Genomic DNA, 69,612 nt, shown 5'->3' with positions numbered 1-69,612 from the left:
AGCCTGCTTCCTCATCTTTCTGCTTGCCTCTCTGCCCACTTGTGATCTCTGTCTGTCAAATAAATAAATAAAAATCTTAAAAAAATAAAGTATATATGTATTAAGGAGTTACAAAATATATGAAGCAAAAATTGACAGAATTTTGGTGCGCCTGGGTGGCTCAGTGGGTTAAAGCCTCTGCCTTTGGCTCAGGTCATGATCTCAGAGTCCTGGGATCGAGCCCCCCATTGGGCTCTCTGCTCAACGGGGAGCCTGCTTCCCCACCCTCTCTACCTGCCTCTCCGCCTACTTGTGATCTGTCTGTCAAATAAATAAATAAATAAATAAATCTTTTTAAAAAATATATAGAGCAATCAGACTGAAGAACAATAAAGAAATAGAGAACTTGAACAGCACTGTAAACCAATTAGACCTGATATAAATAGAATGCCACACAACAGCAGAACACATATTATTCTCAAGTGTTCATGGAACATTCTCCTGCATAGATTGTGTGTTTGGCCACCAAAAAAAACCCCAAAAACAAAACCCCAAAACTCTCTCTCTCTCTCTTTTTTTTAAGATTTTATTTTTAAGGGGCACTTGGTTGGCCCAGTTGATTGAGTATCCATCTCTTCGTTTCACTCAGGTCCTGATCTCATGAGTCATGGGCTGGAGCCCTGCATCAGGCTCCACATTCCACCCAGAAGCCCCCTGAGGGAAATTTATAGCTGTAAATGCTTACATTAAAAAAGAAGAAGGATCTCAGATCAATTGGCTACCTTAAAGAATTACAGAGGAAGGGGCGCCTGGGTGGCTCAGTGGGTTGAGCTGCTGCCTTCGGCTCGGGTCATGATCTTGGGGTCCTGGGATTGAGCCCAACATCAGGCTGTCTGGTCAGCGGGGAGTCTGCTTCCTCCTCTCTCTATGCCTGCCTCTCTGCCTGCTTGTCATCTCTCTCTGCCAAATAAATAAATAAAATCTTAAAAAAAAAAAAAAGAATTACAGAGGAAGAGGGGTGTCTGGGTGGCTCAGTTATTAAGCATCTGCCTTCAGCTCAGGTCATGATCCCAGGGTCCTGGGGATGAGCCCTGCATCCAACTCCCTGCTTGGCAGGAAGCCTGCTTCTCCCACTCCCACTCCCCCTGCTTTGTGTTCCTGCTTTCATTGTTTCTCTGTCAAATAAATAAAATAAAATAAAACAAAATAAAATAAAATAATTATAAAGGAAGAACAAACTAGGAGAAGAGTATAAATAATAGCAATTAGAATGAAGATTAATGATATAGAGAGTAGAATAACAATAAAGAAATCAGTGGAACCAAATGCTGGTTCTTTGAAGAGAAAAATCAATAAAATTGCCAAATCTTTAGCTAGCCTGACAAAGGAGAAAAAAAGAAAAAGACAGTAGACACAAATAAAATCATAGGTAAAGCTGGGAAGCATTGGTGCCTGCGTGGCTCAGTTGGTTACACATCCAGCTACTGGTTTTGGTTCCGGTCATGATCTCAGGGTTGTGAGATCGAGCCCCACATTGGGCTCCATGCTGAGCTTAGAGTCTGGTTGAGAGTCTCTCCATCCCCCTCCCCATCTGCCCCTCACACTGCTCACGTGGGAGGAAAGAGCGGTGCTCTCTTTCTTTCTCTCTCTCAAAAAAAAAAAAAAAAAAAAAAAAAGAAGGAAAGAAAGAAATGAAACTGGGGCAATTACTACAGACTTTAAGGAAAGAAAAAGAATATTAAGAGAATATTATGAATAACTACTGTATGTTAACAAATTAGGTGACCTGGAAGAAATGGACAAACTCCTTGAAATGCACAAATAACCTAAATTGACTCAAGAGGAAATAGCAGATCTCAACAAACCTGTGACAAGTAAAGAGATTGAATCAGAAATCAAAACCTACCAGTAAGCAGGGGCAGCTGACTGGCTCAGCTGGTAGAGCATGTGACTCATTTTTTTTTTTTTTAAGATTTTATTTATTTATTTATTTGACAGACAGAAATCACAATTTATTTATGTCAAATTTATTTATTTGACAGACAGAGAAGCAGGCAGAGAGAGAGGAGGAAGCAGGCTCCCTGCTGAGCAGAGTCTGATGTGGGGCTGTGGGGCTTGATCCCAGGATCCTGGGATCATGACCTGAGCCGAAGGCAGAGGCTTTAACCCACTGAGCCACTCAGGAGCCCAAAGAATGTGACTCTTAATCTTAGGGTCATGAGTTCAAGCCCCATGTTAGGGCTTAAGTAGGCAAGAAGCCTACTTAAAATTAAAAAATAAAAACAGGCATGCCTGGGTGGCTCAGTTGGTTGAGTGGTTGCCTTCGGCTTGGGTCATGATCCCAGTGTCCTGGGATCAAGGCCCGGAGCAGGCTCCCTGCTCAGCAGGAAGTCTGCTTCTCCTTCTCCCTCTCCCTCCTCCTGCTTATGCACTCTCTCTCTCTTTTTCTCTGACAAATAAATAAGTAAAATCTTTTAAAAACTTAAAAAATAAAAAACAAAACAAAAAACCAAATGTACCAATAAACAAAACCTCTGAACCAGATGTCTTTGCCGATGAATTCTACCAAACTTTTTTTTGTGAGTAAAGTGAAAGGAATTTACCAGGTGAAGATACAAAAAACGTTCTCAAGAGTGAGAGGGGTCCTGACAGGGCTGACTCTACCAACCATTTAAAAAAGAGTTAACACCAATCCTTCCCAAACTCTTCCCAAATATTGAAGAGGGGGTACATTCCTATTTCATCCTATGAAGCCAGTATTACTCTGATACCAAAGTCAAATAAAGGTATCACAAAAAAGAAAATCACAGACCAAAATCCCTTATGAATATACAGGGAAAAATCACCAGCAAAATATTAGTACATAAAATCCGAAAGCATTATTAACCATGATTGAGGGAGAATATCCCTGAAATGAAAGGGTGGTTCAACACAAGAAAATCAATCAATATATCACACTAATATACTGAAAGGAAAAACTACATAATCATCCGATACTCCTCATGATAAAAATATTCAACAAAGGGGACACTTGGATAGTTTAGTTGGTTAAGCATCCAACTCTTGATTTAGGCTTAGGTTATGATCTTGGGGTCATGGGATCAAGCCCCGTGCCAGGCTCCACACTTAGCAGAGTCTTCTCTCGTTCTCCCTCTTCCTCTCCCTGTGCACTGTCTCCTCTCTCTTTCTTTCTCAAATAAATAAATTTATTTGTAATAATGTAATTTATTTATAATAATGTTTTATATATATATATATATATATATATATATATATATATATATATAAAGACATTTATTTATTTGAGAGAGAAAGAGAGAGTACAAGTAGGGGGAAGGGGCAGAGGAAGAGAGAGAAGCAGGCTCCCCACAGAACAAGGAACCCAATGCAGGGTTCAACCCCAGGACCCTGGGATCATGACCCAAGCTGAAGGCAGATGCTTAACTGACTGAGCCACCCAGGCACCCCAATAAATAAATCTTTTAAAAAAATACTCAATGAATCAGGAATAGAAGAAACTACCTCAACATAATAAAAGCCACACAATAATTCACGGCTAACCTCATACTTATGGTGAAAGATTAAAAGCTTTTTCTCTAAAATCAAAACAATATAAAGATGTGAGCTTTCAGCACTTCTATTCAACATACTATCGGAAGCCCTGGTCAGAGGAATTAGCCAAGAAAAAGAAAAAGGCATCGAAATTGAAAAGGAAGAAATAAAATTATTTCTGTTTGCACATCGCATGATCTTGTAAGTATAAGACCCTTCAGATCATACAAAATACTGTTAAAGCAATAAGCAAATTGAGTAAAGTCGCAGGAGACAAAATCAACGCACAAACATAATTGCATATTTATACACTAACAATGAATGATTCAAAAGGAAAATTAAGGAAACTATTTCACTTATAATAGCATCAAAAAGTATGAAATACTTAGGAAAAACTTAAGTAAGGAGACCAAATGTTTGTATGCTGAAAATTACGAAGCATTGTTGAAAATAAAGAAGACACAAATAAACATAAAAACATCCCATGTTTATGGATTGAAAGACAATATTGTTTAGATGGCAATGCTACCCAAAATGAGATACAGACTCAATGCAATCCCTACCAAAACTCCAATGATATCTTTTGCAGAAATAGATAAATCCCTCCTAAAATTCACATGGGATTCCAAGGACTCCAACTACTCAAAACAGCCTTGAAAAAGAAAAAAATAATAATTGTAGAACTCATGCATCCTGATTTTGAAACTTACAACGAAGCTACAGTAATTAAAACGACACCAACACATACTGGCATACAGATAGACACGAGAACTGCTTTAACGTCTTTGTCAGACATTTCTGACATCTATGCCATGTCAGCGTTGACACCTATTGATTGCCTCTTGCCAGGCAAATTGAGATTTTCCTGGCTCTCTTTAGGCTGAGTAATACACGTTCACTGTTACAAAATCATTGGATTGTATCCTGGACACTGAATCTTATGTCATGGGACTCTGTGTTCTGTCTAAATCCTGTGAGAATGTTGTTATTCTTGTTTAAAAAGGCAGTTGACTTGGTGGAGTTCAGGCTGCAAGTTTTATCCCGTTTTCTGTGGGTTGTGATTTGGTATCAGTTCCATCTACAAAGCCTTCACAGGGTTATTCAGCTCCGTCCTCCCGATGTGCCATCCAGTGGCCAGTCTGGGACCCGGATGGTGTCTGTCCTAGTTTAGTTTTCAAAATCCATGGTGTGGAGTCAGACCCACACAGAAAATAAACCACGTTGCAATCTTCCCAGTCCTTTCCACTTCCTCGGGGTTGGTTCCCTTTTGTGGTCCCCTGGACCACATTCTCCCATGACTGGACCCATATCTAGAGCCAAGCAGTGGAAGGGGTGGAGAGAAAGAGAGAGAGATTAAAGCTCACTCTCTTGGGAATCATAGCCCCTTTGATCAAAGGTGGAGATTTTCCTTGCTCAGAATTTAGGCTCCTGAAGCCCCCCTGCTGCTGCCACCATCAACTCAAAATTGCCTAGGGTGAGAAAAGAAAGACCAGGAAAAAAGACAAAAAGGAAAAAATGGTATCTTCCCCTCTTCCATATCTCTCTCCATGTTTAGAGTGCTCTTTCCCATTCTGCTAGTTTCTGGGGCTCTCCATTCACGCTACGTGCATTTCCAGATTTCAGAATGTGTTGACTCTAGACTTGGGGATACTTGAGGTTTGGGAAAAGGAGGAAATTCACTACTGGTCCAGTAACACTTTGAATTCTGGCATTCTTCCCCAATGCGCCCATTATGATTTACTTTTTCTCTGCGGGTTTTATATCTACATTCAGTGGGAGAGACAGGGTGGAGTGTGCTGATTCCATCTCATCTGGAACATTTCATTTTGTAGGATGTCCTCAAAGCAGGGATGCATGATGACTGTGGTAGGTCCTAGGCACTTTTGCATTTGTGGGCTCCTTCCTCTATAGAAGAAAAATAAAATACATTTTATACCGTGTTGGTACAAAGATGACTATAATCTAGGCTTCATTTATTACATTAACATTCATTTCTTCCGATTTCAAAATAAATTAAGACTAAAATATTTCTGGGGCACCTGGGCGGCTCAGTCGTTAAGCATCTGCCCTCAGCTCAGGTCACGATCCCAGGGTCCTGGGATCAAGCCCATCAGGCTTCCTGCTCAGCTTCCTCTCAGGGAGAGCCTGCTTCTCCCTCCTCCACTCCCCCTGCTTGTGCTCCCTCTCTCGTTGTCTCTCTCTGTCAATTAAATAACTAAATTTTAAAAATCTTTTAAAAAAAGACTAAAATATTTTTGTAGGTCTCTAAAAATATTCTGGCTAAATTGGCAGTGTCTCAATATGGGTCTGTTCAATGTTTCCTTGAGACTAGACCCAGGACGTGTCAGAGTGCTGCTGAAGTGATACTGTGTTATTCTCAGCATATCAAGATGACTTGATCATCATGGGAACTTCAGTTGGTCATAGGAACCTTGGTTCCATTGTCAAATTGCTGTCTGCAGCGCTTTTCCTCCAGAAAGTTAGCATTTTCTCCTTTGTGCTGGATAAGTATTTGGTGGGTAGATACCTGAGGTTTTGCTAATTCTCCAGTTGTCTCTATTTGTCTAATAAACCACCTTCAAATTTAATGCCTTTACAAAAATAATTTTATTGTGCTTCTGGATTCTGTGGATCGGAAATTCAGACAAGGCACAGTAGGTCAGCCTTGTCTCTGCTCCTCCATGATCTGGGGCCTCAGCAGAAATGACTTAAACTGCCAGAAGTGTCTTTAAATGGCTGGTGGCTGGAGGATCCGCTTCCAAGATGGCACCTGGGCTGGGGTGGCTTATAGACCAGCTCAGTGGGGATTCTTGTCACCAACATGTGGTTTCTCCCCATGACTTGGGCTTTTTATAGCTTAAGCAGGGAGTTCTGAAAGTTCACAAGAACACTGGAAAGAATGTTCCAGGAGATGAGGGCAGAAGTTGCAGGGTTCTCGTCGTCTGGCCTTAGAATTCAGGGTCACTCCTGCCATGTTCTTTGGATTAGCAGTGACTCCCTATGCTCTGCCCAGAGTCAAAGAGAGGGAAACTATTCACCACCTGATAAGGGTGTGCCGGAAGAGCACGTGGGGTGGGGAGATTTTGTTGAAACCAATTTTGTTTTTTAAAAATACACTCTGTATTTTGCAGTATTCTGCTCCTCGTCAAACCTTCACCTACCAGCCTTAGAGTATCCATGAATTCTCGAGCCTCGATCAATCTACCACTATGATGGTTTCTTTCTTTCTTTTTTTTTTTTTTAATGATGGTTTCTTGATTTCCGTCACCCCCTCTACTTTTATTGGTTGGCTTTGTACTGTAAGGAAGAGCTTTCCCTTCTCCTCAGTCAATATGACTCATGGAGTCTTAGGTTATTCAGTTATTTTTATTTTGATGCTCTAATTGTCCCTGACATGATCGGTGGGAGCTCCTTTATTTCCTTTTAGCATGTCACTATTATTCTGTTATTTTAATTAATTAATTTATTTATTTATTTTTAAAGTAGGCTCCATACCTAGCATGGAGTCCAGTGTGGGATTTGAACTCACAACCCTGAGATCAAGACCTGAGATCAAGACCTGAGCTGAGAGTTGGGGGGTGCCTGGGTGGCTCAGTCCTCTGCATCTGCCTTTGGCTTGGGAGGTGATCCCAGGGTCCTGGGATTGAGCCCCACATCGAGCTCCCTGCTCAGCGGGAGCTCTCTCACTCCCCCTGCTTGTACGCTCTCTCTCTCTCTCTGACAAATGAATAAATCAAATCTTAAAGAGAGAAAAAAAAAAGGGTTGGGTGCTTAACAGGCTAAGCCACCCAATGCTCCATCCCTATACTTCTTTAAGTGGTTTCTTATCTTTGAGGTGCCCCACTGACATTGGAATCAGCCTTTCCTTTAAGAAGACCTAATTCCTTTCGGCGAAGGATGATGTTTAGAAATGAGGGTCTGGGTACCTGATTTACTTGTTGCTAATGGGATGGCAAGGCTTCTAGGCCCTCTCAGTGGGCTGCGCTGGGGAAAAGGGCACACACACAAACATATGTGTGTGTATACAAACACACATATACATACACATATACAAATATATTGTATAATATAATATATAATCCATGTGGTTATGTAATTATACAATATATGCTATATGTGTATATGTACACATGCATACAATGCCTACACACACGTACAGTTCACTCTGACAGCTCCAATTCCTCAGGCCTGCCCCCCTTCCACATTTGTAATTCTCCTCCAACAGCGAGAAAAGCCTGGCTCCCTTTATCCTCAATACATTTGCTCAGTCCCCTGTGTGTAACTGATTTTCCAACCATTCCAGCTGCCTCCTTGGCTTCCAGCCATGTTGCCATCTCCAAGGGAAAGGAAGGCAGAGGGAGGGAGGGGAGGGAGTGGAGGAGGGTTGCAAGCACTTTGCAAACTGGCCCTCCTACTTCCCCTGCTTTAGTCCATGCTGACCCCCGCCCGCCTGGCCTCTCTGTGGCTAGGAGCCCTCTGTTCTCCCTGCCTCACCCTCCGCTTCAGCTCTTTCACTTCTTCTTGCTCCCGAGAGAGCATCTTTCTTTCCATTTTACGATTTAAAAAAAAATTTTTTTTTTTTTTTTTTTTTTTTGTCAGAGAGACAGCAAGAGAGGGAACACAAGCAGGGGGAGTGGGAGAGGGAGAAGCAGGCTTCCCGCGGAGCAGGGAGCCCGATGCGGGTCTCCATCTCAGGACCCCAGCACCATCATGTAAGCCAAAGGCAGACGCTCAAGGACTGAGCCACCCAGGCGCCCCACGATTTTTTTTTTCTTAATAACAAAAACATTTCATGGTCATCTTTAAGAATTCAAATAATGCAACGCAGTAAAGCAAAGCCTGAAAGTGTAAGCCCTGCCCCCCAGCTCCAAGAGATAACCAGACTTCTTTCCCCTGCTTCCAAGAGCACACTCATGGATATTTATATAATTTTAAATATTCATAAGATAGTTTGATATATTTTCATTGCTTGTTTTCTGGGTCTGAGCATAACACATCTGCCACAATCTTTAAACAGACATATTGGAATCCATTAAAAGAATGTACAGTAATTTATCCTTTGACCTACTGACTGTATTTAAGGGTAACTTTCACTGGTGCCGGACGCCCTTTATAACCACTGCCCCCCTCAGAACCCTGTTCAGCATCGGCAGGCGGGGTTTCAGCCCGGATTCGCTCAGGGTAAGCCGGCAGGGATTCGGAAGGTGAAGGAGAGTGAGTTCTGGGTGCTTTAACGACCTCGCTAATCCGCCGGGCTGCACCTGGCCGGCCACGACCTCACAGCTCCTGCAGGGGGCGCTCTCCACCCAGAGCCTCCTCGCTTCCCTCCAGGCTCGGGGCGGGGTTTGGGGCGGGGGTTTGGTCGGGGCGGGGGGGGGGGGGAGACGCTCCTGCTCTCGCTCGCTCCCCCCACTGACCAGTCCTTTGTGCTTTCCCTCCACCTTTCCCACACTTGAGTAAATAGTCCCTTTATCAGACTCAGATTAGCCTATTTGCATGTGCAGGACGGTTGCCCATGGGGCCGGCACAGCGTGGTCTCTGGAACCGTTTGCCAAGCGCTCACACACACCACCTCCAGCAGTTACCGAGGCCTCGCTAAAATGTGAATGCAGTTACTGCCCCGCCCCCACCCCGAGAGACAATCGAGGGCTTGTTACCGCTGAAGAATAGAGAACAAACCCTGGGGTGCAGCCCTGGAGGCCCCTGGTCCGCCCCGACGTCTGCACATACCACACCCTTGCTCCAGCCACACAGCGGGAACAGGCCCTCCCCCTCACCCCCGTGCCCTTCACCCCCTGACTCTGTATTAACCTTTGCTGACTCTGTATTAACCTTCTAAAGAAACCAACCGGTCAGCTGGGGAGACGTGAGGTTTCAGTAAAGCCTGCTGGAGACTAAGTGCCAGCACACACAGAATTCTAACACATTTATTCTATTCTGACTCAGCCACATGGACAGCCACGCAGTGCGGGATCTGTCTCTAACACACGCAGGTGCGCACACGCGCACGCGGACACACACACACACACACACACACGCACATGCGCGCGCGCGCGCACACACACACCACCACAGCCATCACCACCCCCACAGCTATCTGGCAGTCCCTACCACAGCAGGTGATGACCAGAAGTGGGGAAGCTCTGTTCCCGACTCTCTGGGAGAAGGCTGCCTGGGTTCTGCAGCATACTGGCCATGACCTTGTGTTGTCTGCCTTCCTGCTGCCCCCAGCCTCTCCTCAGAGATCACAAAGACCTTCAGGACTGAATGAGGTCGGTAGGGGCTCTCACGCCCACCCGGGGCACGCTCAGAAGTGCTAACTCTCTCCCGACCTCCTCAAGGGCTCACTCAGCTTCCCTTAGAGCTCCTTCCACAGCCCTGTGGCCACCTTAGAGCTCCTTCCACAGCCCTACTGCTGGAACCTCCCTCCCTGGGAGGCCTTCCCTATCAGCTTTCTGGATGCTCCCAAGCACACTGGCCCCGCCCGGGCAGGGTGGGGGGCACCCAAAGTCTGGCCTGAGCCTTTGTGCTTTTTTTTTTTTTTTTTAAAGATTTTATTTATCTATTTGACAGAGAGAAAGGGAGAACACACAAGCAGAGGGATCAACAGGCAGAGGGAGAAGTAGACTTCCCACTGATTAGAGAGCCCGACTGATGCTCAATGGTGGGACCACGGAATGACCTGAGCAGGGGGCAGACACTTAACTAACTGAGCCACCCAGGCACCCCAGGGCCTTTTTACTTTTTATCAAGGTGTGCACCCAGGAGAAGGGGCCTCTGTCCCCAGATTCTGCACTCTGGAGTCTGAGCGGTCTCAGCAAGCAAGCACTTGGGAAGGAATAAATTGTTTGGGTGTCCTGAAATAACATTAAAGCTTTTTTCTCCCCCTTCTGATCTTACGAGAAAAACGTACTTACCAAATTTTTGGAAAATACAAAAATAGTAATGCAAAACCAAAACAGACATCCTACCACCTAGAGGTAATTGTGATTCCAGTTGTGGTCATTCTTTTAGGCCTTTCTTTCTTTCCTTTTACAATTTTATTTATTCATTTGACAGAGAGAAGGAGAGCACAAGGCAAGCGGGAGGCATAGGAAGCAGGAGAAGCATGGGCGTGGGATCAAGGCCTGTGCCGAAGGCAGATGCTTAACCAACTCAACTAAACCAGGGCCCCTTCCTTTGGGAGGTAAGCTCTACACCTTACATGGGGCTTGAACTCAACTCACAACCCCAAGACAAGAGTGACATGTTCTACTAACTGAGCCAGCCAGAGGCCCCTCCTTTGAACCTTTTCTACATGTGTACAGGATATATACATTTCTTTTGTTATGCCCCAATAATGGGTCCGTGATTAAAGGAGCGAGACTGATACAAAGCGGAGGTCAAGCAGAGCTTTATTTTGCGCCAAACATCAAGAATCTAACCGAACGTTCGGGGACGCACCCCTCGCAAGAGAGGGCGACCCTTCTCTGTTTCACAGACTAGCTTTTAAGGGCAAAGGCCATGCGGTTGGACCTGGCCACGCAGAGGTGGCCAATGAGATTGTAACACACATAGGAAACTCCACAGTGATGCTAGGTGACCAACTCAGTTACAATTTACCCTAGTAGACATTTGAACCAGCCTATTATGCCTTGATTGGGATTGGCGCCCAAAGGACGGGGGCCCATACTCCCGGGTAACCAGGGAGACAGTATGCATCCCCCCCCCACCCCCGCCATTGATCAGACGTCTCCACCTGCCCTGACCCACCTTTGTATCTGGGTTACCTGAAGCTGGTTTCCAGGACTTGACTCCAAGTAAATCCCCTGGGGGAAAGGGAGCAGGGACAGTTTCTAAACAGGTCCTTACACTTTGTATATTGGTACATTTACATAAATAGTTGGCCCATGCTTTCATATGCTTTTGCTTTTGTCATTTAACATCATTTTTCTTGAGTTTTTCTCCTAATTTTTATATTTTTCTGATTATTTAAATTTCCCATTTTCTTATGTAAGCCTCCTAAAATTCGGGAACAGCATTTCAAAGGCTGAGTAAGAGTCCGCCCGAGGAGCAACTCCTGCTGGTGGAGATCTAGGCGGTGCTCCATCACTGGCTACAGTAGCAGCCCCGGTAGTTATGTTGTTACTCATTGTCCTTGCCTCCTGTGATATACAGCTATGCACTCAGACATCGGAGTGTTTGCCTTTTGTCCCAGTTCAGTCACTAATGGGGCCCTCGCTTGCTCTCACAAGGTGTCACCTTGTGGAGACTAGATTACATGGCCCTCCCTGAGAGGACTCAGAGGTACCACAGGATCGGGGGAGGTGGATGGAGGTGGTCCCTGGATTTTCCTGTGGGCACCTGGGTGGAGGCTGCAGATGCCAATCCCTGAAATGAGGTGGAGTTTGCGGGGAGTGTGATGCGTTTGGGATATGTTGAGTCAGAAGTGTCCAGGAGACTTTCCAGAACATTCTCTAGGAGCAGCTGGAGACCAATTTTTCGCCCACCAGCGGTCGCTCAGTGTGGGTGGGGGTGTACTTTGCTTTCCAGGGATTGCTCAGCTGCTCAGTGGAAGGAAGAAGCCATCCCCAGCACTTCACCAACAACACCTGTGTTAGGGCATCGGTGAGTGGCAGAGGAGAAGGAGGAGACCAGCCCCCGAAGTTTCCAGCAATTTATCTTGACCTTCCCCTAAGCTTATCACACACAGGTCTCAGAGGGTCAACACTGAAATACAGCTCTAGCTTGGCTGGCTTTACTTTCCAACTTGGAACCTATGCCCACTCAGTGGCCCACCAGTGGGGAATCAACGGTGGCCCATTCCCCTCACTGACAGAGGAAAGATCTGATGCCCAGAGAGAAGAGTGACCCCTCAACGTCTTGTCTGGGGGATGCATCCTAGAATTCCAGAGGCAGGGTGAAAAGAGTAACCACCACTCCACCTCTAAATTATTCCTCGCTGCAACCCTCAGAGGGGGCTGTCATCACCCGCCCCCCCACCCCGTTTACAAATGAGAAAGCAGGAGCTCAGAGAAGTGATGTCCCCTGGTTGCAGAAATTTGGCAGTGGTGGCCTTTGAACCAGGTCTCTGCCTTCTGCCCCTCGGCCTGCTGCCCCATCTGCTTCCAGGGGAAACAACCCCACCAGTCTGCCTTTGCTGTTGCTGACACTTAGAGACAGACCTGGTGAATTACGGCCTTCATTCTGTAGATGTGACATTCAGCAGCACCATCCCGGGGCCGGGCCTTGAGCTGGAGACACAAGGATGAAGAGAACATGGTTCCTGCCCTAAGAGATTTGAATCTAAGGGCAGAACTGCAAAGCAGCCTATCTCTAGGCTCAGATGAGGAAAATAAGTCCCCAGGAGGGAAGTGACCTGCCTAAACCCACACGGTCATTTAGGGGCAAGAGCAGAATAAGGCAACAACCCTGTCCCCTGTTCCTTAAAAAGAGAGTCACCCAACAGTCAATATACGTGTAAGTTGCCCGCCCTCTTGGGTAACCAAGGAAACGCAATCTGAAACCACAAGGAGATGCCGTTTCATGTTCCACTGACAAGAATGAAAAAGTCTGATGGAACCGAGCAGTCCCATGGGCCCACTCATGGCTTAACGTTCTGCTGCTGCTGCACTGAAATTCCTAATAATTTATCAAGGGGTACACGTTTGATTTGAGCCCTGCCCTGCAAGTTCGGCAGCCAGTCCTGCCCGGTGATTTCATTCCTGGGTATGGGCCCTAGAGAAACTCTCACATGTGAGTACTAGGAGACCCATCGAGGATGTTCAGAGCAGCTCTGTTTCTGCAAAAGGCCGGAGACCCACACAGTACGGACGAATGGGAGAACAGAATGCTGAGTGCCAAAAATGGGAAGAACACATGCAACAGAGTACCATTTTCATACAAAAGGCAAGAAAAAAGAAACGTGTCATGATGGGTGCCTGGCTGCCTCTGTCAGCAGCACGCAGGACTCTTGAGCTCAGGGTTGTGAGTTTGAGCCCCACATTGGGTGTAGAGATTACTTCAAAATAAAATCCTGGGGTGCCCGGCTGGCTTGGTCGGTTAGGTGGCCAGCTCAGGTAGGGGTCTCAGGATTGTAAGATCAGGTCCTGCATGAGGCTCTACGCTCAGCAGGAAGTCTGCCTGAGATTCTCTCCCTCTGCTCCTCCCTCTGCTTATGTGCTCTCTCTCAAATAAGTAAATGAATCTTTAAAAAAAAGATAAAACCTTGGGGCGCCCGGGTGGCTCAGTGGGTTAAAGCCTCTGCCTTTGGCTCAGGTCATGATCTCAGGGTCCTGGGATCGAGCCCCGCATTGGGCTCTCTGCTCAGCGGGGAGCCTGCACCCCCCCGCCTCTCTGCCTGTGATCTCTGTCAAATAAATAAAATCTTTAAATAATAATAAAAAAAGATAAAATCTTTAAAAAAATCTTTATAAAGATGATGCAGAGAGGTAGGCCCTCAAAGGCACACATAGAGCTTTGATACTGTTGGCCAGATCCTGTTGAGTTTGGTGGGGGGGCTGTAATGATTCTGTGTTGTATTGAGGACATTGAGTCTAGAACTGTTTGCTTACCTTGGTTATTCTGTTCTCCACCCGAAATCAAATCTTGTTCTTCCTCTTCTCTTTTTTTCCAAGTTTTATTATGTCATCCTATTACTTCTATAATTTCGGGAAGGGGGAGAAAAAGAGGGAGGAGGAGGGATGGTGGTCTCCCACAGCGCGGCCATAATGACTGAGGGCCTGCCTGCAATGGGCAGCGGGGCCGCTGAGGCTGCCTGTGCTGTGGCCAGAGCTGGCACCTGCCCAGGCCCCTCTACCGGGTCAGAGAAGTCCCAGGGCCGCTCTGAGGAGGTTGTGCCATGGCTTGGCCTTGGGCACGCAGATGTCTGGGGCTCCACTGGCCCGGGTCCCCAGAAGCAGACCCCAGATGAAATGCGGCTTTGTGCGGACCTCGCGGAAGCCCTGTCCTTGACTGGTTCAGAACCTTGTTCTGCCCCAGGCCAGTCTGACCAGAATGGGAGCGCCACACATGACCAGAAGGAGGTAGCTAGGCGTTCTGGGACCCTCTGAGGGGAACTCTGGGGGCAACGTGGTCATCATCCCCTCCCAGCTGCCTTCGTCTTCCTGGCTCTGCTCACTGTTGGGCTTGCTTCCCCAGGCTGAGTGCATCCCCCTGCCCCCTCTACCCCCAGGGCATAAGACCCAGTTCTGACCACCCTGCTCTCACCCTTCTTAGAGGCAGACAGTTCTCTGTGCCAGACTTGGCCTCTGGGTACAGGTTTGTCTCCCTGCTGGCAGACAGCCTGGCTGATATCCCCAGTCCCCAGGGGCCATCAGGATGGGCTGCTCTGGCAGGTGAGGGACACCCTGCTGCCCCAGAAGCCACTCGGTCCCTGCCTGGTGCCTGGTCCCTCATACCCCCCTCCCCGCTCTCTCACCCCAATGGCCCCAGAGAGGATGCTCTCCTGGGGCTCAGGGCTCAGTGACAGTGGGTTGGGGGGAATGTGGAGCCACCATCTGGCTCTAGCAATGAGAGTCAGACACATGAGGCAATTCGTTTGTGAACAATCAAGACAGCATATACTTAAGAACGAGGTTCTGCTGGGCAGATTCTGCAGGGAGCTTCCAAGGAGGCGGAGGGGATCGGGCAGGGGGAAGACAGATGGGTGAGTAGGCGGGGCTGGGGGGTGGTGCGCAGGGCCTGGTTGGGAGCCCCAGCCCCCTCTCGGTGACAAGATGGAGACAGATAAAGCTGCCTCCCTTGCAATGAGGCCTGGAGCGGGAGGGGCACGGAAAGCTCTGAGGGTGAATTGGGAAGGGACTAGAAGCTGCTCTGGCAAGGCCCAAACGTGGGCAAAGTCTTGGCATCCAGGGCAGGGCTTGGGGGGTGGGGGTTGGAAGGGACGTAGCCGTCTGGCTAGCTGACCCCAACTAAGCCCAAAACACAAATGGAAGGGCCTCCCTTCCATTCTGGGAAGTCCAGGCAGCATTTTGGGCCCTTGGCTAAGCGGCATCTGTATGGAGGCATTCTGGATGTTTTCTTGTTTCCTGGAGTCTGAGCTCATCTGGGAGCTCAAGAGTGGTCCTGGCCGCTGCTGGCCTGCTCTGTCCCTCCTGAGTCTTTTGCTGGGAGGGTCCCCATCCTCAGTGGTTCTGGGCCACTCCAGGCTCCCGTGGGTGCCCCTGTGTTGTAATATGCCCCCTCGCCCAGGGGCCTCACCCCTCTCCTGTCAGCCTCTGTGCAGGCCCACAGTGGCCAGGCCCTCGTGCTGCTGGTACAGGGTGGGCTTGGAGCCCAGGGAAGAGAACCAGGCCAGACTAGTAATGTTCCAAATTCGTGTGCTGCCTTTGTGGGGAGCTTGCCAGATGGTCCCCAGCCCCCCACTCCATGCCCTAGCACTTTCTAAACACACCCTGGACACTCAGGGGCACCGGGGGCTCAGAGGCAAGAGAAGGCAGGACTCAGGTGACAGGGTTTCAGAACTCATGGTTTATTGACACTTGAGCACAGTGACCCCTGGGAGGAAACCAAGTTTCTGGCCCCTTCAGCCCGGGACTCATCCCTACAGACAGAGGGAACAGCCATCCTGTCTTGGGACAAGATGCCCCTCGCAGAAAACACCTCTCCCAGGAGCCCTGCTGAGATATGCACAGATAAACCCTTGGCAAGGTTGCATGGCGCATGAATGGCAAAGCTTGGCATGTTTGGCAAAGCTGTGGAGCCTCGGCAGAAAGTGCTGGTCTCCTGGGGCTGCCTCCTGGGGGCGACCGGCAGGATCCCAAGGCAAACCAGCTTACTCTGCACAGGCCCAGCAGGTTTCTGTTGAGCCCTTGTCAGGGCTAGGCCTGGGAACTGGCGTGGCTGTACCCCTGGCCCCGGGACTATACCCCACCTGTGCAGGGAACCCGGAACTCTGAGCCAGTAGGGCACGGGAACAGGCGAGGGCAGCGTGCTGGCTGGGGAGGGTAGGGAGAGAGTGGGCTGTGGCCAGAGGCTGGCTCGGGACCTCAGAGAGCCTGCATGTCTCCAGTGGGGCCTGTCCCCACAACTGCCCCCTTAAAGCACACCTCCTTCCTTGGCCTGGGTGCCAAGGACAAGCGAGGTCAGGAGAGCCTGGCTGTGCCCAGCCCAGCTCCATGTCCTTCCACCTCACAGCTACAGGGCGAGGCGGGGAGCTGGGCCCAGTCTGCTTCTCCCACCCCTGCTGGCTCAGAATCTGTTCTACCTGTAAAAGCAGAGCTCTCTAGTAGGGCTCTCTCAAGCTTTTGTGTTCCAGATCGGGTGCAAGCATCAGCAGCTCCATTCCCTTCCAGCCCACTTAACTGTAAGAATAGACCCTAATAATACTTCATCACTCCTTCCCGCTGGCAACAGGGGAGGGCTTCCCTGGAACTGGCAGCAGCTCCCCAGGACAGCCCTGGACCTTCCAGAATCACAGCTTTCGTGCAACCCTGGGCCCTAGAGAGGAGAAACTGAGGCCCAGGAGGGCTCCGTGACTTGCTTAGCTCAGACAATGAGCTAGTGGCAAAGCTAGGATTTGAGATGGAGACTGGGGTCCTGGCTAGGGGCCCTCTTGGGACTGTGGCCCGAAGAGGAGGGGGGCCAGGGCTTTCAGAGGCTGAAGATGCCCATGGCTCCCAGTCTAGGTCAAGAGGGAAGAGACCTCTATGCCTAGGGGCTGGCCCAGAGCTGGCATCTGTGCAGAAGGAACAAGGGCTCCCTCAGCCCCAAGGCAAGGACGAGCAGCCCCAGAGAGCAGAAGCCTCTGCCAGAGGGGTGTGTCGCTGCAACAAGCCCGAGGCCGGGGCACGAATCAGACTGGCACACAGTGAGATCTGGGCTCCACGGGTGAAGCTCCGCTCTTGGTGGCAATCATGGAATCAGAGACCGGCAAAGAAGGGAGAACAACAGAAGTCCCCGCTTCCTCCCTCTGCTAAGATCACGCCCGGGGGCAGCCAGGCCAGCAGTGAAGGGCAGGGCCACATGCTGTTGCCAGCCTTGTGCCTGGAAGGGCCAAACAGGGGGCTTTGGGCCCCCAGAAAACAGTGGGGCCTTCAGATCCAGTGAGAGCAATACTAGGTCCTTGTTGGCTCCCATCAAACTGTCTCTGAATTGCAGCAATTGTGTTTAAGATGCCGTCCATCAGGAGCCTTGAGGGTCACGGCATTGATCGCGTCATCTGGGCTCCTTCATCCCTGCTGCGGGAGTGTGGGGTAGACGCTGAGGCTGCGGGGGGCCTCTCCCACTGCCCTGATGCCTCTTCAGAAGGCGCCCCTCGGTACACTAGGATCAGGGTCCTCCCTGCACTCTCCTGGCCAGCCACGGCCATTCCCAGACCTGGAGGCCTGGGTCCTCCCACCAGAGAGCTCTCTCTCTGGGCCCTTGACCTCTGCCTGGACTCTGCAAACAGCCCTGTCACTTCCCACTGGACACCCACACCACAGCCGCCTCACTGGAGTCACCCCAGTTTTGCAGCTCCTGAGCCCCGCCTGGCCAGAGCATGCTAGGGAATGTAGAGCTCTCCCCCAGGTGGTCAGGCTGTGGGCAGAGCAAGGTGACAGGATGCCCGCTGTGGCCAGTGAGAGACAGGAGGAGAGGTTTTGGGGGCTATAGAGCAGTTGTGTAGGATGGGCTCCGAACAGAGCCCGAGCACCCCCGGGCTGCCTCTGGACTTGCTGGGGCCTCTAAGCGGTGCTTCCCAATGAAACCCATTTGATTACCAACACAAGACATTCCAGTCAAACGAGGGAGGCTGGCAGGACCATGGTCACCCTGATCTCCCGGAGCCCCGTGGTCTGGCCCAGTCGCACAGCATAGCCTATGCTCTTCAGGGCTGCTCTGCTGTCAGCAGCGAATGGAATCACAAGAGGTGGAAAGAACACGTCCGGGAAGAATTCTAGCCCAGATCATGCCACTGTAACAAAATAAATCCTGCTTTTGTAAAAACGGAAACATCCCTATTAGAATCCGTCCCAGGCCCGGCGGTCCTAGCCTTTACCTAAAGCTGTTTAAGGCACTTGAATGGCTTATTAACGCCACCTGGAAAAGTTTTTGTTTCAATCTTGATTAAGGAAAAAAAAGTCAGTAATACTGCAAAAGAAGTTTCTTCAAATAAAAAAAAATCAATACTTAAGTTTTCTAAGAATAAAATAAACGCTCAGCTCTGTTTAAGTTATATGACACAACATGTCCACTTGGCACTGACAAAACAGACAAAAACCTGAAATACTGCTTCTGAGTTAAGACTTCCCTGGGGTGGGGGGCGAAGACCACAAACAAAAGACCCACGTGTCATCATTCTGACCTTCCCCTCCCTTGGTGTGTGCAGGGCTGGGAGGGAACCAGGGAGGCTGGGGGAGGGGCCCACAAGCGCCCACCACAGACCAGATCCCTGGTGCTCCCTCCTTCCCGGTGGGGCTGCGCTCCCCACTCTGGGAACCTGGCTTGGCAGGCCAGGAGCAGCCAGGCGCATCTGGAAAGAGAAGTCCTCCCAGTTGTGACCAGGGAGGAGCCAATGAGAAACCTGCGCCGTTCACCCGGGACACACTTGGAGGTGGCCAGTGCCCTGGGTCCACCCGGGGTCTTACGTGCAGCGCCCTGCTGCCCCAGGCGCCCGCCTGGCATCTTTGGTCTGGCTGCGGCTCACGCCTGTGGCCTCTGGTCCTGCCCCCACCCAATGGGGCCCGGATAAGAGCTGCCCCACTTCTCAGGTCCTCTTCTCTTTAGTGAGGTCTCTTCCCTAGGCCTCCTACGAGATCCGGGCCATCCCACTGCCTGTGCGAGCAGGACATAAATAACCCATCCATACCCCCCAGCACAGTCCCACAGCCTCCAGGACGGACTGATGGCAAGCAGCACGGGGGACTCGGGGCCCTGGGAAAGCACTGTGAGGGGGGCATCTGCCCACCCCATCGCCACTGGTCAGGTCCTAAGGCATCTGAGGGGGAAGGGCATGGGATGGGGCGGGGGGTGGGACCCGATGGCCTGCAGCTCCTAGCTTCTCTGTGGAGTGCTGGTCTCTGGCTCTGAGAGGCCAGAGGGCACATCCCCTGCCCCCTGGGCCCCAACCTTCAGTAGGTCTCGGGGGTCCCTGAGGAAAACCACCATGACTGTGATGTTGTCATGGGAGCCCCGTTCCCGGGCTGCGGCCACCAGCTCCTCAGCCACCTGCAGCCCGCCACCCTGCTGCCTGACCAGGTGGCTCTGGACGAGGCCGGCGACTTCCTGGTGGGGGACGACATCGAAGAAGCCATCACAGGCCAGCAGCAGGTAGTCCTCGGAGCCGGTCAGCTCCCGAGAGGCCGAGTCCGCCTCGCCTGACACATAGGGCTTCTGGAAGACATCCCCTGGGCACGGGAGAGAAAGGCCTCATGTCAGAGGGCCAGGCTGCCCACTGCCGAGTGCCATCCCGCCAGGCCCCCGCCACCCTCCTTCTGACACCCATGCTCACTGGTGAAATTCAACACTCACGGGGTGCTAAAGGCTATGAAAAAAACAAGAGGGCGACGTGGCAGACTTATCCAGGTGTCCCAGTGGGCAGAGTCACAGCCCAGCTGGGCCACAGGTCAACTTGACCAACAGCCTCTTCCCTTCCAGTGGAGCCAGGCCCGGAGTCGGAGAGTTGGGGTGGCTGAGGGAGAAGACCTTAGCTTTCCTTCCTTATACTCAGGTCTGTAGCTTCCCTTCCCCTCAGGACCCTCTCCCTGGGACCCCACATCCAGTCCTCTAGCAAGTTCTGGTGGCTTTACTTTCAAAGTGCTACTGGAAGCCACGGCCTCCTCCTTATACCTTGCCCAGGCCCTCGGGTCCCCTCCTTCCACACCTGCCCTCCAAGGGCACACCAGCCCCCACCACTTTCTGCCATTGAACTGCCTGGGGTGTTCTGCTCTGTGGAAGGAGCCTCTGCTTGGAGAGACCCACCCGGCTACCTCCTCACTGCGGTGTGTCCAGATGCCCACTGGCGGCAGCAGCAGGGAGAAGGGCTCTGAGCCGGCACGTGCCAGGCGGCCGAGCGACGGGTGTCACATTGTGGGGCTCAGCAGGAACAGAGTGGCATCGAAGTACCAAGGGGAGAGGTATGGGGTGTGGCGGCCAAGCCCTAGTCTGAGGCCCAGCAGCAGCAGGATGCTGACAAAACAGGACTATGGAAGAGGATTTTCCCTTTATTTTTTTTTAAGATGGAGAAAAGAATCAGCATGAATGGGGAGAGGACAATCGATAATCCTCATTGATGGAATATTTGAAAACGACCTTCCAGCACATACAGTAGCTATCCAAGGGTCTCCTGGTAGGTTTTTCTGGGGAAATGTTTTAACAAGAAGAGACTCGCATACCACTTAAACTGGGATTACGTGTGTGACATGGAAGACCTTGAGGTGTTTGCTCATGCACTAAATTCACCAGGGGTCTCTCAGTCTGATTCCACGGCCCCACAGACCACAGGTGCTGTATTTCTCAGCAGAAGATGCTGCTGTTCTTGAGAGCTGGGTGACCCTCGGGCCGCAGACGAGAGGCCTTGGTCTCCCACCCTCATGCCTCCTTACCAATGGCTCTGGACACGGCCAGGGTCCCGTTGACTCTCCAGCAGTCCATGTGAGACACGAAGCCACCCAGTGCCTCGATGCGCTCCTTCTCGTCCTATGGGGGACAGCCAGAGTAGGCGCTGGGGCAGGGTCCCTGGCAAGGCTGCATCAGCCAAGATGCACTGGTTCCCGAGACAGTGCTGGGAGCTGTGGCCCGGGAATGACGCACAGAGGAGGCATTAGGAGAATGGTGATGGACCACGAATAACCTGCAGGTCCTCCTCCAGCTGCAGCAAGGGCCACCTCAGTCCCAGTGCAGCCACGGCCACAGATCCTCGCTGCCTCATGTTTCACTCTGGGATACTGTCTCCTCCTTGCTAGCCACTGGCAACAGCAAGCCTGTGCTATGTGTGGCCACCTGGCAGGCCTGTAAGAAACCTGAACTAGGCCCTGTCCTTTCTTGAAGTCTCTCTGCCTCTACCATGCCCCTTCCCACTACCCGGAAATGAGCAGTACCACTATGCTAGACACTGGGGTACCAGCTTCCTCAGCTGGGAGCTTCCCATGCCCCATGGGACAGTGTCTACTGGAGATCCCAGTCCCCTCTCTCTGGGACCACAGAAGTGGGCCCCTCCTCTAGGTCTCTGTGCAGATACAGACCTACTGCAGGGCCGGAGGGTGGGGGAACACCAATAGCAAAGGCTGAGCCTCCCATGTGATTCCCTGTAGATGAGGGCAGCAGTGGGACCTGGAAGGTTTGCAGGAGCCCTGACCTGCCTGCATGGCTCCGTCTGGGCCTGAGAACCCGCTGTGGTGTGAGCAATTCTAGAAAAAGGCAAAAAGGAGCATGAACACAGGCAGGGAAGGAGGAGGAAGGAGTAAGCAGGTGGAGGGGGAAGAGAGACTCAGAAGAGTCTGGGGAGAGGTATGTGGATATGCAGGCTGGCTGGGGGGTTGTGCTCTTTGCCACGGTGCCACACAGTGGGGCTCAGCGGGGCTCGGGAAATGCTGCCTGGAAAAGTCCCCGCTGGGCCACAGAGGTAGTGTAGCTTGACAGTGAACTTGCGGGGATGCAGGCAGGCAGGAACCCAGAGGCTTGCATCTAGTCCTGACTTAGACTGCATTTCACCTCACTGCCTGTCTTGGGGTAGGATGGTCCAACGGGGAGCAGACACCAAATGTGGTGATGGTGGAGGGCCATAGGATAGCTGCCACTTCTCAGCTGTGTGCTCTGGACAAGTTACTTAACCTCTCTAAGCCTCAGTCCTCTCCTCCATATGATGAGAAGAGCATATGTAGGAGGCGAGGCCCAGGAATGCTGTCATTCCTGGCTGCTTTGGTGATGGCTGCCTGACACTCCCTGCAGTGCTTTCCAAATCTAGAAACCACAAAAGGACAGCTCCGTTCAGTTACATAAAAACCAAAGTGTTTACAAGGCAAAAAGCCCCTAAACATAGACAAAGCAGGGGGCTATTTGGAAATCACCCTGCAGACAAGGAGCTGACCTACAAACTGATAAGAACAACAGCAACAGCCCAGGAGACCTGTGAGCCAAGGACAAGAAGGAAGGGCTCTCCAGAAAGGCAGTGTAAATGACCTCTGGTGTTGGAGAAGATGCTCGGGCTCAGTCCGTTAAGACAAACAAACCCAACAGCTGCTTTCCTTCCTCTCAGATTGGCAGGAGCCAGTGGTTCAGTGCGACTGTGGGCAAAGGGACTCCCGTGGACACACAGCCTGGGGGGAGCAGTGTGGCAACCATGCCAGGACCACCATTGAGAACATTCCAATCCCTCCATCCCACTTCTAGGACGCTGCTCTATTAACGTGCTGGACCCTGAGCCATGAAATACAGTACTGAGTCATCTACCACTGTGTTGCTGTTAGCATGAAGACACTGAGGAAGCCTCCAGATCCATGGACAGGGCTGGGGAAGACTGGAACTCCGTGGAGCCCTACCGGAGGGTGGGGGCGCTTCCCATGCTAATGTGGAATGCCCTGGAACACCCATACACGTGGGGAAAGCCGAGCGGGGACAGGGCATACGGGCGTTCCCCAGTAGCCAAGTCCCTGCTTCCCTATATAAGGAGACAGACTAGACACCTGGGAGATGGGGGTCCGTGGAGGAAGACCATCCTCATATCTGGGTGAGGACCCCGAGGTTCAGACAGTTGGTGACCTCAGGATTTTAGCGCAGGCTCTACCCAACCAAGACCCAAGCCTGGCTCCTTCTGACCCTGGCTCAGCAATACCTCCTCCCTTGAACCTTCTCCCCCCATAGCCCAGGTGGCCGGCTGACCCCTTGCCATATGCATGAAGTGTAGGATCCCGCCCTCTGACCCCCCTTCCTGGGCTGCCTGCTGGGCAGAGGGCCCAACTCTCCCCCACAGCTCTAGGCTCCATGTCACTGTGGTGAGAAGGACTTACTTGGGACTCTTGGCTGTGAGCTTTCAGGGACCACCCCCAAACTCCAGTCACTCAAGTCAACAAGAGCCCTCCCTCCGGGGGAACACTAGGAGTTCCCTTTGAAGGTGGTCCAGGGCCCTCTTACTTCGATGACCATCTGCCGTCCTGCGCAGTGCGGTGTGATGGGGGCTGGGGATGTCTCAGGCCCAGAGGGAGGGGGCCCTTACCTGTCGCTCAGGTCTGTGCGGCTCCATCAGCTTCACCACCTGTCCCTGCTGCACTAGGATGACTTGGGAGTCCCCGAGCCAGGCGATGTGCAGGGTCTTTCCTGCGATGAGTGCACACACCCCCGTGGTGCCGCTCTGGAGCCGCTGCCAGGAGAGAGGAGCATGGTGGGCCGGCTGCCGGCTCGGAGGGCTCACACCCAGCCAGCCAGACCGACTCCTGGAACAGTGCTCAGCCAGAAAGAAGGAACGGACTGCTGAAGCACATAAGGACATGAGGTGTCTCCGCTGCACGACAGGAGAGCAGAGCCTGTGTGGTCTCGTCTGCACACAACTCTAGAAAACAGGAGCTCTAGCATCTGTCATGTCTGAAAGCAGATGAGTGCTTTCTGGGGAGCATGTGGGCAGGAGGGTGGGGTAACAAAGGACAGAAGAAAACTCTTCAGGGGTGGTGGCTGGGTCTGTAACCGGGGGGAGGGTTACACAGCTGTAGACAAATGCCAAAACCTATCCAACTTCACACTTTACTTGTTACTGAACTGACGGTATGTTGTATGCTGGCAATATGTGTAATCTGTTGTGTGGATTACATCTCCACAAAGCTACCTTAAAATAACAGCAACCTGATCTGAGAGCCTGCTTCAGAGAATCATTACCCTGGGAGGTGGCCCAGGGTGACAGAGGCGATGGGGGCTGAGGCCTGTCCCTTTTTCATGGGGTTGCCACTTAGGTCTAGATGTTATATGGTTTTCTGGTAAGATGCAAAGTCTGCCTTTGCTGATTTCCACTGGAGTCTGTGCTTGGAGCGCCTGATGACAGCGAATCCCCTCCCAAGTCTCCTGATGAGCCACGTCAACTGGGGTGGGTCCTTTAAGCGCTCTGGGCCTCAGTTTCCCGATGTCTAAAATGGATACCATTTTAGTAGCTCCCTGGCAGGGCTGCTGGGAGGGCCCCATGAGGTTCTGTGGGTAAGGTCCAGTGGGTGGCAAGTTCACAGAGGAGGTGTTGGATGTGTTCTTTCAGAAACAAGGGCCGCATCCCTACATGGCTACAGTTCCTGAGGAAAGAATACACACAGTAAGGGGCGCCTGGGTGGCTCAGTGGGTTAAAGCCTCTGCCTTTGGCTCAGGTCATGTTCCCAGGGTCCTGGCATCAAGCCCCGCATCAGGCTCTCTGTTCGGCAGGGAGACTGCTTCCCTTCCTCTCTCTCTGCCTGCCTCTCTGCCTAATTGTGATCTCTGTCTGTCAAATAAATAAAATCTTTAAAAAAAAAAAAAAAAAAAGAACACACACAGTGGGCACCAGCAGCCTGCCAAGACCCTGCCCAGGTGAGTGGGGGCAGGGTGGGGGTTTGTGTGTATTATTTTTTTTTAAGATTTTATTTATTTATTTGACAGACAGAGATCACAAGTAGGCATAGCAGCAGGCAGAGAGAGAGGGGGAAGCACACTCCTTGCTGAGCGGAGAGCCTGAGGCGGGGCTCGATCCCAGGACTCTGAGATCATGACCTGAGCCGAAGGCAGAGGCTTAATCCACTGAGCCACCCAGGTGCCCCAGGGGGTTGTGTGTATTAATCATGGGTTTTATTTTCTGTATCTTCTTTTAAAAATAAATTTTTTTTTTTAAATTTTCAAAACTTTTAAGTAAATTCTACATACAACCTGGGGCTCGAACTCACAACTCTGAGATCAAGTGTCCCCCGCACTTCCGACAGCCAGCCAGGTGCCCCTCTATTCTGATGTTCTGACAAACTGGGTACTTGCTAATCGTGGACTGAGTTCCTCTCCCAGGACAGGCTGGTCCTAGAAATAGCAAAGGTCCCCCTCCCTGAGTGCACAAACTTCATGCACGAGACAGTTGGCCTGAACCTGTGTCCTCAGTCACATCCTGTGTCTCAGGCCAGTCCCTTTCTCCTGGCCCGGATGGTGGCAGGTGGCCTCGATTAGAGCCCAGAGCCCAAAAGGGTTATTCAAACTATTCAACCCATCACTTGCTGTGACCTGCCTTGCCCTGCTTCGCCCAGGCCTCCGTGTGAGGCCACTGGGAAGAATCTGCCACGGGGCGCTCCCTCCCCCTGCCTCCAGATCAACCCTGGTGCGGGGCCTCTCTGATGTGAACGGCTGCGGACTGCATGCTGTGTGTGAGGCCCGTTCACTGGTTCTCACCTCTCGCTTAGCTTTCCCGAGAAACATCTCGTCAGTGCGCTGGAAGGCTTCTCTGAGGGCTCTGGCGGGGTCCGTGGGCAGCTCGGGCTGGCGGGCGACATTGGTGTGCACGTGGACAGCGGCATAGCGGGCGGCATCCACCCCTCCGTGACCATCAAACACGGCAAAGTAGGCTCGGTCCGTGGGGTCCTGGTGGGGAGTGCCGTGGGAGTTACACCGCCCTCGCCCTGACCCAGGCTATCACCTAGCTGGATGCTCTGGTCTAGAGGGTGGAGCCCAGGCGCTGACTGGGGTGGGACTGGAAGAATCAGCACGGCCTTGGCCATCAGCACTGGAAAAGGACAAGCCTCTGGAGCCTTGGTTCACTTTCTGTAATGAGCTGCTGTAGCATAAAATGAGGGAAGGGGTGCCAGGTGGCTCCCAGTGCCTGAGACCAGGCAGGGCTCAGCAACTGTTGAGTCTGGGGTGGGTGTGAATCCTGGGCTCCCTGCTCCCCCGTTCTAACAGGCTTGGGCAGGTCATTCCCTTTTCTCAGTCCGTCAGCTAGGAAAGCAAGGTAGCTGGTGGTTGCTCCAGCCCAAAAATGCTGGGCCAACGAATCAGTCCTCTGCTCCCCCCAGTGGTGTGCTTGGAGGGCACAGCTACAGGCATCACTCCTGCCTTGGCTCTGGCTGGCAGCTCCGCTCAGAACCCTGGCTGGCCCTCACCCCTGATGCAAGGTGTCCTCAGCTGTTCTGACTGAGGCCCAGGAGGAGGCGCACTGGAGGTGAAGCACTCACGGACAGGCCGAAGAGCTGGTTGAAGGCGGGAAGGCACACATGCCGGTCCTCCATCTTGCGGCGGGTATTCCGGATGGCATGCATGGAGACCAGCCACGGCCCTGGAGGGCCCCGCGCAGTCGAGGGCACCTGCTTCTGCCACTGGCTGCACACTTCCCAGAGCCGGTTAAAGAAGGTGTGTGCCAGGCCCTTGGCATCCAGCACTGCTGGGCACAAAGGAGGACTGTTAGGGAGGCACCGATGCAGGCCAGCTGGGCTCCAATCACTCTGCCTGCCTCCCCTTTCCCCGTGGCCCCTGGAGGTCTCCAGACAGTGCCTACCACAGCCCTGCACGCCCCCCCCCCCCCCAGCCCATCAGCCCCAGGGGCATTCCAAGCACCCTAGCCTGTATATGACAGCCTGTGTCATCAGTACTGGGCAATGTCTGCATGGACAACATGCTCAGGAAGGAGCCTCCCGACCCAGTGTGAGCAGCTCCACTGACGGGACCCCTCCCCAAGGAAACAGCCAGAAATGCAAAGGTAATTTCAGGACAAAGCTTAAAATAATTTATAATGGCACATTAATTAGAAGCAATACATATCCAGCGACAGAGTAAATGACGGCCCAGTCTCTTGATGAAGAATTAAGCTGCTATTAAACAAGATTTTCACAACGAAACACGTAATGGACACATGGACCAGCAACTGCACCCCCGGGGATTTAGCCCAGAGAAATTAAGACACCGCGCGCACAAAACCCTGGGTGCCCCAGTGTTCACAGCAGCCTCACCTGCAATGGGCAAAAACTGGAAATGGCCCAGATGACTTTCAACCCGAGAGCAGGTAAACTTTGGTACATGATGCCACAGCATACTACTCACGGAAGGAAGGAAGGGAGGGAGGGAGGAGTGAACTCCTGGCATGTTATAGAAACTCAGATCAATTTCCAGAGAATGGTGCAGAGAGAAAAAAGCCTATCCCCAAAAGTTATATACTCTAGGATTCCATTTCTAGGCATTCTTGAAATGATGAAATTATGGAAGCAGAGAAGATTAATGGTTGTCAGGGTTAGGGACAGGAATATGGGGCATTAGGGTAGCCCACAAAGGACAATGTGAGGGATCCTTGTAGAATTGAACCGTTCCGTATCTTGACGATGTCAAGATCCTGGTCGTGATGGTTTACTATAGTTTTTTAAGACCTTACCATTGGGGGAAACTGGGTAAAAGACACATGGAACCCCTGTTATTTCTTACGACAGCATGTGAGCCTACGGTTGTTGCCAAGTTTAATGGGAAAAAATTAAAGGGTAAAACTAAAATGGACTTCTAAAGAGTGCGTGACGGTGTAGAATGCTTATGTCACAATTATCAAGGAAAAAAATGTCACAGCAAAGAAGGAGAACAGAAAATCCCACACACAGTTTGATCATGAGGACCCAAAAAAGCCTTCAACGGCTTGGACCAGAAAACTAAAGGCAGGAAAAGCATACAATCAAAATGGCAGCAGTGGGTGTCTGCAGGTGGTGGTTTGACAGCGCATGTTTTTTTCTTAAGACTTTTTTGGTGTTTTCTTAATTTTCGAGGACAAGTGTTAGCCCCAGGTGATGGTTTCAGAATACGTCCATAAATTCTGTAATGCTTGATTGGGAGCCTGGTTCCTCCCGGTGGCCGTGGACCTTAGGGACCTGCTCCTAATGAACAGAATCAACTGGAAATGACCATGAACTGCTTCCTGAGAGGCGCTGTGGCTCCCACCTGGCCTATTCTCTCTCCCTCCCTGTCTCTGTCTCTGTCTCTCTTTCTCCATCTCCCTGGTGAATCACTGGCCCTGAGGAGAGCAGCCGTCATGGCGGGAGGATACTTAAGCAGCCTTGTGGAGGGTCCATGTGGGGAGGGGCTAAGGCCTCCTGCCAACAGCTAAGTGGCCAAACCCCTTCGAAATGGAACCTCTGCTCCACTGGCCACAAGCCCAGGGCCACAATCTCATTGGGCCAGAACCACCAGCTCAGCGGCTCCCAAATTCCAGACCCACAGAAACTATGGGATAATAAATGTTGGTTTTAAGCCACTAAATTTTGGGGGGAATTCATTACACAACAGATAACAGCCCCTACAACACACACACACACATACACACAAACACAAACACCCCAAATCCTACCTAAACCTGCCTTTTAAAGAAAAGCTTAACAAGGAACTAACAAGGAACAGGTCCCAAGGAATCCTTGGGTGGTAAGCCTCAGAGGCTCAGGTCATTTCCACACACAAAATGCTCCTGGGACTCTTGCTGGCCCAGGTGCATGCAGCAGGCACAGGTGAATTGGAGCCGGTCACCTCAGAGGGGGGAGGTGTCAGAGAAGGAAGAGCTCCTGCCCAAAGGCAGAGGCTGCAGAAGAAAAAGGTAGGGGGGCGCCTGGGTGGCTCAGCTGGTTAAGCATCTGCCTTTTGCTCAGGTCATGATCCCAGGGGTCTTGGGATCGAGCCCTGCATCTCCTCCCTCTCCTATTCCTCCTGCTTGTGCACCCTCTCTTGCTGTCTCACTCTCTGTCAAATAAATAAATAAAATCTTTAAAAAAAAAAAAAAAAGCAAAAAAGAAAAATGGGGAGAGGCCAGGGAAGGCACAAGAGGCCACGGAAGACATGTCTGAGGGAATCCACACGTGAAAGTGGGGGGTGGGGGGTGGGTGTGTCTAGTACTAGCCATTGTAGGCACACCCAGGACACAGGCACCATTCAGGTGTTTGGCAAGAAGTGGGAGACCAGCCAGGCTGGCCTGAGGGGCTGTGGGAACAGGAAGGCTCAGCTCTGGGAAGACATGCCCACACGTGCTCAGCCCCCTGCCAAAAAGTCAGAGACCCCTCGTTCAGCTGGACTGCACAGCGCTGTCTCCCTAGCCTCCTCCTCCTCCTCTCTGTAGACAGTTACGTTCAGATGACCATCTGGGCTCCTGGGCTCCTTCCCTCTCCCTCTGGGATCTGCTTCTTTTTTTAAAGATTTTATTTATTTTATTTGTCAGGGGAATGGCAGGCAGAGGGAAAAGCAGACTCCCCACTGAGCAGGAAGCCCAATGTGGGGCTTGATCCTAGGACCCCGGGATCATGACCTGAGCCAAAGGCAGACGCTTAATCAACTGAGCCACCCAGGTGCCCCCGGGCTCTGATTTTATTAGGCCTGAGACACCTGGTGAGGCACAGGGCACCACGTACTCTCCTGCCTTAGGTTGTGCTACCATTTCCATCAACACATTTGAACTTGAATTTCAGCTTCAGCAAAGGCAATTACCACTAACAATGATAAGCAATGGTAAGCCGTGGACCAACTGGCTGGCTCACTGACTCCTGACGCCACTGGCAGGACACACCTGCTTTCCCTGCTGAGGGCCTCATCCTGGCGCCCACAGGACCAGCTCACTGGAGAGGGGCTGGCTGGTGTTTCCACATGACCCAGCCCTGGGGGGTTTAGTCATAACTCTGGTGTTGAGCAGTGGTGCTCATAATACCTGCCTGGAAGCCCATTTTGCAGGAAAGGGCTTCAAGATGATAGATTTTCCTAGGTTCTGCCCCAGTGACAGGGAATGCTGATCAGGGCCGTGAGCCCAGGCCTGAATGGAGGGCCAGGGCAGGCTGTGAGTTCCCACCCCAAGGGGCCCTCCCCCGCTACCCTGGCCTGCAGGAGCCCCGTGTAGGGCCTTCCTGCCAGCAGGTGGTGCTGGTTTCCCGCTGGGACTCTGGGGTGGGGCACTCCCTCTGTGGGGCTTTGCGGAGAACAAAGGCTGCCAGTCACTGTCAGCTGCGGTCTCCTGCACCTCCCAGGCAGGAATGTGAGGCCATGCTGGGATGGAATGTGGGCAGGGAGCCAACGGAAGGGGGGGGCAGATGAGAATTCGGCATGTGCTGAAGCAAGGGGCCACGTGCATTTGTCTTCTTTCTCCCCCAGCCTGTCCCTTGTTTTGCCCTAAACACTCACACTCAGGCTCAAGTTCAAGTAACACAGATAACAAATACGGGACAAGACAGAAGTAACCATATGCAATATATAAAGAGACTAAATTGATAAAGACTGAAGTAATCATAAGCAATATATAAAGGAGCAAATCAACAAATTATACAGGAGGTCCCCCTAGCCACGATTTTGCCTTCCGAGGTTTCAGGCACCGGCAGTCAACTGCGCTCTGGAAACGGGGTCATCAGAGGGTACTGTCAGAAGGTTAACAGCAAGGGCACCTGGGTGGCTCAGTCAGTTAAGCAACCGCCTTTGGCTCAGGTCATGATCCTGGAGTCCAGGGATGGAGTCCCGAAGCAGGCTCCCTGCTCAGTGGGGAGTCTGCTTCTCCCTCTGACCCTCCCTTCTCATGTTCTCTATCTTTCAATCTCTCTCTCTCTCAAATAAATAAAAAAAATCTTAAAAAAAAAAAAAAGGAGAAGGTCAACAGTAGCCCAGTGCTACACGGTGATGCCTACATCACTCACCTCACTCCATCCTACCACGCAGGCATCTCACGTCATCACCAGAAGAAGGGTGAGTACAGACCAAGAGAGAGGACGACCTTCTTGTAACTTTTACTACAGTGTATTATTATCACTCTTCTATTTTAGTATCAGTTGCTACTCTCTTACTGTGCTTAGTCTATAAATTAAAATTTATCAGACGTGTGCGTGTATAGGAAAAAAATGCAGCATATACAGAGGGTCTGGTGCGATCCGCAGTTTGAGGCATCCCCTGGGGGTCTTAAAGTGTATCCCCCTTGGATGAGGTGATGGGCGAGTTTTCACCGTATTAATTCCCAATTTCATTAATTCCTTCACTGTATCAGGAAAGTGAAACGAAGACATGCAAAGAGCGAGCTCTGATTTTTTTATCATGAGGTTCCCTGCCCATTTCTGGGTTCCCCAAGCGGTGCGGCGTGGTTGGGGGCATGCCGCACTAACCAGTACCCCAGGAGGAGGCAGACCGATGGCCCCTCCTCAAGCTAGCTCTCCAGATGCCATGGAGTCTCCACCTGTCAGGGTCCTGAGTTGGATCAGGTCGGGCAACCGGCCCAAATACAGGCATTTTCTGCCAACTGGACCCTGAGGCCGCCCCCAGGAGCCACGCACATGTCACCCTCCAGCTCCTATGCCACCTGGGGCAGTGTCAGCTGAGGCAGAAGAGCAAGTGGGCGACCGAGCTGCCACCTCAGCTTCCTCCCACGTAGAACGGGAAAAGCATTATTCATCTCCTGGGCGGTTCCAAAGCTCAGGGAGACAGCGGCTGCACTCCTCCTGCCGACCTGAGGCTGGAGCGAGCGCTCTCTCCACATCCAGACGGCCGTCAGGAGCACGAGTAGACGCTGCCCTCAGCCATGTGCTGCCTATGACCGCCCTTCCTCCAGCAAAATGGGAAGGGCGGTGGCGGCCAGGTGAGCCTTGACAGCTCCGGAACTGGCATTCCCCCACATCTCACCCCATCCCATCCTTTTTCTGGTGCCTGAGTCTGTCGTCTGCTAAGCATCCCAGCCAGAGAGGAAAGAGAACTCACGGGTCACAGGGGCCTTCTCTTCCTCGTCGTCATCTTCCTCCTCCTCCTGCCCCGGCAACTTCCTGAATTCAGAAAGGTCTGTCTGTAGCAGCTGGGAAACGGCCTCGTGGGCCAGAGATGAACCAAGTGGTGGTGCGGCGCCCCTGCAGACCGGAACAAGGAGTGAAGACGGGCTGGCACCTTGGCAGAAGCTAAGACCCCAGTGCTTCCCCGAATGCTCTGGATGGAGACCTTCCCACTCAGGGACACCCGTCTAGAGGGAGTGATGACCGCCTGTGCCACAACGTGCGGCAACAAGCGGCAGGTTGGCCTCTGGGCCTCAGGGAGCTGGATGGGACACTAGCTCGATGCCGTTTACCAGGTCCTGGGCTACAGCAAGCACGGGTTGGGGCTGTGGGGGGCTGCACAAACTGCCTGGTGTTCAGGCTGATGACGGCTCCCGGCCACCAACCCCAGTTGGGGCCCTCTAGCACTTCAGGAGTCTTAGGGGTTGAATTATGTCCCTCAAAGTTCTTATGTTGAAGTTCTAGCTGCCAGGGCCTCAGAATGTGACCTGATTTGGAAATAGATGCAATCAGTTATGGTGAGGTCATATAGAAGGGTGGGTCCCTAATCCAGGAACCCTGGTGTCTTTATGAAAAAAGCCTGAGCTCAGTGGGGCCGTGGGCTGTCAGGATGGACCAAGCCAGCTCACTCTGACCTTCATGTTCCCGGACCCGGGTCTCCACACTGCAGGGGTAAGAGTCACTAATTCTGCTTGACTCTAGCAAGCAGGCCCTTGGGGAGGGGGCGGAGGGGAATGGTGCACCAGGGTTGAGCTGACCACAGAGCTGACATCCCCCAGACACAGATGCATACAGGGAGAACTGTGTGTGAAGACGAAGGCAGCGCTGAGGTGATGAGCCAGAAAGTACCAGAAGGAACCAGTCCTACCAACACCCTGATCGTGGCCTTCCAGACTCCCAAGCACTGACATGATACATTTTTGTGTTTGAACTGTTTGGCCTGCAGTGCTTCCCACACCGCAGCCCAGAAAGCCTTTCCTGGCTCCCCTGCGCAGAAGGGGTCCATTCCTCTGCTGCCCCCGTACCGCTAGATGCATCCTGACCTCGGAATCTGCCTCCCCACCAGTGGGAACCCGTCACAGGCCAGACAATGTGTGTTCGCCTTTGTGTGTCTGTCCTCGAGGGCTGGGGGTCCACACCCAGGGCAGCCAGTGCCTCTCTGCGGGGCAGATACACCTGTTTTTTCCCTGAGTACAAGGACCTCCCAACAGCCACGCAAATGGGTCACTTCTCTTTGGGGGCTGGGCGTCCACAGTGTGTCTATATATAGCCTTAGGAACCTACAGGGATGAATCTATGTTTTTTTTAAAATGAGAGGGTGACTCAGGGGAGAGGCCTCTGGAACTACCTTTGAGAAACAACCAGCCAAGACATGAGAAATGAGTTCCCCTGCCATTTGGGGATTTCCTGCTAACGACTGGGTTTTCCTTTCTCGCAGCGGGGAGAAGCGGTGCTGTTTTCTTTGCTTCTGGGGGGTGGTGCCATGGCTTCCTGCAGGCCTGAAAGGCCACCAGGGCAGGGAAGCAGCTTCCGGCCTGAAGACAAAGACAATGCCTGGCCTCAGGCCATAGGCCTTGTTTCCTGGATGTGCCCGCCCAGGGGTTCCCCACTAGCCTGCCCTCCCGCCCTGCAACATCCTTCCGGGGTCAGGGCTCCTAAAGACTCCAGATGATGCCCGGTAAACAGAAGGTGTATGCAAGGCCAGGTACCCAAGAAACATTCCATTTCCACCTGCTTTGGGGTTTTCAAGTTTGCAGCCTAGCAGCTGAGTTGAAAATGGAGAGGAGGGGCACCTGGGTGGCTCAGTGGGTTAAGCCTCTGCCTTCGGCTCGGGTCATGGTCCCAGGGTCCTGGGATCGAGTCCCGCATCGGGTTCTCTGCTCAGCGGGGAGCCTGCTTCCTCCTCTCTCTCTGCCTGCCTCTCTTCCTATTTGTGATCTCTGTCTGTCAAATAAATAAATAAATAAAATCTTTAAAAAAAAAAAAAAAGGAGAGGAATAATTTACAGCCTGAGGTGTGCACTGATCAGGGACCTGAGATGGGACACAGAAACGCTGACAATGAGGGGAAGATAAGACGTAAATCACTGCACTCTTGAACTTGGTGATCTGACTTCCCAACAGTCTCATGAAGGACACGATCTACAATCTGAAAAAACACCAGGCACCACTCTGCCTGGGGCCCCCGACACGTCAGCCACAGGGAGGGGAAGGAGAGGGACAGGAGCCCCCAGGAAGCTGCCAGGAACATCCGTGGGGGTGCTCCTGACAGGCAGACTCAGCAGACAACGTGCGCTCGCACACATGAACACTGTGTCTACATGGGGAAGAAATATTAGAAAAGAACAAGAGGAACCAAAAATAAATCCATTAAGGTGAGTAGGATATACATGACTTTAAAATATAATGTTTTAAAGGTGTTTTAAAATGGATTCATTAGGGGAACCTGGGTGGCTCAGTGGGTTAAGCCGCTGCCTTCGGCTCAGGTTATGATCTCAGGGTCCTGGGATCGAGCCCCACATTGGGCTCTCTGCTCAGCAGGGAGCCTGCTTCCCTCTTTCTCTGCCTGCCTCTCTGTCTACTTGTGATCTCTCCCTGTCAAATAAATAAATAAAATCTTTTAAATAAATAAATAAATAAATAAATAAAATGGATTCATTAGGAGGCTGATGGGGGCTATGACCCTTGGCCTCTCTTGCCCTCATGGGTAATCGTCTCAGGCCTGCTCTGGCATCCTGCTAATTAATGGGGTACCTGCTCGACACCTGAGCCTGGGCCTGCCACAGGGCCTCAAGGGGCCCCAAGTCATGTCAGGCAAATCCTGCTTTTCTCCTACCTGTAGCCTGAGATAGCTGCCCTCCAACATATCTAAAACCTGCTCGCCCCCAAGGCCCTGCACCCTGCGAACCCCAACAGACAGACCCCTGACTTCTCCAGCTCAGGCCCCTCCCTGGGCAGGAGAGCTGGTCACCGGCTACCCTCCTCTTTTTCACCAGCTTCCATCTCCACTGCCGTGAAGCAAAAAAAGCCCAGCCTTCTGGGATCCTGCCCCTCTGGCCCCATCCCTCCTCTGTGCCCTCTCTTCCCCCCACTAGCGGACTGATGGCTCACCCCGGTGCCCCTCCCAGGCCTGGCCCTATAGCTTGTCCCTCTTCTGACTCTGAGCCAGCAGCCTGTGGCTCTCCTGTCTCTGGGTTCGCATGCATGCAGAGCTAGCACAAGCACCAATCCTGCTGGGCCTGCGTTTCTTCCCACAACCCCTAAAGACCCCACAGGGGGCCTGGTGGCTGCTGGTGGGACAGACCCTGTGGGACCCAGGGCGCTGAGGAAGGCAGAGCCCTGGGAGCCCTCCCCTCCCCCGCATGCAGCAACCCAGGCCTATTCTGTTGCATCTACTTGCCTTATGTCCCCTCCAAAATATTTCTTCAAAGCAGAACAAAACAGGCCAGTGACACTCTCCATACATGCCACACCCTAAAGGGGTACGGTCACTGGGCATGTACGTCTGAGCTCAGTGGGGCGTGGGGCTGTCAGGAAGGACCAAGCCAGCTTACTCTGACCTTCATGCTCAGGGACCCGGGTTCCCACACTGCAGGGGTGAGTAAGAGTCACTAATTCTGCTTGACTCTAGCAAGCAGGCCCTTGAGGGGTATGGAGGGGGATGGTGCTCCAGGGTTGAGCTGACCAGTCCCCAGCATGCTTGGGGACACTCAAATGCCAGGATGCTGAGGCTGGGGGCGTGGTCTGACTCAGGGGTGTGGGCCTGGCCCCTAGGGAGGGATGAGGCTCATGTAGACTTGGTATGGGCTGCTAGCCTTTACTGTCTATTTGTTTTTCCCTTCTAATCTGCTCAGCCTGTTGTGTCTCATCTCCGTGCCCTGGCTGCTGGCCTGTGAACAGTGGACAGCACCATCACCTCTTGGGTCATTGTGACTAGGGGCACATGGCCTGGCCCTGCCCCACCCTGAGGCCTCGGCCGGGCTCTTAACCCCCCGGTCTCTGGCTCCCCATCTGTGAAATGAGAAACAGGACTGGCTGCACCTGTCATGGGTTGGACTGTGTTCCCCCAAAAGAGTTGTTCCAAGCCACCCAGACCGGGCTACTTTGTGACAGCAGCCCTGGGGAAGCAATGCAGCCCCATCATGGGGGTGTCATTAGGCAGCACAACTGGCACAGGGCAGGGCATGCGGCGTGAGCGGCAGCTGTAGTCCAGTTTGGCAGGTGGCCCATGCCAAGACCCTTGCTTCCGGCCCCCATGCTGTCCCCACCTGGCAGGCCTGTCACCTACCTGCTGCTCAGGAAGCCCAGCGCCAGGTCAGCCAGCTCGCCCTCCACCTCCTCCTGGCTCAGCACGGTCCCCGGGAGCTTCCATGGTGCAGGGTTCTCTGGGCTCAGTGGAGCTGGGAAGTCGCAGAGGAAGGCGTCCAGGAAGCCTGGGATCTCCTCTGCCGGCTGGCTGCTCTGCTGGGGGGCTTCAGAGGCCATGCCCAGAGCATCCCGGGGCGGGGGGGGGGGTTGTGTCTCTGCTGGGATCCCGATGGTCTTCGCTCTGAGGAGAGACGTGAGGGTCAGAAGACACAGGGGGGATCGGTGCCCTCACCCCACAGTGCGGAGTGCGTGGTGCCTTGCTTTTTCTCCTTCACCTGGAGGCATCACGCAGCAAGTGTCACACCAAGCCTGGGGCCTCAAAGCGGAAGGGCAGGGCTACTGGCCTCACAGAGAGTTCAGGGGACCCAAGTAAGGGGGAGCAACAAGCCTAGTTGGTGTCCTGACACAGTTCCAAGAGGGGCACTCGGAAGCCCAAGAGAAGTGGCTTCAGGAGACAGAGCTGGGATAAGAAGCCACATGGATGCCTTGTGACAGAGTGCAAGTGGCAAGTGACAGAGAAGGCAAGGATGTTCCTGGTAGGAGATGGCTGGCATGGACAAAGGCAGGCAGGAGAGGGACACCGGGGCCAGCCCATTGAGGCAGGAAAACACAGCAGGTAAATGGATTCAACTTGACCCTGCGAGCTCGACAGACAGAAGGTGAGGAGGTGATGCCATCACGTCTGTGAGCCTAGTGGAGAGAAGGAATGCCTGTCAAGGGAAGAAAAAGAAGGGCCTGGATGGTGCTGGGGCTGGTCCTGGGATGTTTTGGATGTGGACCAGAGGGGGAGTAGGAAGAGGCCACAGAGGCTGCAGGGCACCTCGGCGTGTGAGCAGGAGAGAAGCGAGGAAAGGGGGACACCTGTGATGTGTCCTCTCTAACAGAAAGAGCCCTGGGCCTCCTGAAACCCAGCTGAAGGAGAGGCACCAGGGACAGCCCAGGCCACTGACCCCACTGCTGTGGGCACTGGCTTCCCCCTCTCAGGCTCTTCATGCCCTGTCCTCAGGAAGGCCAAGTGCTTACTAGCTGCTAGGACCTGTGCACTGCCCATTGACAACCCTGGGAGCCAGGGTGAGTCCCCATTTCACAGACAGAAACACTGAGGCTGGGAGATGATGGGGTCCAGGAGGGATTCTGGAGCCCATACTCATCACCATCCCACCCAGCTCTTCTCCCACAAGGGCCTTACTCACGGCGGGCTCTCGCCACATCCACCTCCCCAAGGTGGGCCTCCAGCTCCTCCCCCCAGCTCAGGGCCTCCATGTACCCTCCTCCTTCACCCTGCCTCCCAGGGTTCAGGGGCCAGTGAAGGCCTGTGTGTCAGACTCCTACATGGCCCACCTGCACTACCGCCTCTTATGTTCAACCCTCCAGACCCAAATGGTCCCAGAGCATCCCTCTTCTGGCATACACCCTCCCCCATTTGCTCTATAGGCCCTACTTCCTACCCTACACCCACGTGTGCAACGCCTGGGCCACCAACGCCAAGCACAGGCCCTTGTCTAGCCCATTCCCCTCCAGCCTGTTCCCTCTGAGCCTTCCCAGGGCTGGGGCACCCCCAGCGCCTCCACAACACCCAGGTGGGAAGCTTGCTTTGGGAGCAGAACCAGATTGAACTTGAGGGTCCAATCCCAAGTTGCAGGCAGAGAATTCGGGGAGCAATTTCACGGCCCATCCCCTCCCTGAGGCCTTCCGGGTTCTGACGAGTACAAGCAGGGAGAAAGAAGGCATGGCAGACTCTTCAGGAATTCCTCATGCTTACAAACGTTACCAGAGGGCAGTGGTGACAGGGGTTGGAAATTGGAGGCTGGAGGGGCCTGCCACCGAGAGGAGGGGTGAGAGCCCCCTCAGGACCCACACCCGTGGGCACAGCTGCCCTTGTCTAGAGCCACTAACTCAGCACAAGTCTGTGGCAGAATAAAGAGGAAAAAAAAAAAAAAACCCACAAGAAGAGCATGGGGTGAACGGGAAAGGGAGTTAGTTAAGTGCCTAATCTGGAAAGGACTTGCAAGGACAAGGGAGGGGGAGTAAGTGAAACAAAACAAAACAAAACAAAACTAACCCAAACCCACGAAACCTCTCTCCTTCAGAGCCTTGTCAAAGTTGACTTTTAAAAGCAGACACAGAAATAATACAGAAATTAGGGCACTTATGATGGAAGGTTATGGGGACGGATTTAAAATCATCGCTCTCACCCCCACTTTACTTATCAGTAGAATTAAACACAATGCCGACCCGGGTCACAAAAGGCAAAGAGGAGTCAGGACAAGAGCAAGTTAGACAATGAGGGGAAGACTTTGTAAAATGGGGAGATCAGAAAAGGCGGGGAGCCTCGTGGGGTGGTGGTGAGGGTCGCCTGGGGAGCGAGCGGGCCGAGCTGCTGAGGGAGAACCAAGCCAGGGAAAAACCAGAAGATGGTGAGAATTTCCCAGCAGGCTCCCACACCCTCCAGCAGAGAGAGAGGCCAAGCCACCTACCTCCTCTGCTTGCTAACAGCTCTGGCCTATTGCTTAAGGGAGAAATGTGAATAATGCAGGCCTGGTCCCAAGCAATAGCTGGGGCTCCAGGCTGTCCAGCTGGATGCAGTGCTGAATAGGGCTGGGGAGGGGGACTTGCTTGTGAGTCCGGATTAGTCATCAAGACAAGGAGGGGCCAAGGGAGGTACACTGGGCTGCCAACCCCTTGTCACTTGCCTCCACCAGACTGGCCAAACATGGCCCATGGCCTTCTGGCTCCCGGAATGCTGCTGCCCTGCACAGCCCATCAGTTGGCAGCCACAGCAGCGGGAATAACGGCCATCCCAGCTAACACCCACCAGCAGCCCCCAGCTGCCCGCGCCCATGGCACTCTCCCTGCTGCTCCTCTTCCCCACTCCCAGCAACCTGCTGTCATTCTCTCCAGGTAGGGGTCATGACAGGTAGGGGCTGCCAGTGGGGGGAGAGAGCAAAAGAATCAAGTGACTTGTTCAAAGTCCCTCGATGGGGTTCACCCTGGGGGCTCACCCGCCCCCTCCCCCCACTGGGTCACCAGCCTGGGAATTCAGTCACTCATGGCCTCTTCTTCCATCTCTGTGCCCATCACTCTGTTCCAGCCCCTCATCTCCCTGCTTCTGTGATTTGCCTTGTCCAATCCCACTTTAGCCCCACCCCTACCCCAGACCTCTTTGAGCCAAGCTCTGCTGAACTGCAACACCTTTGGGGTCCAAAGTGCCTTCCATGTGCTCAATCCCAAAGAAAAAAATATTTATTTTCCTCTAGTTTATCGGTTTTGACTCATAAACTCAACTAACGCATATTTGTACAACTGGCTTTTTCTTTTTCTTTTGTTTTTTTTAAAGATTTTATTTATTTATTTGACAGAGAGAGATCACAAGTAGACAGAGAAGCAGGCAGAGAGAGAGAGAGGGAAGCAGGCTCCCCGCCGAGCAGAGAGCCTGGCCTCGATGCGGGCCTCGATCCCAGGACCCTGAGATCATGACCCCAGCCGAAGGCAGCGGCTTAACCCACTGAGCCACCCAGACGCCCTGGCTTTTTCTTGATTAAAAAAAATTTTATTTATTTAAGAGAGAGAGGGAGCATAAGCAGGTAGAAGGGCAGAGGGAGAGGATCCTCAAGCAGCCTCCCAGCTAAGGGCGGAGTCCAACCCAGGGCTCGATCCCAGGTCTGAGCTCATGACCTGAGCTGAAATCCAGAGTTGGCCGCTTAACCGAGGCACCCAGTCGCCTCAACTACTTTTTTCTAGATGGTACAGACAAAATACTTGTTGAGAGTCCTGCACAACTTCAGAACCCAGGAGTAAAGCAAAAAACAGCAATCCTTAAGAAAGGAAACTGTGTCATCGTTATAACAGTATTGCCTTCTTTATTAAAAGCTTTTCTGTAAATGGAGAATCTTGTTTATTCCTAAGTAACCACTGCGAAGAATATTTTGTCAATTTTCTAGATCTTTTCCTACACATGTATCTTTTTTTTCTTAAAAAATGTACAGTAAAATACACGTGACATACAATTCATTGTTCTGCCCATTTTCCCCTCTCCAGTTCTGGGGCATTAGGTCCACTCACATTTTTGGGGACCCACCACTTTCTTAGAGGCTTGACTTTCTCAACTAGACGCTCTGCTTCCTGAGTCAGGAAGCCCACCCCTGCCCTCCGAGGCATGAGCCCGGCCCTCTGTGCATGGCAGCTGGCAAGTGTGACGGCAGAGGGAAGACACAGGCTGCCTTCTGCCACTGCCAGTGGGTGGTGTGGGCTGAGATAAGCACCCTGAGGCCCAACACCTTCAAAGAGGAAGTTAGGATATTCTGGGGAGAACCCTGACCATGACCGTGATCAGAGGAGAAAGGTTTTAAAGGCAGGGATGGCCTCCAGCAGTATCTCAAAGGAATTCTACAAATGGACTGACTGGTAAAGAGGTTTACAGCTTTCAAAGTGGTATTTGGAGTGGTATTTGTTTTGTTACCTCTTGCACAATTCTCCTGAGAATAAGCTGTTAGGCCACACTGCAGATGAAGAAATAGTCTCCGGAAGGGTAAGCTGTCTGCCTAAGGTCACACAGGTAGGAAATGGCAAAGCCAGACTCACAGAAGGTCTCCTGATACCTTTTGTCGCTTTGGGCTTGGTTACAGGAGGGAAAGAGTGAGATCTGATAATAGGACATATATGGCCATGAAAGCCAGAAGTAAGGGGCACCTCGGTGGTGCAGTCGGTTGAACGACCGGCTCTTGGCTTCAGCTGGGGTTGTGATCTCAGGGTTGTGAGATCGAACCTAGTGTGGAGCCAGGCACTGGGCTCCGTGCTCACCCAGGAGTCTGCTGGGGTTTCTCTCTCCCTCTCCCCTGCTTCTCACTCCGGCTTTCTCTCTCTCTCTGAAATAAATAAATCTTAAAAAAAAAGAAGAAGAAGAAGAAGAAAAAAGGCCAGAAGTGTGCTAAAGATGACCTCACAGAGCTGGCCTTACAGTCCATCTCCCATGGTGGGAGTATAGCCCTGCCCACAGGCCTTGCCCCAGGAAATACCATGAGGACATGTGTCAGTCAGGCCATGTGTCCTGCTGGGTGGAAGGCTGTGCGGGAGGAGTCCATCACTATCAACTAGCCCTGGCTATGTGTTAAGCCCTGCATTAAAATCTCTAAAACGGGGTGCCATTTCTCCCTACTGTATAGACGTTAAGAGGATTGCATGAGGTCACAGAGCAACCAGTGGTGAAGTCTATCACCTCCCTGCCTGATATTCCTATCTCACACACCTAGGGCTGAAAGGGCAGCAGCCCAAGCATTCGCTTTCACTAAAACACTCGCTTTAAATCACTTGGACGGGGGCCACAGGCGGGGGCAGGCCGCGGGGTGAGGGCACGTGGGCAGAGATGTGGACCCGCAAAGGTGCAGGGGCTGGTGGGGTAGGGGTCAGGGCAGTGGGCCCAACCCAGATGCTCCTAAGAACAGGGGATCGGACACGGGCAAAGGGGGGCACGTCACCCCTCAACATCCATTCTGCAACACCGCCTTGGGTTCCCACCTGGTCTTCGGTTTGGCCACACCCCCGCCGGCCCCTGGCCCCCCAGGTCTGCACCCTTGCCTCCCTGGCCCTCCAATCCTCTGCCTCGGGTTCTTCAGGTCTTTGGTTACTCCCTCCGTTCTTCAGTCCCCCACTCTGCCCCTGAACCCCTTGGGTCTCCCCGTCTCGGCCTCCCTGCCTCTCCAGTCCCCCTATTCCGCACCCTCCGGTTTCTCAGCGCCCCGTTTCCCCACCTGAGCCTCACTCCTGCGAGGTCAGCCCCCCGTCCCAAGCCCCGGGCCCCCTCACTCTGGGGACCCCCATGGCCTCACCTGCTACTCCGCCGCTCCCTGCCCCGCGAGCCGCTCCTGGCCGGCCCCGCCCACTTCCCGTCCCCCGCCGCCTCGGGCTCCGCGCAGGCGCAGTCTGGCCGAGGACGGGCGGGGTCGGGCCTCTGCTGCCCCCTGGCGGCCTCGCAGCCCTTTCGTTACCGGTGGAGAAGAGCTGCGCTCCACCCAAAAAGGGTCGCGCGGCGACAAGGTCCCCATCCTGGGTTCTGGAGCAAAATGTGTGATCACTGGCGAACTGCTTCCCTTCTCAAGCCTCGGGTGGTTGGGTAGATGGGGAAAGCAATCCCTATTTCACAGCGCCCAGATTTTTTTTTTTTTAAGATTTTATTTATTTATTTGACAGGCAGAGATCACAAGTAGGCAGAGAAAGAGAGAGGAGGAAGCCGACTCCCCGCTGAGCAGAGAGGCCGATGCGGGGCTCGATCCCAGGGATCAGGACCGGAGCTGAAGGCAGAGGCTTTAACCCACTGAACCACCCAGGTGACCCCAGCGCCCAGATATTAAGCAACATGTGCTGTGGGCAGCTGGTGAACGGCAGAGCAGGCACATACAGACCCAGACTGCCCCAGGGCCGGTGGGCCATCAGGCGAGGAGGCACAGTCCCTGGGGGCCCAGCATACTTTTGGCGTTGTGTTCGTTGCTTATTGCTGCTATGACAATTACCACAAACTTACACAAATTATTTACAATTCTGAAGGTCAGAAGCCTGCAAGAGATGATGGGCTGTTAAGTTTGAAGTGTTGGTAGGATGCGTTCCTTTCTGGAGCCTCTAGCCAGGAATTGTTCCCTTGCTTTACTGGTTCCTATAGACTGCCCATTCCTTGGCTTGCAGCCTCTTCCATGTTCAAAGCCAGGAACATCTGGACAAATCCCCCTGCTGCCGCCTCTCTAGTCTTCTCTTTGGATTCCCTGTTCCATTTTTAAAGACCCTTATGATGCCACTGGGCTGCCCAGATGAGATAGGATAATCTCAGTATTGTAAAGTTAGATGATGGGGTGCTGGAGTGGGCTGAGCCGGAGAATCCTTGGTTTTGGCTCAGGTCGTGATCCAGGGGTCCTGGGATCTAGCCCCGCTGGGAGTCTGTTGGAGATTCTTGCCTCTCCTTCTGCCCATGGGCACTCTCTCTCTGATGGATAAATCTTTTTTTTTTTTTTTTTAAAGATTTTATTTATTATTTGACAGAGAGAGACACAGCGAGAGAGGGAGCACAAGCAGGGAGAGTGGGAGAGGGAGAACCAGGCTTCCTGCTGAGCAGGGAGCCCGATGTGGGGCTCTGTCCCAGGACCCTGGGATCATGATCTGAGCTGAAGGCAGCCGCTTAACGAATGAGCCACCCAGGTGCCCCATAGATAGATAAATAAAATAATATAGGGGCGCCTGGGTGGCTCAGTGGGTTAAGCCGCTGCCTTCAGCTCAGGTCATGATCCCAGGGTCCTGGGATCGAGCCCCACATCGGGCTCTCTGCTCGGCAGGGAGCCTGCTTCCTCCTCTCTCTCTGCCTGCCTCTCTGCCTGTTTGTGATCTCTCTCTGTCAAATAAATAAATAAAATCTTTAAAAAAAATAAAATAATATAGATAAATAAGATAGATAAATCAATCTTTTTTTTTTTTTTTAAGATTTTATTTATTTGACAGAGAGAGATCACAAGTAGGCAGAGAGGCAGGCAGAGAGAGAGAGAGAGGAGGAAGCAGGCTCCCCGCCAAGCAGAGAGCCCGATGCGGGACTCGATCCCAGGACCCTGAGATCATGACCCGAGCCGAAGGCAGCGGCTTAACCCACTGAGCCACCCAGGCGCCCAATAGATAAATCAATCTTTAAAAAAAAAGTTAGATGTGTAGATGTGACACCTACATTCTGTCTGCAACCCTGGTTCTCCTTTGCCATCTAACACACATTCCAGGTATGAAGACCTGGACATCTTTGGAGGGGGCATATTTCTGCCATCATAGATGCTCATGAAAACATTTTGTCTTCGAGCTAGAAGAAATAAATGAATTTTGAGATCAAAGGACATGTTTTAACATACAGTATTAATATAGTTATTTTTATATTAATGCAGTTGTATGGTATAATTAAAAAAATTAAAAACATTTTTATGGAAGGAGGGCCCTCTAAAGCCGTACTGCAGCTCCACCTCCTTGACTTTCAGGCCCACATATGGGGCTCTGTCCTTCCCAGGAATCTCAGTCTCTGGGATGCTTCACTAACAGGAGGGGTTTAGGGAAGCAAGGAACCTTAGAGAACTAGCAGTTGGCTGATGTGAAAGGAAACCATTTCGGGTAGAGGCAAGCTGGAAGGCAGGGAGTATTTAGGCAGAGAAAGCAGGGTGGGAGAGAGGCGCTGGCTCATGTCATTCTCCTACTTACACCTTCTTAGATCCCATAACCCCTGTCAGTGTGATGACCCCAAGCAAGGCTTGAGGTTACTTTTTTTTTTTTTAAAGATTTATTTATTTATTTGACAGACAGAGATCACAAGTGGGCAGAGAGGCAGGCAGAGAGAGAGAGAGAGGGAAGCAGGCTCCCCACCAAGCAGAGAGCCCGATGCGGGGCTCCATCCCAGGACCCTGGGACCATGACCTGAGCAGAAAGAGGCTTTAACCCACTGAGCCACCCAGGTGCCCCTTGAGGTTACTTCTTATGACTTGTCCTACCATGGGGTGAAGTTTGAGAACCAGGACACAGGGGAAGTCGTGCTTGGCACAGGCCCTCCTGCACGGTAAAATGGGGTGCCTGTGAAAGCTGGGGTCCCTGCGGGCCTCCTTTGCGAGGGCCTACATTAGATTCTTTGAAGCACTGATTGCATTCAATGTTGGTGGCTTAGAGATAACAGCAAAGTGAGGCACTGCCATTGGCCTGGAGCTGGCCCTTTAGAGGAACTAGGCCAAGGCGTTGCCTGTGAAATGACTTGTGCCCTGTGGCTTCTGGCAATCCCTCCCCTTATGAATTCCATCACACCTCAGCTTCTGGCTCTTGGCTTTCACCTTTGTGAAAGGAATCTTTCCATGTCTCCCACCCCACCCAGCTACTGCCTTCAAGCTCTGAGCTCTGCCTCTCTTACTGGGCTGCGCCCCTGGCGGAGGTGAGCAGACCACACGGAGCTCCCAAAATGTTCAGCCTAGGTTTTGCTACTGTCTCTGCCCCCTTTGACAACCCCTTCCTTGTCCCCACATGTCCATTATTCTGAAACCCCATCCCAAACCCTCTACTCTCCCTGACGCGACCTCAGGCGTCTGTGGGTGGTCACACCTACCTCCTCCTATCTTCCTGCCCCGCCCCTTCTCATTTTGCCAGACCCATTGTAGACATGGGTCTACACAGGTCTACATGGGGTGGTGACATTGCTCTTGGGTTTTCGAACCATCAGCCATGCTGTGACCTTGGAAAGAAGGGACAAACCCTCACCCCTGACTTTCGGGACTCCCGCTCAGCTTCCCATTGCCAGCAGTGCCACTTTCTCCAAGGGGGCCCGCGGAGCATCTTGGCCGCTGGTAACGGCAGATCTGCGGTGGCTTCTCCGTCTAGCAGCCCTGGAAGGTGTGCCGCACTCGACTGAGCACCTTGCCAGTGCCCCCCGAGTCTGCTCCTAGCAAGAGGGGAGGTGGGGAGGAACACAAGCATTCCGAGTGCCCCCCCCTTCCTCTGGGATACCATCCCACTCAGCAGCTTCTGGGGAGTCTGCCCTCAGGTCATGTCGTCATCTCCCCGGCTCACTGCATATTTTCTTTGAGCTTCTGGAGTTCTTTTGCGGTGTTCCTGGGACACCTGGGTTGTTTGCTGGGGCCTCCCAAAAGAGGGAGCCTGGAGGGTGCAGCACTGGCTTGGAATGCTGGGCTGTCACAAGTTTATTGATGGAAGCTCTTCCCAGAGCCTTGTACGTTCCAGTGTGGACTGTGAGCTTGCTGCCCAGATAGGGAGTCCACATGCAAAATGTCCCTGACCTGTCCCTCACAGAGGTGTAGTACTGTACTGCTTGGAAAGCTGTTCTATCTACCACCTCGGGGCTGGAGCAGTAAAGGGGCGTGGGAAGGATGGCAGGTGGAGCACAGCTCACAGGGTGGTTTGGCTGATGGGTTCTTTCCTAAATCGGACAGATGGCTTCTATCCGACAAATCGTAGATAGCTTCTGCAGGGTCCCTCTGGTTCAGCACAGCACCAACACCCAGCTCCTCCTAAGAAGTGGCTGGCCTGCCTCTGTCTGGGACAATACGGGCTCATGGGAGAGCAGGAATTAGGACCGGCCCTGGGAGGCCACAAGGGTTGCATGCACCACACACAAGCCTGCTCAGAGCCACCCTCTGACCCCAAACAGTAGGCTGTGGAGATGGCCAAGGTCTGGTGAGGACTTCTTTCAGCCTTGCCTCCTTCCACAGGTGGCCCTCCTATGACATCCGCCTGGGAAGACAGGCAGTTGAGGCCCTTCTTTCTTCCTTGCCTTGCAGGGAATGCCTCCTGCAAGGAGGGGACACCTCCTACTTGTGCACAAAGCTACCATGCATTCCCACACGTTCTGAAGTAAGATGTGAGCCTTGAACTGGGCTCGATCCCCCTTTCCACACTCGATGGCCTCCCTATGGGCAGCACCGGGCTGTGGGCAGAGCAAGGGTACTCAGGAGGTGTGTGCAGAATGGAGGGAGAGCTGGGGCAAGGATGCTGGGAAGGGCAAGGAGAAGATGGGCAGGGAGGACCCCATAATCCTTGGGCGCCAGTGAAAGGTCCTGAGCCGCTTGCTCTGGAGAAGAACAAAATGCATTTTAATGATTTCTGCAGCCCACAGGACACCCATGTGGGGCCTGGTGAGGAATGGCAAGGCCATCACACAAAGTAGGCGGCCAGGGCTGACATCTTGTCCTTGGGCCGCCTGGCATTGGGCTTGCCAGGCGGCCGCCGGCCCCGAGCCCGCCCTCTGCCCTGCCTCCTCCCTGGGCCGCCGCGGTGCATGGGGTGGCAGGAGGCCGCATGCTTCAGTTCCACGAGCTCCTGGAAGATGGGGTCGCAGAAGACACAGCCCGTGTGCTGTGTCTCGTCGCCTGGGAGCGGGGACTTGGCCTTGTTGAAGTCCACGGCGAGCAGGGCGGCCTCGCAGGTACTGCAGGTATCGGCGGACACACGCACGCGGTAGGCGTTCTCGAAGCAGTGTGCCACCACATTGCACTTGTTGCATGCCACCTTCCACTTGGGGCCCGAGGTAGGGTCCAGCACCAGCACGCCACCCTCACAGCCCACGCACTGGCCGATGCCCAGCATGCTCAGCGAGTGCTGACATGTGGGGTGTGTGCACTCGTTGCAGCCCATGCCTGGTGGGGGGAGGGCAGCCCATGATGCACACCCCCAGCTCCTCCCCCTTCCCTCCCAGGGGCTTCCTCCCAGGGTCTCAAGGTCTGGAACACGCATCCCAGCAAGAAGCGTTCCTCTTGGCCTTGTTTATGCTGGGTCTCGGTACCCCTGCTGCCACTGCCCCTGCTTCTCTAAAACCTCCTCAACCTTCGAGAGCCAACCCCCCATCATTTCTAGGTCTTCCTGGTGGCCTCCAGCCAGGTTCATCGCCCCCCTTTGTTTTGCTTCCACAGCTCATTCCAAGCTCCAGCCAAGTGGCTCTTATGCCATCAGATTACACAGGGCCATTGGCCTCCCTGGAAGCTGCTGGAGGGCAGGGCAGGGCCTCAGGGATGCCAGCAGCTTAAATCAGACTGTCCCTGTCACACAGGTGAGGCCCAAGTCAGGAGGGGTGAATTGAGACTCCTGAGGACTCCCCAGGCCTCCAGGTGAAGGCGGGTAGATGCCTCTCACTGTGCCTCATTCCTGTCCATGGCATGGGGTGATGACACAAGGGGCTGGGTGTGGTGTAAAGGACAGCATAGCCAAGGGCGAGCATGCTAGGCCCTGGGCCCCCTCTAGACTCTCGGCCCCACCTGGACACATGCTTTCCTTTCTCCAGTAATCACCGTGAGGAGACAGAACAGTGGTAGACACTGACTGAGAGCATACCCCCTTGCCAGGAGGGGTCCCCCAGCCGGCTGCATCCTCTCACTTGGGAGGGGGGACAGCACGCCTGCTGCCCAGATCCTGAATGAGCTGACTATAGTTGCCCAGTCGACTCTGATCGGCATGGAGAAAGGCAGACAGCTGGGCCAACTCAGCAGGGCCCAAATCCACCCCAGGACTCCCACTCCCACCTGGTGTCGGGGCTGGGGCTGGGGCAGAGCCCCTCAGAGACCAGCATGGTGTGGGGCCGGGGCGGGGCCCAAAGAGGCACTATGGACACCCAGGGGGACAGGCCAGACTGTCTCCGGAGGGAGCGGCCTAGGCCCAGAGACATGGCACTCACCTTTCTTCATGTCTCGGAAGGGCGGGTGGTTTGAGCAATAGGGGCACAGTGGATAGCTCTTGCCCCGAGAGCCCGATGACCACAGGACCAGCTCGAAGTCATCCAGCGGGCACCGGAGCTCCTTGTAGAGCTTGATGGTGCCGTTCTGGGGGAGCGTGTAGGTCTCGTCACAGTGTGAGCAGTGCAGGCGGCTCGGCTTGGCCTGAGGTAACACCAGTGAGGGGATTCAGGGTCACTGAGGCCACCCAACTTTCCTGCCTACCCTCATTCTCATGGTACTGAAGTAGCTGGTAACATGTAATCCACAATGCATGTAACATGTAATCTATAACATAGGACACACAACACAGAATATGCAACATGTAACAAGTCATGCACAATGTAATATGTGATACAGAAAATATAACATGCAATACATAATACATGATATGTCATATATATGATATGTATCATGCATACGCTGTGTCATATATATGTCATATATATATCATACATATGTTGTGTAGAGAATATGTAGGTACTGTGTAGTACATAGCACCAACATGTAACGTGTAACACGATAGTATACCTCTGTACGTAACAGAATGCAGACACATAATACGTGTCATATGTAACAGGTAATAGGTCACATATAACACAAAATGTGGAATGTGTTGCCAGGCAACAACCTCTCAGACAAGGACCCCTGGCCACGAGTCTCAGCACACTTGCTGCACGCATGAAGAAAGGCAGTTCTAAATCCCCTGTGTGTACACAAGTACCCAGCACAGCAAATAATGTTTTGTTAGGAAAAACCAGACAATGTGTTTAAGTGGCCTCACAGTGTACATGTCCCTGGAGTCAGGGGACACTATGGGTGTCTGTGGGTAAGGCCGGGTAGGCCTCTCATGCTTGTGTGACAACCAGGACCAAGACCGTTATTCCTGCAGGACTGAAGATAAAGCAGAGGCTTCCACAGGTGGCAAGACTTGACTGAGTCTATGCCCGCCAGGGCCGGAGGTTAGAGGGGAGGCTATAGCCCTTCACCCTGCTTACCTGGATGTACTTCATAAACCGGTGGCACTTCCCACAGCGGGACAGGGGCTTGCCCGTGGCCGCCAGGGGCGAAAAAGACACCTCCATCAGCTCATCCATGCCTGGGGGCAAGCAGTGCAGAGAAGAGTCACATCCTCTGGGCCCGGCAGCCCACCTTCACCTCAGATGGACAGGCGGAGGGGAGGTCCCCATAAGTGGACCAGGACCTGAGTGCGTGCCTCTCAATCCCCGAGGGTGTGGGGTCACAGAAGGGCAGAGCTGCCGCCTCACTGGTCACCTGAGCCGGTGGCTTGTGTGCGGTGGTGAGATGCCCGTGCTTTAACCCTGATGATGATGATGGCCTGGCAGTGAGGTGCCACTGCCTTGTCCTCCCAACGGAGCCCCAGAGTCTGGACTCCAGATCTGGATACCAGTCGCATACAGCCATGGTGGCCCTGACCCAGGGGTAGGGAAGAGGGGGGCCTCACCAGCGATAGAGTCCACGAAGTAGTGAAACTTCCTCTTGAAGACATCCAGTGTGTGGCCCAGGACCTGGCGGTAGTCAGCCTTGCCCTGGGCGATCAGGTTTAGCTGCTTCTCGACTGCACTGCGGATGGTGGGGAGCACCAGCTCTGCGTCTGCAAGGTGTGGCGGTGGGGAGGGGTCAGGTGCCACTGGGAGCACTCACATCGAGGGGTTGTGGCCAGCCCCCAACAGTTCAGCCTGATGTCCCATGATCCCAGGCCCTTCCTCATTTCCTACCCAGAAAATCCCGTGTGGAGTGGCTGGGGGCATCCTGTCCCTGGGACAGTGTCACAGTTTCTGGGAGTCCTGGGACCAGGCCTATGCCCCACCATCTCCCCTGATCTCCTTGGAATCTCTCGGGGACAGAGCCGACAGCTCTGCAAGGAGGACCCAGGGCCTAGCTGATCTGTGGGGAAGCACCCCTTGCACCTCCTCTTTTGGAACCTTTGCACTTGTCCATCCATCCATCAACAACATGGAGCACCCTGCTGGGAAACATCCTCTGGGGGCTGCTGGTATAGTACCCTTGCAGTGGGAGGTAGGGCCCTCCCACAGGGCCATTGCCCATCAGAGACCATGGGCCAAAAAATGCAGTGCCACAGCCCAGGCGGCAGCCAGGAAGCCATAGCCGGCCAGACTCACCAATCTTGTAGTAGCCATGCACCAGGACGATGCCCAGGTTGGTGGGCTTGAGCCGGCGCCCACTCTCCACAGTGACATAGTTGCGTTGACAGATGTTGTTGATGTGCACAGGGATGCTGGCGTCTGTCCCTGCAATACACAGCAAGGCTCTGGGGTTCCTCAGCTTGCCCCCATCACGCTGTAGGCTCCACATCTGCACCCACCTCCCACGGGGCCCCCGGTTCTCAGCCCCTTCCCCTATTTCCGGCCAGCACTGTGTGGGACACCAAGTGTGTGTTTCAAAAGAATGGTCTCGTGAATCCAAAGATGGTTCTCCCAGTGCCAGTGCTGGGGGCTTAATCCCTGTCTACAGACAACAGAGGCTCACAGAGGTTAAGGAACTCTGCCAATGTCGCGGGAGCTCATTCCACCTGCCCCTCACATCTGGAAAAGGTGACCGCCTCGGGCTCTCCTGCCTTGATTCTAAGATACCTGAGCCTTCTGGAACCAGGGCTCAAGACCCCTGAACACAGAGGAACTCCCAGGCTTGCTGCCAGATTGTGCCCTCTGAAACCTGCTCAGGATCACCCACTTTCTGGCTCCCAGGTGCCTCGTGATCAGTTTCCAGGGTGGGACCTCCCCTGGAGACTTCAAAGTCACCTGGCACTGTCAGATGCTGCTCTTACGGCTCCACCGTGCTGAGGAATCTCCTTAGATGGTGCTCAGAGGCTAACAGGATCACACTTAAAGGATAATGCTGGGACTGGAGTCTGAATCCCTTGCATTGTTGCCACTGCTAGAGGGGAGAGCCTCTTCAAACAGCTCTGGGGGCCCCAAGTCAACAGGGCTGCTTTTGGCTAGAAGGTCACAAGAGCCCTTCAGAAGGTCACAAGAGCCCTCTCTGTGGACACAAACTCACTTTTGGTCATGGGGTCTAAGGAGCCATGGATTTGTCAATGGAGAAACACAGAGGATGCTGGGGGAGCAGCACCCACACCCCACAGCCTCTGTACCTGAGGACCCAGGGTAGGACCCATAGCAGGCACCAGGCCCCTGGGAAGAAGCAGGTGCAGCTCTCCAGCTGAGGCCTCCATTGTCCCCAGAGCCCCAGGCTCAGGTGGGACATCACCCGTCATAATTGTTGGTGACAGAGCAGAAGCCAGGTACAACAACTGGGATGCTCGAGGCCCTCCAGAGCCTGGTCAGCTGTGGGGCACATCAGGGCACATCAGGGACCAGGCAGCTCCCATCGGAGTGAACACTGCCTGAGGAGCTGGCCACACCCTGGGCCCCAATTACCAGGTGCTGGGCACGGAGGGGTCACAGAGCAGCTCTGGAAGCACCATCTCCTGGCCCATGGTCCCAGGATGGGGACCCTCGGGCCCAGGGCCCGGGCAGACAGGTGCACCCACCAATGCCATGCTTCTCCATGAGTGTGATGAGCTCAGCCTCAGTCAGGTAGTCGGGCGGGCTCGTCTGTTTCTCCAGCATCTTTATCTCGCTCACAGGAAAGGTGTCGCCCCTCTGGCAGGTGGGCAGGCTCTCCTCCAGAGGCACGCTCTGCCAGGGCATGATCTCTGTGAAGCCTGGGGACACAAGATGCGACCACTCAGGGTCCTGCCCAGGCAGTTCAGGCCTGAGACACTGGGCCTCCCTCTCCCGGAACGATGGAGAACATTCTGTTAGTCTTTGGAGGTGTGGGATGAGCCACAGTGGGATGCCCAGCTGTACCTGGAGAGATGACGGTTTTGCCCGTGCAGGTGAAGTGCTCGGACCCAATTCTGAAGGCGATGGTGCTCTGGAGGTACTTGCAGTCGTAGCTCACCGTGGCGATGAAGTGTCTGGTGATGTACTCATACAGCCGCCATGCCTCGCCCCCTGCAACACGCACAGAAGCTTGTCACTGGCCAGGGACTGGTTCTAGGACCCCTCCCCCCCACAGCTCTCCCTTGGGCTGCAGAGCCTTGGCTGTTGGCACAGGATGGCAGGGCTGGCCTGCACTGACGCTCAAGAGAGGAGGAGGAAACACAGGAAGAGAAAGTGACTCTCCCTGGCTGAGGCGGTTTCTTCACAGCTCGGGCTCCCACATTCTACCCCCGCACTGACGTGGGACTGCTCTTCAGGGCCTGGCCAGTCCGCAGCAAGGGACTTGCAACCATCACTTCAAACTTGGGCTGTGTACAGTGGCCAGTCTCTACAGGTACAGTTCTCCCCTTCCCTGCCTCCTCCCAGGACACAGGCCACCAGCACCGCCTTGGTAGGTGGGGCCCTAGCACTCCCTGTCTTGGTCCTGGCCTGTTCTGTCCTGGCCCATCTGTATGCTCCTCCTGCTCCTGCCTCTTGCCAGCGGCCACTGCAGTTCTGTCCTGTCTCACAGCCACAGAACACAACTCTCAGGGGACCTCCTCTGCCATAGCCAGGAGCAGGTGGGGAAGGGAGGGAGCCCCCACATTGCCAACGGGACCTGACACTGTCCAAAGGTGCCATGTGACAGTACTTCCCACCCAGAAGCCTGGAGTGGGTATGTGTGCGTGTGTGTTGGGGGAGTGTCCAATACCTAATTCGGCCTCAGTGGCAGACCTCATGGGGGTAATGGGGGGATGGTCACCAGCGTCGTGGCCCTTCCGTGGCCGGTTGATACCTTCTGCTAACAAGCGCTTTACCTGAGGTAGAGAAGACAAGGTGGTGTGTGAGTCTGGACATAGCCATATTCCCACAGGGAGGGAGCCAGCACCAGTCCCAGGTTTGGCCAAAGCGCCTGGGCTGGGTCCCCAGACCCTGGCAACAAGCGTGCCCAGTGGCTCTGCTCACTGTGTCAGCCCAGTAGGGGTGGTTGGCCTGCTGTCGCAGAGGGCCCTTCAGGTCGAAGTTCTCGGGATAGTGGGTGGTCTCGGTCCGCGGGTAGCTGATGTAGCCTTGTGTGTAGAGCCGCTCGGCGGTCTGCATGGCATGCTGAGGCCCCATGCCTGCAAGAGAGGGCAGGCTTAGCTGGACCAAAGTGCCGGGGATGGCCAGGTCCCTGCCTATGGGTCTGGGCACTCGGGCTCCCCACCAAAGGTGGCCAGGGCCTCCTGGTAGATCAGGATAGCTCCGAGTGGGCACCGCAAGCACATGGAGCTACTGGCCAGGCATCTGTGCCTGGGCAGCATTCTCCAAGGCCAAGTCCTGAACTTGTGAAGTGGACCTAGGATAGGAACGCTCCACAATCCCACCCTCATGACATGGTTTTGCCGATTCAATGTGGGCTCCAGAGTGTTGATCTCGCACACTCCATGGAGCACTTGGGGTCTGCTTCGGGGTTGGCTGATGTCCCACTATGACAGCAGAATTAGCAATCGCCCCCCATTCTGAGCCACCTGGGTATTTCTGTCCTCATGGCACTCCGGGACCACCGAGGGATGGCTTATCCTCCTGCTTCTCCCTGACCAGCAGATGCTGGCCCTCAGCTGTTGGTCACTTGGTGTCATCACTGCCCTGAGGATCCCTGAAGGTGCCACTCTCCAAGGACACTGTCCAGGTTCCCCAGGCTGCAGCGGCTACCAATGCCTTGAGGCCAAAAGCTGTCAGAGAAGGCTGACTCTCCAGTCCCAACCCCTTCTCACTGCCATGGAAAAGAGGCCCAGAGAGATTACGTCAACACTGGTCGCATTTGTCCATTCAGGAGGTGGGTCCAGAGCGCTAGCCTCCCACTCGTGGCCTCTCCCCCTATACCAGAGAAGCTGTTCTGGGTTGCTAATGCCAGGATGCCCCCTGTTGGGTGGTGGCACTCACTGCCTCCACTCTTGTGAGGGTGCACCATCTCAGTCATGTCATCCTCAGAACAAGCAAGACCCTGCGATGGCTATGACAGCCGCCCTGGGTTCCTGTGAGGAAATCGAGGCTCTGGGACAAGAAACAAAGTAGCCAAGCTGAGATGGTACCAGAGTTTGGGTCCAGAGCTGGAACTCCATCGTCTAACGCCTCTGAGAGGACTCCACTGAGCTACGGACACATGAGGGCTTGCCCTGCAGGGGATCCCTAACCATGGGCTTCCATGCGTTCAACCAAGGCAGCAGCTGAGGAGATGTTTAGTCATACAAAATGGTCGCATTTTCCCCACATAAATTCAAAGAAGCTGTTGAATATTAACCAACAATCCTCTGAGAAGGGATCCTCTTGCATGTTAGTTTGTTATTAGTTATTTTCACTCTGCAATTTAAGAAAAATGAATTCTGCACGAAGCTCAGATTCCCACTAAGCCTCACAGGATACTGCAGGTGGGCTGCTCCTTGACACCAAGTGAGCATGGAGCGGGGGGGGCATTCAGCACAGGTGAACACGGAGCGAGGGGCCTCAGCACAGGTGAGCACAGAGTGAGGGGCCTCAGCATGGGGGAGCAGAGCGGGAGGTGGGGGAGGCACTTGGCATGGGTGAGCACAGAGCAAGGGGCCTCAGCATGGGTGAGCATACAGAGCGGGGACTGGAGGGCAGTTGGCATAGGTGAGCATGGAGGGGGCTACTTGGCACAGGACAGCACAGAGCGAGGGGCCTCAGTATAGGTGAGCACACAGAGAGGGGTTCGGGGGGGCACTTGGCACAGGTGAGCATGGAGGGGGCTACTCGGCACAGGTGAGCAGAGTGAGGGGCCTCTGCAGGGGTAAGGACAGTGGGGGACTGGGGGGGCATGCAGCACAGGTGAGCGTGGAGGGAGAGTGCCGCTAGTAGTGGCGAGAGCATCAGCACTGGCCCCCATCCCCAGGCGCTGCACCAGGGCTGAACGGTGAGCCACGGAACCGTCCCAAGAAGTCTTTTGTGCGCTTTGAGGAACACCCCTACATACCCAGAGAAGAGCTTGCTACTCGCAGCATCTCCACAGTGTTTAGGGCGAGGGGCCGCTGCTTGGCCTTCTCTTTCCTGCTTGTGGCCTCCACCTAGAAGACAGCACAGTCAGGGATTCTGGTGGCGGGGGAAGGATGCCGTAATAGAGAATCCGGCTGTGTGGCCGAAGGTCTGGTTTCATTCACTTGGTCTTTCTGCCTCTCAATTTCACTCTTTACAGTGGTCTCAAGACTTGAATATTTATTTAGGCCCAGAAAGGGAAAAAGAAAAAAAAACTCTTTTCTAGAGAATTTCTAGGGAAAGAGAAAACTTAGAAGAATGGTAAAGAGCCAAGAGAAGGGGTTGCAAAATCAAAATCCTCCAGGAGCTAGTGGCAGCCAGGCGGCCCGGCCATGGGGATGGCAGGTGAGGCCTGGGCCAGGCCACGGAGCTCCGGCCCACCCCAGGGGCAGCCGCTCACCCCTCGCTGCCCCCGAACATCCCACAAGGGCCTACTGGCATTGCCTCATCTTCCAGTTCGTCAACAAAAGCTGCAAATCAGGACTTTTATGTGAAATCTTGTAATTTTCCAATTTTGGTAACTATTTTGAAATACTTGTAAACACCAAGCAGTTTAAAGAAAATACTGGTCAGCTTCAAAGTCTGGGCTGAGCTGCTGTCAGAAGAGAGGGCTCTGTCTTGCCTGAGGCAAAAACAATCCAAACAACTCAAGTCCAGTACCCTGCCCCTCCCAATCCCATGGAGACCCAGCCACAGGTCAGGACTGTGCCTTCTGAATTCTAGACCAACAAAAGTGGAGGCAAATTTAGGCCAAAATGGGTATATGCATCAGGGGAGGCTGGGACCACTATGGGTGAGATCTGGAGAAGGTGGCAAGGGTCTCCTGAGGAACGTGATTGTGGATAAAGAATGAAGCAGCTTTGGAGAAAGCTCTGAAAACCTGAGTCAACCGCGATAGGCTGAGTAGAGCGCACCCAAGGAAAGCTTGAAAAGGACAAGAGAAGGCTGCTGAAGGAGGCCAGGCCGCACCTTCACGACTCCAGTAGCTGGTAAGGCTGCGGGCTGCCGTGATGATGGTGGACCTGTCTCCACCCCAGGCAGCCAGCCCCTTGCCAGGTGGCATCATCCTCTTCCTAACAGCCAAGCACATGACCCTCAAATTCAATAAAACCCTGAGAAAGAACCACAGCACCACAGAGGCCATGAAAGCTGACCGAGGTTGGGCTACCCCGCGCTAGCTGTGTGACCTTGGGCAGGTCACACAGGTCCCGGTGGAGTTGTTAGCATTCAGCATCACAGAAAAGGGACATTTGTGTGAAATGGGAGTCCTGCCAAAAGGAGAGAATGCCCCTGGGCTCCTGTGGAAAGGGCCTGGCAGTCGGTGGACGTGGGGCAGTGCCCAGTACAGAGCAGGGGCACACCACAGTGACTGCGAGCATCAGGAACCATTTTTCTTTCCAAAACATGTCTGTTTCTGAAAAGGAGACCAAGATGGCACCCTAGGTCACAAGCTGCTTTTCCAGCCAGAGGCGTCTAAAGACCTCCTCCCACCCAGAGCAAACATGACAGATGTGGGCAGGGAAGGCCCACCTGGGCTTCCTTCTCCAACTTTGTCATGTTTAAGAACATCTGAGCGATCTCCCGGTCGAATACTCGCACTCGGTCCCAGTCCAAAAGAAGAGATCTGTCTTTATCCACATTAACCTGTAGGAAAAAGGATAAAAAAAGAAGACGGGAAAGAAATATCCAGCTGAGCACACTGCCAGGGAAGGGAATTGAGGCAGATGAAGCTGCTCCTTGTCTGGGGGGGCAGCGGTCCCATCTCTGAGTCTCACGGCCATACCTGTACAGGTGTGCCTAGGTGCATAGACAGGCAGGCTGAGACCCAGCCCGGTACCGAGGGAGGGCTGTTCTGATTCAGGCCTCTCCCTTGAGATTAGGCTGGTGGTCTAATGATGCGAGCCCAAAGCTGAGGCTGCTGTGTCTTTAAGGAACATGGGAACCTACACATTAAGGCCATCCCCGCCCACCATCTAATGCCTGGACAACACTAGGTGTGGCCCTTTGGGGTGCCCCCCTGCCCTATGTCAACCAGACCAGCTCTGTATTATGTTTTAAATGTTACAGGCAGCTTACATGGAAGATTTTATTTGGAAAGAGGATTCTTTTTTTTTTTTTTTTTTTTTAAAGATTTATTTATTTATTTGACAGAGAGAGATTACAAGTAGGCAGAGAGGCAGACAGAGAGAGAGGAGGAAGCAGGCTCCCTGCTGAGCAGAGAGCCCGATGCGGGACTCGATCCCAGGACCCTGGGATCATGACCTGAGCCGAAGGCAGCGGCTTAACCCACTGAGCCACCCAGGCGCCCCTGGAAAGAGGATTCTAAGACTTCAAAACATTTGAAGTCAGGGGCCTATGGCCCTCAGTTCAGATCTTGGATCCGACCATCACAGCTGATGGCCCCGAGGTATGACCTCTCCCCTCCACGCTGCCAAAGCTGACTTCATTTCTGCTTCTGTAAGTTCAATGCATCCAAGCCAATGAAGGCTAGGGTCCCTTCTCTGGGTACCCTGAAGAACACTCTGGCCTCTCTCCTCTGTGCCCTTGGCCTTCAGGGCTTGCAGGGCTAGGATGATGATGGAAAACCCTCAGAGTCCACAGCCTGAACCCGGAAAGACCCAGCATGCAGAAGGAAGGGAAAGCAAACCTTGGCCTGCAGCACCCAGTAGGTCTCCGGTTTGAACGACTGGATTTTATCATGTCTCTCCACACAGAAGCCCAGGGTAGGGGTCTGACATGGCCCAAAAGAGATGAGGGAGCTGTCCAGATTGCCATATTTTCCCTGGAAGTACTTAGTTTGAAACCTACAGGGAGGCATGGGACAGAGAAAGATATTCTGGTCATGGATTCGCTCAAGACACCATTATTAACCAGCCATGTGAGTCCAGCCTGGGGCCAGCTGGTCGCGGCGCCCTGCTCAGAAGACAGGGGACAAGGTGAGGACATACTCAGCAGCGAACCTGAGGAGGCTGTGTGTGGGCTGAGAGGAATCACGTGTGTGTGGCACACATGGCGTGGAAGGCAAGAGAGAAGAGTAGACGCTGCACCGATCCTGGGGCTGGGAAACCCTTCTAGTCTATTCCATTCCCTCCACCCTCTCCTCAAGACCTACACCCTGCTTGTCACATGGTGCCCTGTGTGGTCTAAATCAGCCAGACAGATGGCTTCCTTCAGGGTTTGTAGAATATTGGCACTGGCCTAGTGCTAACCAAGTGCAGGGTGACCAGGGGGAACGGTGAGGCAGGGGCTCTGGCCATGGGGTGGGCAGCCGGCACCTGGTGAATGCACAGCCGATACGCAGGTCCAGCTCTTGCCTGGCGTCCACCGACAGCGCCTCATTGTGGTCGGGCTCCCCTAGGCGGGCCATGGCGGCGCAGATGTCCGTGTCCGTGATGGAGCTGAACCTGGCCCGGAACACCGTCTTTTCGCCACCGTGGGCTGGATTCATGACGGGGAGCACGGCATCTAGGACCTGGGGGAGGCGGCCCAGTGGTCACCTACCTCGGAGGTCTCTGCCTTCTGCTCTGCATCCCACCTGCGAGGCACGATTCTTCTCCCAGCCGAACCTCACCGCGTGGGACTTCCTCTCCCTCCTGCCAGCCCCTCCACCATCCCCTTCCCCATCCAGAAGTTTCAGTCTCTCCCCAGCATTCCTGCTACATGGCTTCTTCTTCTTCCACTGACAAACCTGTTCAAACACCTGCCCCTTACTACCATCCTCTCTCTCACCTTCTTTCATCCCAGCCAAACCAGGAAATGCTAATGTCCTGGATGCAAGGGAGCTCAGTCACAAAATCCTCCCCGCTTGACACATTTCCCTTCCTTTTAGAGGGCAGAGGGCTAGGAGGGGTAGATGGAACTTTTAAGAGACTGAAGAAAAGCCAGGGAAGGAAAATAGAATGAGGAGGAAAAGGCAGAGGGCAGGATTGGGGAGGGCACAGGGGACTCCCAAGGTGGGAGCTTGTTGAGGAGGCCTCAGGGCTGAAGTATAGCATGAGACCTGGAGCCTGATTCACCAAGAAAGCTGTGCAGTGAGGGAGCCTGGCCACGCTGCTTCATTACGAGAAAGAGGTGCCTTCGTTTCTGAGGTGGAGAAAGCCCCAAGAGTTTCCATCTCCAGAAGCAAAGGCCCCCCCAGGGGAGGAGCAGCCCTGTAGGGGAGGCGCTGGGAGTGGAGTGTCTGGGAAGGGACAAAGCATGATCATGTTTATTGAGGATGCTGTGCTGGAACACGGGGTGCCCTGAGCTCCCTCTGTCACACAGGAAGCGTTTCCTGAGCCCCAAGGTGTGCCAGGCCCCAGGTGAGAGCTGGGGTGCAGAGGCAGGAGGGTGAGTGGCATCAGAGGACACCTGCAGTTAAGTTAGGACCCGTGTGAGGGCGCCACACATGCAGCCAAGGCATTCAGGGAGGTTGGAGACAGAAGGCTGGAGGGCATCTTGGGTGGGGAGTAGACGGTGAAGGCAAGGGGTGAGAAAAGGAGTGAGGAACGTAGCCAAGTGGCAACCAGCCTCAGCCGAAGGTCCCTGAGAGGTGCCCAGTAGGCTGCGATTCTGAAAGCGACCCCTCTCCCATCCACCTAGAAAATTCTGCCCTTTCTGTCTGTTCACACAGTGGTCCCAGCAGGGGAAGTAACACACCTTTGCCCTTGGTAGAGTCTGTAAATTTGGAAGTGTCTATGCAATTTCCAAAATAAAGGAGGGGGGAAAAAAGGCATTTTGAAGGCAACATCATGGATTCCTGGCCACAGCCCCCGGAATGGGGTGACTGCAAATACAGTCAGCGGGAAGACCAGAAGTGAGGACCACAGTGGGTCCTCTTCTCACCTCAAAGCAGATGTTCTCCCCCTCCTTGTCGCAGTCCAGCCACAGCACGATGTAGTCGCAGCCTTTGCCCTCCACCTGCCACAGAGCACACAGCCACTGGCACCTCCATGGCCTGGCCCACACTGTCCATGTGCTCCTTCCTGGCACGTGAGCCCTGTGGAGCAGGACAGGTGCCCAGAACAAGGCCTGGGCTGAGCAGATGTACTAGCCATGGTAGGCTGCCTTTGCCACTCAGAGAACTTCGCTCAGAACTTAGTGTTTTGGACACAAAAAGGTTATAAATGCAATATGATCTTAACCCCAAAAAGTGCTCGGGGAGAGGGGTGAAATGAAATAAGCCTAAAGGTTAATGGGGGTTGTCTTAGGCAGTGTGATTCTAGATAAATTTTTCTTTCCTCTACTTTCTAATATTTTCCACAATATGTATGCATTTGTTTTAAAACTAGGAAAATCACCAGCACCACCAAACAATTTAAAAAACAGAATTTCTGCTTTCCAGGGCCCAGTGAAAGGACTGCCCAGGTGGGCCTGTGGGTGGTTCTAAGGCCAGGAACAGGCCTGAAAGGTGCCTCGTGGGCCAGCAGGGGGCGCTGATAGAAATCGCTGGGAGGCCGGTATCCAGCAAAGGCCTCCTGGTTCCTGAAAGGGGGAAGGACTCAGGTGCTTGCCTGCACTGCCGAGAGGCCAGGACCGAGACTTCCCAGGCCCCACTGCCCCAGTGCGCCGCACACACCTGCAGGAACTTCACCATGTTCAGCTTGGGGTTAGCTTCCTTCTTCTCTGTCGGGGCTTGGCTGAACAGCTCTGCAGGGTCCACCTTGTCCCACTTGTTGTACTTTCCTACAAACATAGCCACAGTGACATCTGAATCATACTTCCTGGCTCACAGAGCTTGACCTCTGCAATGGTCATAACCCCAGGAGAGCGAGGTTTGGAAAACAACTAGGGGCAGACCTGGGCCTTCGTTCCCCCAGGCCACAGAGGGGAAACCACACCGTCGCCACCCACAGGAGCCACCCCTGGGCAGGGCCACTGCTTCCCCAGCCTCACTTCAGGACATGCCCTGTGGCTGGCGCACCATTCCTGGGCTGGCTCACTTTGCCAGAGCACTGAACCATACCACTCATACTTCGGCCTTCTCTCCCAGCCTGGATTTCTGCAAGTCTCCCCCCACCCAGCACGTGACGGCACACAGGACAGGTGCTCAGGGGATCCCTGTCGGGGATCAATCTTTGGAGCCTCATGACTGGTACCTCCAACCACTTCTCCGTGCAGGGCTCATGCCTGCATGCTGAGCATCCCCATTTCGTACAGCCTGGGAGAACCGGGTCAGACAGAATCAAGTTCAAATCCCAGCTCTCCGCCTCCTGGTTGGTGATAAAACTCAGGAATCCAAATGCTTGGCCACACAACTGAATCAATGTCATTGTTGTTACTGAGCAGCAAGAAGTGTTGAGACTTTGCTGTGTGCTAGGCTCTCTATCTTCACTGTAACACTGAGTCCTCAAACAATCCCAGGAAGTAGATGGCACCTTCAGAAGACTCACTTTACCCGTGTGGGACAGAAACTCCTAGGGGCCCTGGTCCCAGCCCATGAGCCTCTGGAGCAAGGGTCAGAGCCTGGCTGGACTCTTGTCAAGCATAGCACCCTGCACCTGCCTGTTGGGTCACTGAAGCGGGCTCTTCCAAGATGACAGATAGCAAAGATAGAAGGATGACAGTGACGGCCACGGATTGGCCACTGGACAACAGTCACACTCAGCAGGAAAAAGCCTGTGTGCGCCAGGCGGGCACTCACTGTCTCCAGGAAGCACAGGAAGGAGCACAGGGCATGCAGTGACTAAGGACTCTCTCTGGGATGCGGATCCAGGGGGTGCTGAGCTCCAAAATGTGGGTTCTGGGCACCTCACCCAGGGACCCTGGGTCATCTCTCCATGATCTTCTGGCCTCAGGACTCATGGGTTCTGCACAAACCCCTCTGCCTGGAGCCCTCCCCTGGCTCCAACTAGGCACTCTGCAGGGCCTCCCTCCGCAGGACAGGAGATGAGCACAGCCTTGGGGGCTCACCTAGGAAGTCCAAAGTCATCACGTGACCGCAGACAGATGTCATCTTGAAGCGGACGGGCTGGCCAGCGAAGGTCCCGCTGTACTCATGCACCGAGCACGTTCCATTCAGGCCTTTGTGTGAGGACATGTTTCCTGCAGGGGAGGAGCACGGTGACGGCCACTCTGACAAGCCACAGCCACTGAGGCGGCCCCATGCCCTTCCCCAGGGCAGTTAGTGATTATGGTCCCCAGCCACTGCACGTAACTGAGTGCTGGGTGATGTCATGGCTTCTCAAGGGAAACGCAGTTTGCAGCTAACCAACCAACACAGTGTGCTCCCCTGCCGAGCTCTGGGCAGGCTGAAGGCAAGGAGCACCCTCTCTGAATGCTCTCGAGATTGACACTCTTGGGACCTTCCCTGCATTTCTGCCTCACTTCTTTCCAACTTTACTTGAGGGCCTCTGGGGGCCTCCTCATTATCAAGTCCCACGGTGTCTTTTCATGCTCCCTATTGAAAGCCCCTCGGCATCTGGGGACCTGGCACTTCTCAGCTCTCCCCTTCCCTTCAGAGAGATGCCAACGCACTGTCCTACCGTGGTCATGGTATGTGGGTACCACTTCTAGGTACCCAGCACCCGGGCACCCTTCCTACCTGGACAGAATCCAGAGATAGGAAGGGAAGCAGCACCCCACCCACTGCCCCAGTGGCCAGAGCAGGGCTAGTGCCCTGGTGTCCCAGGAGGGCCTAGACGAGGGTCAGTCTGGTGGCTCCTCTTGAGTGACATGAGGCACAGAGGTTGCAGCTGCAGCACTTGAGGGAAGGGACAAGGGTCCTGGGGTAAGGGCAGTGTGTGTGGCATGGCCACAGAATTAGACTAGGGTCTAAGATCGGTGTCAGACTTAGACCAGGGTGGGCGCCTGGCTCTGTTTTCTTCCTTCCAGTGAATTCTCTCTCTGTGTAAGTCACCAGGGCTGCTTGCTGCTTATGACCAACAACTGGTCAAGCGCACCCCTCTTACAGTGGCTTACCTGGTGCCAAGCTGTGACCAGGCTGTGACCTGGGCACGTAGGTTTTGGGAGTCCCAGTCCTGGCCCACACTGGCTGTGGCCATAAACGCATCCTACAGTGATAATACTGAGATGCTGCATTGACGCCTGCTGTCCTGAAGCACATCAACTCCAGGGAGCTGGGTACACTTGGGGAAAAGAAGGAAAGGACCGTGCCCCACCCCCACCCCAAGGGTTCTCCTCCCTACCTCGAGAGAGGATTTTAGCAATGGACTGGGCCAAGGATGGCTTTTCTGCAACCATGAGCACGGTCCTCATCTTGTCTTAAGGCAGCTGGGGGCTTCGGCCCTTCACACGCCGGTTTCAGAGTGATGGCAATGAGGTTCAGAAACTGCTCTTCTGTGACTCAACGCTACTGTCAATGCTGACTCCTGATGAGAAGACAAGACCCTGAAAACAGAAATGCTTCTAATGGAACCTCTACCACTAAGAAGGAAACTCACTTTAAAAAAAGGAAAAAAGGGGGCACCTGGGTGTAATGCAGTTCTTTAGCGTCAGACTTTTGGTTTCAGCTTGGGTCTGATCTGAGGGCCGTGAGATCAAGCCCCTCGTTGGTCTCCACGCTTGAGGAGTCAGCTTGGGTTTCTTCCTCTCTCTGCCCTGCCTCACATGTGCACGTGCTCTCTCTCTATAGAATAAATAAACAAATCTTTAAGAAAAAAAAAAAAAAAACAAAAAGAAAACAAGCAAACACAATTTCTTTAGGGTGTCTAGGTGGCCCAGTCAGTTAAGTGTCCAGCTCTTGATCTTAGCTGAGGTCTTGATCTCAGGGTCCTGAGTTCAAGTCCTGTGTTGGGCTCTATGGTGGGCATGGAGCCTACTTCGAAACAAAACAAAACAAAACAAAACAAAAAAAGGGGGCACCTGGGTGGCTCAGTCAGTTGAGCAGCTGCCTTTGGCTCAGGTCATGATCTGGAGGTCACAGGGTCAAGCCCCATGTCGGGCTCCCTGCTCAGTGGGGAGTCTGCTTCTCCCTCTCCCTTTGCCCCACCCCCTGCTTGTGCTCTTTCTATCTCTCTCAAATAAATAAATAAAATCTTTAAAACAAAACAAAACAAAGTAAAACAAACAAAACCAAACCCCCAAAATAGGGGTGGGTGCCTGGCTGGCTCAGTCTGTAAAGCATGCAACTCTTGATCTGAGGGTTGTGAGTTCAAGCCCCACCAGACTGGATGTAGACTTTACTTAAAAAACAAACAAGCAAACACCAAACCTGAGGTGAGAAAAAGAAGTTAGGGAAACTTGAAGACATTGGACAAACCAGAGCAATTGAACTGGCTTAGAGATGGACACCTGGGGGACTGGGTTCCTTTGGGAGAAGCAGATGTGGCTCCATGACCTCAGGTCAGCCTTGTCATCAAATCCATGCCGGGAAGACTTTGGGGCCTTTGGATCTGGACTGATAGGCTGGGGTAGGCAGATGGCTGGCCCTCCTCCCAGGGCAGAGTTCCGTTTGCTCCCCAGGGCGGAGGCTCACCTCCACCTCAGCTGAGAATCGGGATGCCCTGGGACTTTTTTTGTTTTTAAGATTTAGTTTTATTTGAGAGAGAGAGAGAGACAGAGCATGCACACACAAGCAGGGGAGGGGCAGAGGAAGAAAGAGAAGCAGACTCCCTGCTGAGAGATCCCAACTTAGGGCTCATAATCTCAGGACCCTGAGCTCAGGACCAGAGCCAAAATGAAGAGTCGTCAGATGCTCAACTGAATGGGCCACTCAGGCACCTGGCCCTGGGATGTTTTATAAAATGCCGATGCCAGGCCATGTTCTCCAGATCCTTCTGATCCAAAACTAGACCTGAGACCCACTGGCCAGGGAATCGAGATCCCAGCAGAACTTGACAACCCTTTTCCAATGGACTCTGATCTACCTTCCTGCCTGCCCCAAGCAACCTCTTACATTGCAGACCATGTTTTGGCCAGTGAAACTGGACACAACTGTCTAAAGAAAAACATATTCTCAGGCCTGCGTTCCCTTGCTTGGAACATACTGCCAAGCCCAGAGAATGCAGCTCAACTGTTCAAAGGCCCAGTTCAAGTGCTAACTGTTGTTTAAAAAGCTCTCCATGCCTCCTGCTGGCCCCCAGCCCTTTACAACAGACCGCCCCCCCAACCCCGTGGTTAGTTACTGTTTCATATTCCCAGCAGCGCAGGAGCAGCCTGAGGTCTACATCACTGCTGGTGATGGTGACAGCTGGTTCCAAGACTGCTTTCGGACAATGAGTTCCTGCTGGCTAAATAAAAGAAACACGAGCCCTGTCTGTCTTTTTGATCATTATACATACGGCCTGGACGTTGACAAATATGACACTGTATTACCAAACAACAACCACACAACTTCTACTGGGACAACTGGGCAAACTTCGGCGGTGGGGCGGGGCGGGGTGGGGGGTAAAGCTAGACTCCTACTTTATAATTTCCACCAAAACAGATTCCAGATCTAGCAGAAGTTTAAGCCAAAAGCCCAAACTAGGAAAATACTAGAAGAAAACATAAACTTTGGTATGAAAAGAAGACACCTAAGGATTTCAGAAGTGCAGAAATACACTTCTTTGTGTTTAAAAGCATTTGCCTTCCTTTTCTGTAAATGGTCTATTCACATTTTTTATGTGAATAAAAAAATTTTATTAAAGCTTTTTCTCCCCAGCTGGACTGCTGTTTTCTTATTTTTAGCAGTTGTTTATGTAATGAGGAAACCAGCCCTTTGTGATAGGATAGCCAATAACACCTAGCACAGAATATCAGAAATAAAAAGAGCTTGTGCTTGTCTCACCAGCAATGATCACAGGGTAAACACACACGTAGGTGAGGGGCTGGTGACAAACTCGTTAGTAGGTGGTGGAAGTTCAGCTGGAACGACCTCTACCTAGAGCAACTGAAGAGGTCTCTCAAAACTCCAGGTGCTTATCCCCAGCAATCCCACCGCTGGGAATGAATTCAATCGTCCCACAATTATTTACTGAGCAATTTATTACTACGTGCCCAATACGTGTCGCCACGGCCACATGGGGCGAAGCAGAGCCAGGGAAGGGAGGGATTGGCAGGAGTGAGTCCTGTAGCATCTGGGGGGGGAGGTCCAGGGAGGGTTGGGGGACAGCAGGGAGTGTGCCTTCAGACTTTGGGTTTGCTCTGAGGGAACTGGGAGGTAGTGCAGGGGCAGGATAACCTGACTTCAAGCATTCAAAGGACCTCTCTGGCTGCTCCAAGAAGGGAGCATCTGGGTCCCTGGGAAGCAGCGGGGTGGGGGTGCTGAGTGAAACTTGGGGTCTGGGCAGATTCCAAAGACAGAGCCAGCAAGACTGGGAATGGGAAGTGAGGCGAATGGAGAAGAGACTCCAGGGCCTTTGGCTTCAGCAGCTACAGGATGGGATTCCCCATTTGTTGAGATGGGAACTAGGAAGAAGCAGCAGCTCTCGGGACGAAGGTGCAGGTGTCTTCAATGCAAGCTGCCTGCCAGCCAGCCAGCTGGACTATGGAGGAGGCAGTGGCACGTGGCAGGTGTGGAGCAGGCAAAGGAGCCCAGGCTGTGAGCCGGGGAGATGAGCTGACTCAGGAAAGGTGGGATCCTGGAAGCCCAGAGAAAAGGCCCTTCAGAGGGGGAGCCCCCACCATGTAGAAGGCTACAGATACCTGCAGGCCGGGTGAAGGGACAGCAGAGACCTGACCTTGGAGTCTGGAAACTTGTGGGTGCCAGGTGACCCTGCTGGGTGCTGTTTCTTGCAGTGAGTGCCAGAGGTAAAAGCCCGAGTGGGGGAGCTCAAGAAGGCCTGGAAGGAGGGGAGAGGGCACAGTGGGCTTTTTCATTTTAAGATGGAAGAAATGCTGGCAAACATGCTGGCATGTTTGTCTGAGACTAGAACTCATCGAGTTCCCAACCAGTTTTTTCAATAGAAAAATCAGTATCGACCAGGTTTTTGATAGAAAAGCTCGAGTAAGGAGGGAAAAGAGAAGATGCAGGAGGCAAGGAGGGACCTGCTGGAGTGATGTCTCCGGGTGGGTGAGGGGTGGGAAGCCGTGGCTGTCCCTGGCCAGAAGGAGGGCCACTCTTCTCTTAGGGCAAGTGTCACCAGTTAGGACAGGAGGCGGTGCTTGGGGCAGGCTGACAGCTGCAGGAGAGCTAAATTTAGCAAGGATGGGATCTGCCCGGTCAGTATGAGGGAGAGAGAGGGGCCGGGGTAGAGGGGAATGATTCTTTAAGATGGGTAAGGAGGAAGGGAGGCCATGGGAGGCCCTAAAAACTGTAAGTGCTAGAGTAGGGAGCAGTAGTCAAAGAAAATAGAGGTCAGAGGGCAAGGGGCAGTGGTGTGGGGCCTGAACGGGGTGGGGGATGAGGCCACAGAGGGAGAGGAGGCTGCGAAGCAAGCAGTGGACGTGGACACTGGGTTCTCAAGAGGGAGGATACAGGGGCACCTGTGATGAGACAAACCGCTGGGAAATTCCCTGCAGTATTACCATTCATAATCAAAGATTAGAAACAATGTAGCAGATGTCAACAGGGAATCATTAAATCCAAGTATGGTGTACCATGGAACACCAAGCAGCAATTAGAAAGGAGTGCATCTGCTCGGCAAATACTAACATGCATCAGGTTTCAGAGAAATTACATGAAGAAAGTCTGGTGTATGACTGTACAAAGCACTGCCCTCTGTGGGTGCATGTGTACACATACACACGCTCAAGAAATGGCAATGAACTACCCGGGGACAGGCCTGGGGTTAGGATCTGGAAGCTGGGGCTGGGGGCAGCTTCTGGTAACCAAACTCCCTTATGTACCTGTTACATTTAGTGGTCAATGACTGGTCAAAGAGAACTAAGATTTAAAAGTACAGACAAGGGGCGCCTGGTTAGTTAAGTGTCTGACTTTGGCTCAGGTCGTGATCTCAGGACAGTGAAAGGGAGGCCTACATTGGGCTCTGTGCTCAGCAGGGAGTCCACTTGAGATTCTCTCCCCCTTCCTCTGTTCCTCCCCCTGCTTCCAAGTGTGTGCGTTCTCTCTCTCTCAAATAATAATAATTTTACCTGAAAATAATACTTTTAGATATCTAAATTTTAAAAATGGACTTTACATCTGAGTACTGCCAACATTTCTCAATGTCCTTTTTTCCAATGGTGTCAGTTTCTAGAAGTTTTATATTTCTAGTACTCTTCTTTATACCTAAGGATCCTAAACACCTTTTCAGTAAAAATTAACAGTCTTTTCTAAAGATCTCTTTAGAGAAAAATGTTTTCCCCTAACTCATCTTCAAAGGGAGTACCTCATTTATCCCGGGCTAGGGATACAACTGGACAAAAGCACACCAGCATCCCTCCTGAGTTCACATCACCTGTCCACACATCAGACTAGTTGCCATTTCCACCCCAATACGTGTAGGTCTTTCGCAGCTCTGGCTTGGTCCAACAGTTTATATTTCAGTTCTGCATGAGTACTTTGTAATGATCTCAGTATCACTGATTTACTAGGGAAGAGATAGGACTTCCTTTAAGGATTCAGAATCACGGAATCCTGGGAAGGGAACGCTGGTGATGGTCTGATACAGCCATCTCAAGGAAAAACTAAGACTCAGAAAGAGATATTCCAAAAGTTACCTGGGAAGTTAGCTGAGTTGCTTTTGAAACTCCTGCTTGCTTACCAGGTATATATATATTTTAAACTGCATCAGGTTCTACCTCTTAAAAGAATTCTGCAGTCTTTACTGTGGCTAATTTTCTGTGATTATCTTGGGCCTCTCCATTTTTCCATGAAGGCACACTCCAATTTCAAAAGGGAAGTCAATGAGGAGAATAAAAGCTGAAAGCAATGGTTTGCAAACTCTGATCATACCACATACCATCTTAAAACCCTTTTGCTCTACCAACGTTATTATTCACTTAAGTTTTTGCTTCTTAACAAATGCTTCAATGTATATTCTTTTAAAAAAGAAATTTTATA

The 69,612-nt window shown here is 53.1% G+C and overlaps 2 protein-coding genes across 5 annotated transcripts in view; both read right to left on the bottom strand.

The window, feature by feature from the left end:
• Positions 1-15,982: 15,982 nt before the first annotated feature.
• On the bottom strand, positions 15,983-42,435 carry PPM1F (protein phosphatase, Mg2+/Mn2+ dependent 1F). The gene is made up of 8 exons (XM_059409000.1): positions 42,364-42,435; positions 36,459-36,719; positions 32,107-32,249; positions 26,607-26,809; positions 25,828-26,016; positions 23,666-23,809; positions 21,057-21,150; positions 15,983-19,859 (listed from the first exon to the last, which is right to left on the bottom strand). The coding sequence occupies exons 2-8, from the start codon at positions 36,653-36,655 to the stop codon at positions 19,507-19,509; spliced, it is 1,323 nt and encodes a 440-aa protein (XP_059264983.1). The 5' UTR covers positions 36,656-36,719; positions 42,364-42,435; the 3' UTR covers positions 15,983-19,506.
• A 4,678-nt stretch (positions 42,436-47,113) lies between these two features.
• TOP3B (DNA topoisomerase III beta) overlaps positions 47,114-69,612 on the bottom strand; it is a 23,833-nt gene continuing 1,334 nt past the window's right edge. The window contains exons 2-20 of one of the 4 annotated variants that reach the window (XM_059408997.1): positions 65,813-65,917; positions 64,156-64,314; positions 63,875-64,076; positions 62,640-62,771; positions 61,306-61,412; positions 60,573-60,647; positions 59,024-59,220; positions 58,396-58,552; positions 57,279-57,392; positions 55,690-55,780; positions 53,682-53,836; positions 53,428-53,533; positions 52,602-52,748; positions 52,283-52,456; positions 50,892-51,020; positions 50,213-50,362; positions 49,746-49,846; positions 48,711-48,912; positions 47,114-47,679 (exon numbers count right to left, since the gene is read on the bottom strand). In XM_059408997.1, the coding sequence (XP_059264980.1) occupies positions 47,198-47,679; positions 48,711-48,912; positions 49,746-49,846; positions 50,213-50,362; positions 50,892-51,020; positions 52,283-52,456; positions 52,602-52,748; positions 53,428-53,533; positions 53,682-53,836; positions 55,690-55,780; positions 57,279-57,392; positions 58,396-58,552; positions 59,024-59,220; positions 60,573-60,647; positions 61,306-61,412; positions 62,640-62,771; positions 63,875-63,944 (2,589 nt within the window). In that variant the 5' untranslated portion in view covers positions 63,945-64,076; positions 64,156-64,314; positions 65,813-65,917 and the 3' untranslated portion in view covers positions 47,114-47,197. The remainder of the gene's footprint in view (positions 47,680-48,710; positions 48,913-49,745; positions 49,847-50,212; positions 50,363-50,891; positions 51,021-52,282; positions 52,457-52,601; positions 52,749-53,427; positions 53,534-53,681; positions 53,837-55,689; positions 55,781-57,278; positions 57,393-58,395; positions 58,553-59,023; positions 59,221-60,572; positions 60,648-61,305; positions 61,413-62,639; positions 62,772-63,874; positions 64,077-64,155; positions 64,315-65,812; positions 65,918-69,612) is intronic. The other 3 variants (XM_059408995.1, XM_059408998.1, XM_059408999.1) reach the window with 3 other exon arrangements.

The sequence above is a fragment of the Mustela nigripes genome, chromosome 8, assembly GCF_022355385.1.
Source record: "Mustela nigripes isolate SB6536 chromosome 8, MUSNIG.SB6536, whole genome shotgun sequence".
Lineage (NCBI taxonomy): Eukaryota > Metazoa > Chordata > Mammalia > Carnivora > Mustelidae > Mustela > Mustela nigripes.
Note: the sequence above shows the minus strand (reverse complement) of the source record. Positions and strands in the feature narration are given on the sequence as shown.

Bases quoted from the DNA above. Each gene is read 5' to 3' on its own strand.
- PPM1F (XM_059409000.1), bottom strand. From the start codon at position 36,655: ATGGCCTCTGAAGCCCCCCAGCAGAGCAGCCAGCCGGCAGAGGAGATC. The intron at 21,151-23,665 runs GTAAGGGCCCCC...TGTCCCCCATAG, and splicing joins CGCACAGACCTGAGCGACAG to GACGAGAAGGAGCGCATCGA. The intron at 19,860-21,056 runs GTAAGGAGGCAT...TCCCGTGCCCAG, and splicing joins GGCCGTGTCCAGAGCCATTG to GGGATGTCTTCCAGAAGCCC.